The sequence below is a fragment of the Camellia sinensis genome, chromosome 9 (assembly GCF_055761805.1).
Source record: "Camellia sinensis isolate YWXY chromosome 9, ASM5576180v1, whole genome shotgun sequence".
Lineage (NCBI taxonomy): Eukaryota > Viridiplantae > Streptophyta > Magnoliopsida > Ericales > Theaceae > Camellia > Camellia sinensis.
This window is the reverse complement of record NC_138969.1, coordinates 124,233,608-124,305,696: the sequence shown is the minus strand read 5'-3', so window position 1 is coordinate 124,305,696 and position 72,089 is coordinate 124,233,608. Positions and strand designations below refer to the sequence as shown.

General features: G+C 36.6%; 2 protein-coding genes and 3 long non-coding RNA genes across 9 annotated transcripts; 3 read left to right on the top strand and 2 right to left on the bottom strand.

The window, feature by feature from the left end:
* Positions 1-8,153: 8,153 nt before the first annotated feature.
* LOC114315957 (uncharacterized) lies at positions 8,154-8,873 on the top strand. Its single transcript, XM_028262590.1, has 2 exons — positions 8,154-8,249; positions 8,358-8,873. The coding sequence occupies exons 1-2, from the start codon at positions 8,154-8,156 to the stop codon at positions 8,871-8,873; spliced, it is 612 nt and encodes a 203-aa protein (XP_028118391.1).
* A 13,911-nt stretch (positions 8,874-22,784) lies between these two features.
* LOC114315977 (uncharacterized) lies at positions 22,785-28,523 on the top strand. Of its 3 annotated transcripts, none has more exons than XR_014340247.1 (4): positions 22,785-23,273; positions 26,104-26,172; positions 27,809-27,897; positions 27,973-28,523. It is a non-coding gene; the product is annotated as an uncharacterized LOC114315977 (long non-coding RNA). The 3 variants fall into 3 exon arrangements; XR_014340246.1 differs by having other exon boundaries at positions 27,762-27,897; XR_014340248.1 differs by lacking the exon at positions 26,104-26,172 and having other exon boundaries at positions 22,894-23,273; positions 27,762-27,897.
* LOC114315978 (uncharacterized) lies at positions 24,457-28,208 on the bottom strand. Its single transcript, XR_014340249.1, has 5 exons — positions 28,077-28,208; positions 27,739-27,987; positions 27,558-27,624; positions 25,456-25,528; positions 24,457-24,495 (listed from the first exon to the last, which is right to left on the bottom strand). It is a non-coding gene; the product is annotated as an uncharacterized LOC114315978 (long non-coding RNA).
* A 14,136-nt stretch (positions 28,524-42,659) lies between the features above and the next one.
* Positions 42,660-44,216, bottom strand: LOC114315958 (protein FAR1-RELATED SEQUENCE 5-like). Its single transcript, XM_028262591.2, has 2 exons — positions 44,112-44,216; positions 42,660-43,316 (listed from the first exon to the last, which is right to left on the bottom strand). Exons 1-2 carry the CDS (start codon positions 44,214-44,216, stop codon positions 42,660-42,662), a joined length of 762 nt encoding a protein of 253 aa, XP_028118392.2.
* A 1,870-nt stretch (positions 44,217-46,086) lies between these two features.
* On the top strand, positions 46,087-52,782 carry LOC145798746 (uncharacterized). 3 transcript variants are annotated; one of them, XR_014340244.1, is made up of 6 exons: positions 46,087-46,354; positions 47,117-47,216; positions 48,730-48,835; positions 48,949-49,025; positions 50,799-51,068; positions 52,396-52,782. It is a non-coding gene; the product is annotated as an uncharacterized LOC145798746 (long non-coding RNA). The 3 variants fall into 3 exon arrangements; XR_014340245.1 differs by lacking the exon at positions 50,799-51,068 and adding an exon at positions 47,295-48,376; XR_014340243.1 differs by lacking the exon at positions 50,799-51,068.
* The last annotated feature ends 19,307 nt before the right edge of the window (positions 52,783-72,089 follow it).

Sequence of the window (72,089 nt, the reverse complement as noted above, 5' to 3'; positions counted from 1 at the left end):
GAGAGGAGGTACTCCGAGAGTTTCACCATTCGCGCCTTGCGGTGCATCCGGGAGGTACTAAGATGTATCAGGATTTGGGTCGCCAGTTTTGGTGGCGGGGTATGAAGAGAGATGTGGCTGTTTTCGTATCGAAATGCCTTACTTGCCAGCAAGTGAAGGCCGAGCATCAGAGGCCAGCGGGTTTGTTGCAACCCTTGCCTATTGCCGAGTGGAAGTGGGAGCATGTCACTATGGACTTCGTTGTAGGTCTTCCGAGGACTCAGCGGGGTAGTGATGCTATTTGGGTGGTTGTAGACCGGTTGACTAAGTCAGCGCACTTTATTCCTATGCGCGTGAGAGATTCGGTAGATCATCTTGCCGATTTGTATATTCGGGATGTAGTGAGATTGCACGGGGTCCCAGTGACGATCGTCTCAGATAGAGATCCTCGTTTTACTGCTAGGTTGTGGCAGAGTTTGCAAAGTGCCTTGGGCACTAAGTTGACCTTTAGTACGGCTTATCATCCTCAGACTGACGGGCAGTCCGAGCGTACTATTCAGATCCTCGAGGATATGCTTCGGGGTTGTGTCCTGGACTTCAGTGGGACGTGGGAGAGGCACTTGCCATTGGTAGAGTTTGCCTACAACAACAGTTTTCAGTCTAGCATCGGTATGGCACCGTTTGAGGCCTTGTATGGCCGACCGTGTAGGTCTCCAGTTTGTTGGGCCGAGGTGGGTGATGCACCTTTGTTGGGTCCGGAGTTGGTTAGGGAGACGACGGAGAAAGTTGAGCTTATCCGTAGAAGGCTTGTTACAGCCCAGAGTCGACAAAAGAGTTATGCCGACCGTAGGAGGAGGCCTTTGGCGTTTGAGGTAGGTGATCATGTCTTTCTGAAATTATCACCTAGGCGAGGCCTGATGAGGTTTGGGAAGAGTGGGAAGTTATCCCCTCGGTTTATTGGTCCTTTTGAGATCCTTGAGAGGATTGGTGAGGTTGCTTATCGATTAGCCTTACCACCGCAGTTGTCCGGAGTACATGACGTGTTTCATGTGAGTATGCTTCGGAAGTATGAGCCAGATCCATCACATGTGCTGGATTGGACTGATTTAGAGGTAGATGAGGATGCCTCGTATGAGGAGAGACCGGTTCGGGTCTTGGATAGGCGGGATCAGGTCCTGCGTGGCAAGACCATTCCTTTGGTGAAAGTCTTGTGGAAACATCACGGAGTGGAAGAAGCCACTTGGGAACGTGAGTTGGAAGTCCGAGAGAAATATCCGGACTTGTTTGTTGATATGTAATCTTGTATTTAAATTTTACATTTTGTTGAACTTAAGAGCTTTTATATATGTCTTAAGTTGTAAAACATTGAAAATGTTTTGGTTATTGGAAGTATGTTTTGGAACTTGCCTCATATGGAAGTTGAATGTAACATTATATGTGTTAAGTATATTGTTGACATTGGAAAGTTAGTGCATAATGTTAGTGCATGTTAATAATACATATGTTTGTGATATGTCTCTTGTTAAAGGGATGGGATGACCGGTAATGGGTCGAATTGTTGAATGTTCAGGTGTAACATTGTTGTTTAAAATGAAAGAAAACTTGTTTTTGAAAACTTATGCTTAATTTCGGGGGCGAAATTCTTTAAGGGGGGGAGGTTATAGCGATCTCAGGTTTACCCTTGTTGTACAGTGATCCGGACATGTGTCCGTGGATCTTGGTTGTTGTTTATTATCATGTTTGCATCCTTTGTACCTTGTATAGTGAGTTATGGGATGTGTTGGGCAGGTTTGTTACAGGTTGGTTGTGTATGGGAGCCTAGTGTTGCTGCCCAGATTTTTGGTCCTTCGCTCGAGCGAGGAGTTTGTCGCTCGAGCGAGAGTAGTGTTGCCCCGGTTCTGGACCTGAGAGTTGTAGTTTCTGGCTCGAGCGAGAGTTTCGTGGCTCGAGCGGTCTGGGTTTTTCTTCGCTCGATCGAGAACTTCTTGGCTCGAGCGAGAGTTTTCTGTGTCTGGTCGCTCGAGCGACCAATCCTTCGCTCGAGCGAGAGTGTTTTATATCAGCGGACAGCAGCGTCTAAAACATCACTTTTTCACTTCTTTTCTTTGAGCAAACCCTTAATCCGACACTCTCTCTCTCTAAACTTGCACTCTCTCTAAGGTTTGATCTCCCTAGGGTGTGAATCTAGCCTAGGGCCTTTGTTAAAAAGGTAGAGGGTGTTGAGAGCTTCGATTTAATCTGAAAAAGTTTGGATTTGGAGCAAGTTGATCTTGGAGTCTTCATCTCCTTTTGGGCTAAAACTTCAAGGTAGGGATATCCTACTCCTCTCTATGGGTTTTGTCTTTAAATTTTGGTATTTTGAGATGTTGGGCTTGGTTTGGTAATTTTGTGAAAGTTTGGGGCTTTTGTGCAATTATACAAAAGTTGGGGTTTTATTCATAATAAACCTAGATGCATGTTAGGCATGAAAAAATGGAATGATTGTTGAATCATTGATGAAAATGGGACCTAAGGGTTGAAATGGTAATTATGGAAAATGGCCTAATTACATTGCTTAATTAATTGGGATAATTAATTGGTGAGAAATGAGGAAATGAAATGTTGATTGAATATCCATTTGTGCATTTATTTTCTGTTTTAGAAATAACTGCTTTGGGCTATCGGTGGAGGATAGTCGAGATTGTTGTAGACAATGCATGATGACTAGGTAAACGGAAACTAATCAATGGAATGTGTCATGGAACTTGACGGTTGATAGAATACATTAATTGTGTGTATTGTGTGATTGTATATAGAACCAATGTGTTTATATACGTTATGTGTAGAGGAGGAGATAGGGGATGTACTCCGCGGTTTAGGGGAAGATAGGGGATGTACCTCTAAACCGGATAGGTATTGGGAGGAGATAGGGGATGAACTCCGTAGACAGAGCTCATATGCTTGTCTAGAGAAGTGAAGATAGAGCTCATATGCTTATCTTTGTGAAATGAAGTGTGGATACAGCTTGTATGCTTATCTGTGGATATTGTTGATATACATATCTGTTGTAGAGTGTGGATACGGCTTGTATGCTTATCTGTGGATATTGTTGATATACATATCTGTTGAGAATGTGGATATAGCTTTTATGCTTATCTGAATGTGAGATATAGTTTTTATACATATCTGTGGAAATGATGATAGAGCTAGCATGCTTATCTGTTGAAAAAGGGAAAAAGAAAAGTAATTGGGACTTGTAAGTCATTGACATAAATATGTAATTTATGTGATTGTATCAGTGTTGACCAACTATCAATTGCTAATGTTTTAGTCATTGTCCATGGTTGGTTTAGTGTATTTTTACTGGGCTGTGGCTCACCCTATATGGGAATATCATTTTCAGGTACAGGAAGCATGCCACCTCCAAGGACATAGCTGGGAGGCTAGTGGCGGGCATAGTTTTGTCGTTTTACTTTTGATGTATTACATGTAATTTCAAGCCAAGGGCTTAATGTGTAAACGAGTTAGAACTCTTTGTTGTAACCAAGTGTTAACTTGGAAAGCTGTAAGCCCGTAGGGCATTTTGTTATGAGGTTAACATGTAATACTTATGTCTTGGAATTCTAATGAATGAAAGAATGTGGTTAGTTTATATGTAAATGCATGTCTTATCTGATGGGTTTATTGTTATTATTTTGAGGGCGTTACATTGGCCGAGATGTCATCATCTAGGCCAAGATGTGTATCATCTAGGCCCAGATGTTATCATCTAGGCGTCTTAGATCTTTGATCCTTGCACCTAGTGATCTTGTTCCTGGACTGGTATGACCTACATCGAGGTGTGGCACATCTGGTCCAAGGTGTGGCACAACTAGGCCGAGTGTTATCCTTCCTAGCCGAGATCATTGAAACCTTATTGCCCGAAGCCTATGTCTTGATCCGAGGTCATTGCCTTGACAGAGTGCCCTTGTCACCTTACTTGTTGTACACCCTTTGTCATGCTCTTATCTTGTCATTCAGTCACCTTTTGAGGAGACCCAACTAGACGTTGCCATGCGTCCCAGCAGAGGGTTAAGTCTGCTGACAGTAGAGAAAACATATCATTTGTCATATCTTTGCCTTTGAAGAGAGGGAAGTTATAGGAAGAGGAAGAGAAGTTCTTAGAGTGAGAGAGCTAGATTCCAAGCTTGATCCTTAGAGTTTGAACCGTTGGATTTGCATTTTGAGGTTAGATTCTTGATTTACTCTTGTCGTTCTTTATGTTGATTTAATTGCATTGCATGATCTAGCATGATTCATAAGCCATACATTGATTTAAAGTTTGGTTTTAGAAAGAGAAAATGATGTTCTTGTGTTCTTGAAGAAAAATCATGTTTTGATCCAAAAGTTTGTAACAAGTTCCATATTTTTGTATTTGTTTTCATGAAATCTCCAAGTATGGGTACCCAGGTCCATGTTTTTGAACTCATATCATGAAATCAGATTTTGGAATAAAAGTTATGAATCTAGCATTCATGTTCTTCATGTTCATGTTCTTCAAGGGAGGAAACCCAGATTTCCAGACTTCATCTTTCCCTAGGTGTGGTCACCGAGACCACTCTTGCCTAGATCTCACACCTAGGCCAAGTATCGTATCTCACCTTGGCCTACCTTGCATGATCACTTGCACCATTAGTCTATCTTGCATGCACACCTAAGCTAACCACTGCACACCTAGGCCGACCACGGTACACCCTTGCCGGCACCTTGTAACACCTCGGCAGGCAGCTGCACACCGAAGCCTAGGTAACCACACCTCGGCCAAGAGGTGTGGGACCTCTGCCAAGACCTCCTGAGTTCACCCAGCTAGGCCATTTTAGCCTAGACCATCTCTGTGCATCCATTCTAAGACTTGGTTGGTACCCAGCCAGTTTTCCCTAGATGACAAATAGTGTTTTAACTCCTAGTACATGTTTTGATTTGTCTTGACTTGGTTTTGGAAAGAAATGCCAGAATCATTCGCACTCATGTAAAGCTTATTTCGAGAATGCATTTCATATCCACCTTTGAGCATCTCTTCTTGTCTTCTTGAAGTGTATTCAATGGGATTTATTATGTACTTGTAGGCCATGGATCCTTGCTTAATCCCTACACCCGAAGAGCTATGTGAGTGGTATTTTTAATAAAGCTATGTTATAATATTTTGATAAAAGCTTTGCTTTGCTTTGTTTTGTTTTGGAAAAGCATTTAATCAAGTATGAATGATTATCCCCAGTTTTGTATCAAGTATTATGTTTGTTTTGATGACATTCTTGGAACGTCCTTTCGTACTAGGGGACGCTAAGCCTATGTAGCACCTTTGTTGAGATATCTCTTTTGCCACCGACAGTCTTGTACGAATGGGTTTGTCTAATTGATCTCAGGTCGGCCACCGACGGTCGTGAATGGGTGTGCTTTGATTCCGAGACAATTATTCCCTTGTTTTGCCACCGACGGTTTTCCGGGTGGGTTGTCTAACCAATTCTGGGTCGGCCACCGATGGTCATGAACGGGTGTGCTTCGATTTCGAGACGGTTATTCCCTTGTTTTGTTCGGAATGTCATCCTTTGGTATTATGTAGATGTTATCAACATCCAAGAAGCTTTGAAAGATTTTGATTGATGAACTTGATTCATCTCATGTTTTGTACAAGTTATTATATGTATTGTTTTGATAAAGATCTCGGATATCATTCATTCAAACATTTATTAATTATATCATTCACTGAGTATCCAAGCTCACCCTCTCCTTATATATATGTAGGTGGCGAGCAAGAAGGTGGTGATGCCTAAGATGTTATTTGCAAGATGTTTTGATTCATGTTTTGTACCATCTTGAAGATTATGCTTCTTAGTTTGTAATTCATGTCTTTTGTATATTTCGGCTTGAGAAGCCTTTTGATCGAGATGTATCCAAGTTATAAACCATGTTAAAATGTATGTCATTTCATTTGATCTATGCACTGCTCTTATGGACTAATTAGATTTAAATTTAATGCTTCCGCACATGTAAGCCCCATATGTATACTCGGATTGTATGAATCCTTGTAAGTTGGCCTTTGGTAATCTCGGATTACTGGGCACCATTCTACTAGGGGCGGAATGGGGTCGTGACATTTATACTTTTTAAATACATCTAGATTAAATTGATCTAATCTAAATATAATAGTGGAAATAAAAATGAAAAATTATATTCATATATAAAAATTTATATAAAAAATATCATAACAAGATGGCCATTTAGAAAATTGTAGGGCATAACATCAGTAATTCAGGGGCCAATTTGTAATGAGATTACAAATCTCGGGGAGGGAAATGTAATTTTTTAAATGTGGGAGAGAATCTATATTAAATAGAAACCTCAAGGGTGTCAGCGTAATTTACCCATCTTATTTTGAATCGATTAAATATTAGGTTGCTCCCCTTAAGTGATGTGTTGCGCCTACCTCTAGGTGTTTCGAAAGGTGAGTAAGGGGCATTACATCGACGCTTGCAAAGCTTTCCACATTTTTTCTGAACAAGTGCGGATAAAGAAGCTAGTCCAAGACTATAGGTTGAATATGCCACATAGAATGTAGGAACTTTAACTGATAAGATTATAGAATTGATAGATGTCATGATTAAGAGGAAAATTAGTATAATTTTCATACAAGAAACTAAGTGAACGAGTAAGAAAGTTGGAGAAATAGAGGAGACCGAGTTTAAACTATATTATAGTGGCAAGGATAGACAGGAATGGAGGTAAGAATAATAGTTGTCAAGGGTCTTGTAGAAAATGTAGTTGCAGTTAGTAGGAAAAGTGATAGGATTATATTAGTTAAAATAGTTATTGGAGAAAATATATAGAACCTTGTTATAGGTGAAGATTTCAACGACTACGTAGGAATAGATAAACTAGGTCATGAGAGTATGCATTGTGGGTATGGTTTGCATGATAGAAATGAAGCTAAAGAGAGTATTTTAAAATTTGTGCTGCCTTTTGACCCGGTGGTAGCCAATACTATATATAAGAAGAGAGAGGAGTATTTGATAACCTTTAAGAGTGGGTCAATTATGAGCCAAATAGATTATTTTCTAGTGAGAAAAGTAGACCGTCCAAAATGCAGCGATTGTAAGGTGATTCTTAGAGAGAACCTAGCGTCTCAATATAGGATTTTGGTACTAGATTTATACTTCAAAGGAAAATACCAAGTTAGGAAGGATAGTGGGCGTCTTAGAACAAGATGGTGAGACCTAAAAGGGAATAAACTAGAATTATTTAACAATAGAATGGTTGAAGAAGGTATTTGAGACTTGGAAGATGATGCTAACACTATGTGGAACTTGATGGCCAATTGTATGAGAAGAATTTCAAAAGAAGTCCTTGGAGAGTCGAAAAGAACATGACCCAACTCTAAGGAAACTTGATGGTAGAGAAAGGAGGTTCAAGTGGTAGTAAAGACAAAAAAATAGTGCTTTAAAAAGTAACAGAATGATAGAATTGAGGAAAACCTTAAGAGGTACAGATTTGCTAATAAGGAGGTCAAAAAAGTAGTGAAAAAGGCCAAGTTGAAAGCTTGTGATGACCTATATAGACTAGATAGTAAGGAGGGAGAGAAGAATATATACAAAATTGCTAAAATAAGAGAGAGAAAAATGAGATATTTTAATTAGGTTAAGTGCATTAAAAATGAGGACTCTAAGGTGTTGGTGAAAAATGAAGAGATTAAGGAGAGGTGGGAGAACGATTTTGAGAAGTTGTTGAATGAGGGATATGGAGGAAAGTCAAAAGGAGAGAAAATACCTAGTAATAAGCAAAATCAAGACTACAGGTTTTATCGTAAGATTAGAAACTTTAAAGTGGAGATTGCACTTACGAAGATGAAATCGAATAAGGATTTAGGACCCTGATGATATTCCTATTAAAGTTTGGAACTATTTGGATAAGAAGGGGGTTGCTTGGTTGACTAGGTTATTTAGTAAGATTTTTTGACTAGGAAAATGCTAGAGGAGCGGTGGAAGAGTATTTTAATGTCAATCTATAAGAATAAATGAGATGTTCAGAATTGCAACAACTATAGAGGAATCAAGCTGATGAGCCATATAATAAAAGTATTGGAAAAAGTGATGGAACGTCGATTGTAAGATATAACAAAGGTGTCAAATAATCAATTTGAATTTATGCCTAGTATGTTAACAATGGAAGCGATCTATCTTTTGAGAAAAGTAATAGAAAAAGGCTACATTGATATGATTAAGGACATGTATATTGTGGTGACCACTATTAGATTGCAGGTTAGAGATATAAGTGAATTTCCAATTACTATGGGGTTACACCAAGGATCAACCTTAAGTTCTTATTTTTTTACTTTAGTTATGGATAAGTTGATGAGAAATATTTAGACTGATGTGCCATGGTGTATGCTTTTTGCAGATGATACCGTGTTAATGGATAAGACTAGAGAAGGAGTTAACATTAAGTTAGAAACTTGGAGAGAAGCACTTGAATCTAAAGGATTTAGGATAAGTAGAATTAAGACAGAGTACATGAAGTATAATTTTAGTAACAATAACAACGGAAACAGAGGACAAGTGAAGATTGAAAACCAAGAATTACCTAAGAGTGAACATTTTCGTTATCTAGAATCGATTATCACAATAGCTGGGGAAATTGGAGCAGATGTGGTCCATAGAATTAAAGTGCGGTGGCTTAAGTACAGGAGTACATCTGGGGTACTGTGCGATAACCGTGTATCCACTAAACTAAAAGGAAAGTTCTATAGAACAACTATTAGACCAGTGATATTGTATGGGACGAAATGTTGGGCAACAAAGAAACAACATGTATATAAGATGAATGTTGTTGAGATGATGATGTTAAAGTGGATGTGTGGCAAGACTAGAAAAAGACAGTGTTAGTCATGTTGTTTAATGTTGATGATGTCTAAAATATTAATTGAAAATTTGTAAATAATATACATATTTTATTTTATTTGACACAAAATATTATCTATTTAAAATATATATTGTATGATACATTTGTTAAATATTATTTAAATAAAAAATATTTTTGAAAACTTTACTGTTCACTTTTTGAAAAATTAGGCTGATCACTATTCATCTTTTGACAAATTTGATATTGATTGGTTGTATTATTTTGATAAATTTGATATTGATAAGTTGCCTTCTTTTGACAAAAGTGATATATCCACATAGACTGATAGGTTATATTTAATTTAAAATCTCTACAACATATACAGAAATTTAAAAAGGGTATACATGTTCAGATCTATCATAAATATTACTTAAAGAGATTTTTTACTATGTATGCAAATATTTGTTTAGCATATTATATATAATGCATATAATATAAATAAAATACATCACGTGACCAATTAGATTTTTTACACAATTGATTATATCATGTCATATATATATATATAAATTATTATAATAAAAAAGAAGAAAAAGATGGAGCAAATAATTTCATATCTTGCTTGTTTAAATTCAAAGTTTTAAATATTATATATATATATACAGTCAAAGTCTTGAAAGTAATATAATATAATATAATGATTACAGGAGAAGACTTATGTAATTTTTCATTGTAAATCTTTGAACATGTTTTGTCTGCAGAATGAAAAAGGAAAAAAAGTTGCAAAATGCTTTGAATTTGCTTGCAAAAAGAAAAAGAAAAAGTGAACAAAGAAAATTTATAGTTTGATAAAAGAAAAGGTGCCCATGTCTAATATAATGTAATGATTACAGGAGAAGACTTATGTAATTTTTCATTGTAAATCTTTGAACATGTTTTGCCTACAGAATGAAAAAGGAAAAAATTTGCAAAATGCTTTGAATTTTCTTACAAAAAGAAAAAGAAAAAGTGAACAAAGAAAATTTATAGTTTGACAAAAGAAAAGGTGCCCATGTCATCCATTACGTCAGCAAGGAGCGTCTTACCTCCAACGGGTATATTTTTGTATATAAATAGAAGTGTTATATGTGGAGAAAAATCAAGAACTTGAAGAGAAAAATTTATGTGTGCTTCAAAATTCTGAGTATATTGTTTCTGCTCTTTCACTTTCAGATCTAAGTGTAGCCTTTGTTCTTACACTTTCATATCTACTCTTTGTGAGAGAATTATTGTAAAGAGGGTTTAATTACCACTTATTTTTATTCATTATTTTTGTGAGAGATTTTGTAAGGGTAAGACATTTATTGCTGAGTGAGGCTCAATAAATAAGAGTAAGTCATATACCAAATCTACAAGTTTGGTGGTGTATTTATTCAATTGATAGTAAAGAAATTTTCAAGGAGGTTCCTTGGGGAGTGGACGTAGGCCTGGCGTGCCGAACTACTATAAATCTCAGTATTTGATTTTCTCTCCCTATCTCTCTTACTTTTATATTGATAATTATTATTCTGTTTTTTTTATTTGTTAAAATTATGAATATTGTGTTAATTTTAATATTGTAAAATTTTTAATAACCCAATTCACCCCCTCTTGGGTTGCCTACCTGGGATAACAATTGGTATCAGAGCCTAGACTTTAGTTTGTGTGACTTAACCATCTTAGAGTAGATTATGGCAACCTCTAGCTATTCCTTACCTAAGTGATAAGTATCCAATAGGCCACTACTATTTAGCGGCACAAATTTTAGCTATTGGAAAACTAGGATAACCATACATGTTCAATCTTATAATTATGAATGCTGGAAAATTATTTGCAATGGTCCAAAAATTCCTACCAAAACCGTAAATGGACTTAGAGTACCAAAACCTGAAGATGAGTGGAATGAATCAGATACTAAAATGGCCCAAATTAATGTCAAAGCCACAAACATGTTGTACTACGCCTTAGATGCCAACGAGTTCAATAGAATTTCCACATGTAAAACCGCAAAAGAAATTTGCAACAAGCTTATAGTGACTCATGAGGGAACCGAATAAGTTAAAGAATCTAGAGTCAGTTTGTTAGTCCATAATTATTAACTTTTTAAAATGAAGCCTAATGAAACTATTCCTCAAATGTTTACTTGCTTTACTGATATTATTAATGGCTTAACTTCTCTTGAAAAAATATATACTAATGCTGAAATTGTAAGAAAAGTGCTTAGGTCATTGCCAAAAAGTTGGGAGACAAAAGTCATTGCCATTACCGAAGCCAAAGATTTATCAAAGCTAAGTCTAGATGAGTTAATGGGATCTCTCTTAACTCAAGAGCTCATAATGCAAGAAGGAAAGGAAGAGGAAAGGGACAAAAAGAAGAAAGGAATAGCCTTTAAATCCACCTCGAAATATCAAGAGGATGAGGAAGATGATTCAGATGAGGATGAAGAAATGACATTCATTACTAGAAAGTTCCAAAGGTTTGTGAGAAAGAAACAAGGCGTACGAAATTTTTTCAAAACAGACTTCAACAACAGGGATTTTCAAAAAGGAGAAAATCACAAAAAATCTGAAGTTACCTGCTATGAATACAACAAACCTGGACACTACAAATCAAAATGACCGGAACTTAAGAAAAAATTCAAGAAGGACAAGAAGAAAGTTATGATTGCAGTATGGGGAGAAGATAGCGATGAAAGCGACACAAAAATCGAAGTTTGCAAAAATGAGGTTGATGGCACTTGGAAACGAAAATGAGGTAAATGACAAATCCTTTACATTTGATGAATTACAATTAGCTTTTGATGAATTACATGTTGAATTTAAGAAACTTAGTTTGAAAATTAATTGTCAAAAGAAAATGATTTCAAGTTTATCAAAAGAAAATGAATCATTAACTTCCAAGATAAATGTTTTAGAAAATGAATCATTAACTTCCAAGATAAATGTTTTAGAAAATGAAGCCATGAAACTGAAAAAGGAAAATGAGATTTTAACTCAAAAAGAGTCTTCAATTTCTGAAAAACATTTAGTTGTATTGCAAAAAGAAAATGAGTCTTTAAAAAATGAGCAAATTATTTTGAAAGAAAATATTGAAGACTTGAAAAATACTCTTGCAAAATTCACTCAAGGTAGAGAGACTTTAGATAAAATTCTTAAAAATCAAAATTGTACTTTTGGTAGAGCTGGAATTGGATATAAACCTTTTTTCAGAAGTAAAAACTGTCAAAAATAGCTTTGTGTATGCATCTTCTAATCACTCCCATCTCACATGTCATTTTTGTGGTATAAAAGGTCATATTTTACCTTCATGTCCTGTTAAAAGAAATCTTTTTGCTAAAATAAAAAAGATGTGGGTCCCTAAAGACATTTCAAGAGTGTCAAATTCTACCTTTTATGGACCAAAAAAAAAATGGGTACGAATAGAGAAATCAAATGTTGTAGGTATGTTTCAAGATAAAATCCAGTAACGATAGATGGTATCTCGACAGTGCACGTTCGAGGCACATGACTGGAAATAAAGCTATGTTCGCCACACTCCAACCAAAGGATGGCGGATATGTGACTTTTGGCGACAATAGCAAGGATAAAATCATTGGTGTATGAAGTATTGGTAAAAATCCCCCTCCTATTATTGAAAATATTTTATTTGTTGAAGGTTTAAAACATAACTTGCTTAGTATTAGTCAATTATGTGATAAAGGTTATAGAGTTATTTTTGAGAAAACTCATTGCACTATTGAAAACACCCTAGAAAATAAAATTTTATTTGTAGGTTATAGACATGAGAATGTATATGTGTTTGATTTGCATTATTTGTCTTCTCATTTTAATATTAAATGTTTATCTGCTATAAATGATAATGGTTGGCTTTGGCATAAAATATTGGGACATGCTTATTTTGATTTAATTTTCAAGCTTTCAAAAAATGAGTTAGTCATTGGTTTACTAAAAATTGTTTTTGAAAAAGACAAACTTTGTGATGCATGTCAATTTGGAAAACAAACTAGAATTTCTTTTAAATCCAAAAATATCGTTTCAACTACTAAATCGCTTCAACTGTTGCATATTGATTTATTCGGACCATTTAGAACATTAAGTTTAGGAAGAAAATCGTATGCTCTTGTTTGTGTTGATGATTATACTAGATATACACGGGTATTAATTTTAGCACATAAAAATAAAGTTTTTTTTATAATTTCTCAAGACTTTGTAAAAGAATTCAAAATGAAAAAAATCTTAATATTTGTAGTATTAGAAGTGATCATGGTAGAGAATTTAAAAATAAGGATTTTATTATGTTTTGTAATGAGTTTAGAATTGATCATAATTTTTCTGCCCTTAGAACTCCTCAATAAAATGAAGTAGTTGAAAGAAAAAATAGAACTCTTAAAGAAATGGCCCGTACTATGCTTTGTGAAAATAATTTACCTAAATATTTTTGGGCGAAAGCTGTTAACATTGCATGCTATGTTGTAAACCATGCTATGATTAGACCTATTCTTAAGAAAACCCCTTATGAAATTTGGAAAGGTAGGAAACCTAACATTAGTTTCTTGCGTGCATTTTGTTGTAAATGCTTTGTATTGAATAATAATAAAGATAACTTAGGAAAATTTGATACTAAATCAGATGAAGCTATATTTCTTGGTTATTTAATTTCCAATCTGCAGTAAAGCTTATAGAGTATTCAATAAAAGAACTTTACTTGTTGAAGAATCTGTGCATGTGGTTTGTGATGAATCTAACAACATTAATTCCAAGAATCTTGTAAGTAATGATATTGTAGAAAATCAACCAAGCATGGAGAGCATTTACATAAAAGAAAATGAAGAAAATCCATTACGTGAACATGAAGAAGAAATGAAAATGGAGAAACTTCAAGAAATATATGCTCTTCCAAAAAGCGACTCAAATCTACCAAAAGAATAGAAGTATGCTCATGGCCACCCCAAAGATCTCATCATTAGTGATGCTGCGGAAGGTATAAAAACTCGTTCCTTTGTTAGAAATGTTTGTGGTAACTTAGCGTTTGTTTCACAAATTGAACCAAAATCGTTTTTAGAAGCTGAAAATGATGAAAACTGGATTTTAGCAATGCAAGAAGAATTAAATCAATTTGAAAGGAATGAAGTTTGGTTTTTGACCCCTCGACCTAAGGATCATCCTGTTATTGGTACAAAATGGGTTTTTTGAAATAAAATGGATGAATCCGGAGTTGTTACTAGAAATAAAGCTAGGTTGGTAGCCCAAGGTTATAATCAAGAAGAAGGAATTGATTTTGATGAAACTTTTGCACCGATTGCTAGACTTGAAGCTATTAGAATGTTACTTGCTTTTTCATGTTTTAAAGATTTCAAATTGTATCAAATGGATGTTAAAAGTGCTTTCTTAAATAGGTACATTTCAGAGGAAGTTTATGTTGAACAACCCTCCGGTTTTGAAAGTCATAAATACCCGGATCACGTTTTCAAACTCTCAAAAGCTTTATATGGCTTGAAACAAGCTCCTAAAGCCTGGTATGGAAAATTGAGTAATTTTCTACTTGACAAAGGTTTTTTTAGAGAAAAAATTGATACAATACTTTTTATAAAAATCAAAAAGGAAGATATGCTAATTGTTCAAATTTATGTTTATGATATCATTTTTTATGCTACTAATAAAAATTTGTACAAAAAGTTTGCTAAAGACATGCAGGGTGAGTTTGAAATGAGTATGATGGAGGAATTAAATTACTTCCTTTTTTCTACAAATTAAACAAACTGTGGGGACATAATTTTTGAATGACAATACGTGGCCGAGATAACACTGAAGTGTCAACTGAGGTGTCACGTATCTTAGTCATGACATCGAAATGATCTCGGCTTGGCTGAGGTTATCTACGAAGAAACCGGAATCCAGGATAAACGGATAAGGGACAATAGTCCTAGAATGAGAGAGGACTTCAGTTTGGGTAAAAATAAGACTCTTAGAGAGTTTATCCCAATCCTACTGGAAGTCCAAGATTAGCAGTAATCCTAAGTCCATTGAAGCTAGGCTTCTATTGGGATTAGGTAAGTGTTGGCTATAAAAGAGAGGCACCCTCATGGGTCTAAGGTATGCTTTTGATACTCTGAATAGTGAGTTAAGCACTTTTGCTCTCTTTGAGAGATATTGATTACTGATTTGATCGTCAGAGTGTCCCTGGGTGGACAAACCACTGCCGAAATCTCTTCTTTTTGTGACAGGTCGTTCGGGCTTAATCTATTCTGCCAGTGTTCAACAACTGAGTGCTTGATTGGCAATGTGGTCGGAAATTGACACGCACAATTTGGCACCGTTTGTGGGAAATTTACTTGTTGAAATTTAAGAAAAATTTACACGTTGAAGTTAAACTAAGGTCATGTTTAACACTTATTGAAATTTTTAAGAAAAATGTACAAGTTGAAGTTAAACTGAGGTCATGTTTAACACTTGTCGAAATTTAAGAAAAATTTACAAGTTGAAATTAAACTGAGGTCATATTTAACACTTGTTGAAATTTAAGAAAAATTTACAAGTTGAAATTAAACTGAGGTCATGTTTAACACTTGTTGAAATTTTAAAGAAAAATTTACAAGTTGAAGTTAAACCAAGGTCATGTTTAACACTTGTTGAAAATTTAAAAAAAATTTACAAGCTGAAATTAAATCGAGGTCATGATTAAAAGAATGAATGATATAGGTTCCATTACCTCAGGATGCCGAGGTAATAGAACCTAGGGGCAGTTGTGGGGACATAATTTTTGAATGACAATACGTGGCCAAGGTGACACCGAAGTGTCAGCCGAGGTGTCACGTGTCTTGGTCATGACATCGAGATGATCTCGGCTAGGCCGAGGTTATCTGCGAAGAAACCGGAATCCGGGATAAGCAGATAAGGGACAAAAGTCCTAGAATGGGAGAGGACTTCAGTTTGGGTAAAAATAAGACTCTTAGAGAGTTTATCCCAATTTTACTGGAAGTCTAAGATTAGCCGTAATCCTAAGTCCATTGAAACTAGGCTTTTATTGGGATTAGATAAGTATTGGCTATAAAAGGGAGGCACCCCCATGGGTTTAAGGTACGCTTTTTATACTCTGAATAGTGGGTTAAGCACTTTTGCTATCTTTGAGAGATATTGATTACTGACTTGATCGTCGGAGTGGCCTCGGGTGGACGAACCACCGCCGGAGTCTCTTCTTTCTGTTGCAGGTCGTTCGGGCTTAATCTATTTTGCCGATGCTCTCCATCTGGATACATGTTTGGCAGTGTGGTCGGAAATTGACACACACATAAACTAATGATGGAATCCATTTAAATCAAACAAAATATATCAAAAATTTACTCAAAAGGTTTGAAATGGAATCATCAAAGCCTGCAGCAACTCCAATGAGCACATCAATAAAAATCGACAAAGATGAGCAAGGTAAACCTGTAAATAAAAAGAAATATTGAGGTATGATTAGTTCTTTACTCTATCTTACTGCAAGTAGGCCCGACATAATGTTTAGTGTTTATATGTGTGCACGTTTTCAATCTGCACCGAAAGAGTCACACATCATCGCAGTCAAATGTATTTGCAGATATCTTGTCGGCACTCCAAATTTGGGATTATGGTATCCTAAGGGAACTACCTTTGAACTTTTTGGTTACTCAGATGCCGACTTTGCGAGATGTAGACTTGACCGAAAAAACATTAGTGGCACTTGTCATTTTCTTGGACACTCTCTCACTTCTTGGTTTTGCAAAAAACAAAACTCAGTGGCTTTGTCAACTGCTAAAGCAGAATACATTGCCGCCGTTGGGTGTTGTGCACAATTGCTTTGGATGAAACAACAACTTCAAGATTTTAGACTTCATTCTATAAAATGTGATAACACAAGTGCCATTAACCTTTCAAAAAATCCTATTCAACACTCACGCACTAAACACATTGAAATAAGGCATCATTTTTTAAGAGATCATGTACTCAAAGGTGACATTAAACTCGAATTTGTGCCTACAAATCGTCAATTAGCTGATATATTTACCAAGCCTTTAAATAAAGAACAATTTTGTTATATTAGAACAACACTTGGTATGATGAATATTCCAATATAATGTTTATATTAAAAATAATTTTTTTTATAAATAAATAATTAAATAAAATATTTCTAATAATAATTATAAATAAAACTAAAAATAAATTATATACATATATATTCTCTCTCTCTCTCTCTCTCTCTCTCTCTCTCTCTCTCACCCACTCCGTTTCTTTCGCACCCGCTCTCTCCCTCACTCTCTGTTTTCCCTTTCTCTCGCTCTGTCGCTCTCTCTTTCTTCCTTTCATCCTCAGCCGACTCCATCTTCATCCTCACCATCGTCTACAACCAGCCCCATCATCGACAACAACATTTATTATCCACCCAAATCCCTCACCAATTTACCGAGCTCTATCACTTCTCTACCCAAAATCTGCATCACCATCTTTACTAATTCATCAAGTTTCTTCATCGATCCATCAAGTTTCGTGACTGATCCATCAAGATCCATTGTCGATCTACAAAAATTCGTCACCGATTTACACGATCTTCTCTATTTCCTCCGATCATCAAGGTCATCACCGATCAATATGTTAAAATTCTTTTTGCACTATGTTATGTTTTTTTACTTGTTGTATGTGCACCAAACTCTCTTGGATTTAATAATGGTTGCTTTTACCTTGTCTGAAGAAATTGTTTTTATTTTTATTTTCTCCTTTATGCTAGTGCACTTGGTGTAGTTGTTTATGACCGGATCTTAATGGCCCTTGGTATTATAAATTGGTAATTTGTTTCTTCAAATTTATGTAATTTTTAGTGTATTAATTTAGGGGGAGATTCATATATTTTGAGATTCACAATTATTATAAATAATAATAATAATAATAATAATAATAATAATAATAATAATACATAAATAAATAAATAAAAAGAGGGCGTGTGTATATTCTGTGCATAATTTTAGGAGGAGTATATACATATTTTTTTTTTTTGCACTACTTCTTATCTATACAACCAAATTTTTTTTTTTTTTGAAGACAGAATGTATATAAATAAATAAATAAATAAGATAAAAAATAAGGGGATGAGAAATGCTTGCAATTTTATTTCAGAAGAAGAAAATTTTACTCGATTACATGTAAGTTTTCAGAAGACTTCACAGATTTTTTTCGTTTTACTTCTCTTAACAATTTTTCATGAGCCTCTTTTACATGCTTCTCTCTATTTTCGACTTCTGTGAGTCTCGACATTATAACCGTTGCATAATATTGCACTGCATTCTCCAACTGTGCATTTTTCCTTTTTAGCTCTTTCTTCTCCTTACATATATTAACTAATTGTTGTTTTAACAAGCACACTTCATCTCTCCATTGCTGATTTTCTTGTACTCTTGCTTGTAATCGTTGTGCCATATTAGAAACTGCAGTCATTACCTGTGTATTAAGAGTCATAGTATTATTAATAGTATCGATTTCATTTTGATTACCAATAACACTAGGACCCACATTTACAGGCATGGCATGTGACTGCACCACTGGTACCCTCTTATTTGCCTGCATTATAGGCACCTCATGCAGGTCCGAACCGTTGATGGCTAAGGCAAGGAATGACATGATTACACAAGAAGGTAAAACAAAATTTTCTCTCCGACACTTGATATTTTTGTCTCTTTGCCTGTCATCATTGTCACTTTTTATATACTCCATCGAACCAATCCTCGATGCATATCTGCTTAAATCTTTTGTTTGTCAATATTTTGTGCGCTCGAGATGCTCCAAAATCCCCACAATGATCTCAACAAGACCTACGGACCATTATTATATTTTTGGCATCTCAGATTATTTTACCAAATGTGTTTTTTTGATATCTCCATATTTTATTTTGATGATGTCAAAGGGGGAGAAAAAATATGACTTTGAATTGTTACGTATGCATGTGTTTTGCTTTAAATATTTTATGTTGCAAAATTATTAAATAACTTGTTAATTTTTATTTGTGTCAAATCTATACAAATATTGCCATCATCAAAAAGGGGGAGATTGTTAATCATGTTGTTTAATTTTGATGATGTCTAAAATATTAATTGAAAATTTGTAAATAATATACATATTTTATGTTATTTGACACAAAATATTATCTATTTAAAATATATATTGTATGATACATTTGTTAAATATTATTTAAATAAAAATATATTTTTAAAAACTTTACTATTCACTTTTTGAAAAATTAGGCTGATCACTATTCATCTTTTGACAAATTTGATATTGATTGGTTGTATTATTTTGATAAATTTGATATTGATAAGTTGTCTTCTTTTGACAAAAGTGATATATCCACATGGACTGATAGGTTATATTTAATTTAAAATCTCTACAACATATACAGAAATTTAAAAAGGGTATACATGTTCAGATCTATCATAAATATTACTTAAAGAGATTTTTTTACTATGTATGCAAATATTTGTTTAGCATATTATATATAATGCATATAATATAAATAAAATACATCACGTGACTAATTAGATTTTTTACACAATTGATTATATCATGTCATATATATATATATAAATTATTATAACAAAAAAGAAGAAAAAGATGGACTAAATAATTTCATATCTTGCTTGTTTAAATTCAAAGTTTTAAATATTTTATACATAGTGAAAGTATTGAAAGTAATATAATATAATATAATGATTACAGGAGAAGACTTATGTAATTTTTCATTGTAAATCTTTGAACATGTTTTGCCTGCAGAATGAAAAAGGAAAAAAAGTTGCAAAATGCTTTGAATTTGCTTACAAAAAGAAAAAGAAAAAGTGAACAAAGAAAATTTATAGTTTGACAAAAAAAAAAAAGGTGCCCATGTCTAAATATAATGTAATGATTACAGGAGAAGACTTATGTAATTTTTCGTTGTAAATCTTTGAACATGTTTTGCCTGCAGAATGAAAAAGGAAAAAAGAAAAAAGTTGCAAAATGCTTTGAATTTTCTTACAAAAAGAAAAAGAAAAAGTGAACAAAGAAAATTTATAGTTTGACAAAAGAAAAGGTGCCCATGTCATCCATGACGTCAGCAAGGGGCGTCTTACCTCCAACGGGTATATTTTTGTATATAAATAGAAGTGTTGTGTGTGGAGAAAAATCAAGAACTTGAAGATAAAAATTTCTGTGTGCTCCAAAATTCTGAGTATATTGTATTCTGCTCTCTCACTTTCAGATCTAAGTATAGCCTTTGTTCTTACACTTTCATATTTACTCTTTGTGAGAGAATTATTGTAAAAGAGGGTTTAATTACCACTTATTTTTATTCATTATTTTTGTGAGAGATTTTGTAAGGGTGAGACATTTATTGTTGAGTGAGGCTATAAGAGTAAGTCATGTGCCAAATCCACAAGCTTGTTGGTGTATTTATTCAATTGATAGTAAAGAAATTCTCAAGGAGGTTCCTTGGGGAGTGGACGTAGGCCTGGCGTGCCAAACTACTATAAATCTCAGTATTTGATTTTCTCTCCCTATCTCTCTTACTTTTATATTGATAATTATTATTCTGTTTTTTTTATTTGTTGAAATTATGAATATTGTGTTAATTTTAATATTGTAAAATTTTTAATAACCCAATTCACCCCCTTTTGGGTTGTCTACCTAGGGTAATAGACAGAGTTATAAATGAATCTATTCGTGAATGGGTAAAAGTAGCACCAATAGAATATAAGTTGAGAGAGAATAGATTGAGATGGTTTGATCATATACAATAGAGACCAGTAGAGGCAGTAGTGAAGAGATGCGATATAATGACGATAGATGAAAGTGTTAGGGGAAGGGGCAAACCTAAATTGACGTGGGCTAGTATAGTAAATAGATATATGAATCTCCTTATTTTGACTAATCAAATGGCCTATAATAGAGTCGAGTGGAGAAGATGATTTATGTAGTTGACCGTATTTGATGAGACTTAAGACTTGATTTGGTTTGGTTTACACTAATCTTTCTTGAAGTTCAACTTACAAATAATACATTCTACAATTTTAATATAATTATATTAGCTATGTTTGGTTTGTATTTGTGAAATAATTTTGAAAAATAATTTTCTGAAAAGAGTTTACAAAATTTAAAAAGTTGTTTGGTTGTATGTTTTGAAAATAGTTTTAGAGTTTGAGATGATTTAATTTTTTTTTTATCGTTGAATAGATGAGTGTGAAAGAAAAAATGATTGATTGATGTGTAGAATGTGAGAGAATGAGAGAAGAGAAAGAAAAAGTGATTGATTGATATGTAGTAGAGAAAAAAGTGATTTTGAATTTGTTTTCAAAAAATTTCAACCAAATAAATTTTTGAAATTTTTTCTCAAAAATTATTTCTTAACAAACAAACCAAACAAGGCCATTAGACTCTAATTCAGAAGTCAAATGGATATAAAAATGATAATGTTATCTCTTTTTATATTAAAATGTATGTGTTTTTTTTATCCTTGACTTTTTACATTATTTGTATTATTTTTAGTCCATTTAATCTTATTAAAAAAAAGGTTAGTATAATTAACTAAAATTGTGAGACTTGTTGTGTTTTTTTGTAAACCTTAAGGGAGGTTAGTGTAATTTTCCCATTTATTTGTTTGCCATACTATTGTTTATATACCCTTGTTGGCTCCATAAATATTATTATTACTAGTGGCTAGCACACGCGATGAGCGTGCAAATTTCAAAAAAGTACAAATAGAGAATGACTATATAAGTTATTTGTTCTAAACATCATAAACTCATTTAAACATAGAAAAAAAAATTATAAAAATGTGAGGTAAATAGAATAAAAAAATCAACGGCTCCTACATTTTTGTTTAAGTATAAAAATAATTCTTTTACAATTATTCATATTTCAAGCATTACAAACCCAACAAATACTTACAGTCAAAGCAAATGGGTGTCGATAGAGAACCACCTGAGAAATTATTTATTCTGGACATCATAAAGTCATAAATTAACCTTCAAATATATATATATATATACACACTAAGTAAAATAATGTATGATTTAGTTGGAGTATTTTGATTTTTGTTTAAAATTTGATTAAGCATAAAACACAATCTCAAGAATCTTGAACACTTATAGTCAAAGAGGTTTGATATATATAAAGAAAAATAATAGTAAACCTATTAATACAAAAATAAAATAATAATAACCCAAAAAATAAATAAACAAACTACGTTTTTAAACAACAAATTTTAAGAACACTAAATTTAAAATAAATAAAAAAATACACTTACAAAAAATCAAGACTCTTAAAACATTTATAGTCAAAGAGATTTGATATATACAAACAAAAATAATCGTACACCTATTAATATAAAAATAAAATAATAATAATAATAACCCAAAAAACAAACAAAAAAATAAAGCTTTTATATATATATATATTAAAAAAAAAAAAAAACAGCAACAACAACAACAACAAATTTGAAGAACACTGAAAAAAATACACATACGAAAAAAATTAAGAAAAAAAAACAAACAAATCTATAACCTATATAAAATGAATGTAAGAATGATATAACGCGGTCTAACGCTCTTGCTTTCTATAACCTATATAAAAAGAATTTAAGAAAGGTATAACGCGGTCTAACGCTCTTGCTAGGCATTTTACCTATCTAAATATTACTATAAAGTATATATTTTATTTTGCCTATCAACGATTTCATGTTTCTACCCCAACCATGCTCTTTATTTTAGCTATTCATCCAAATACTATTAACTTTATAGAATGCCACGTCAACAACAAAGATGGAGGGAAATAATCTTAATGATTAAATACATTTTGCCTGGCCTTGAAGGCTAGCTACATGTAGCTAGTGAATGTGAGCTGAGTCAAAATGCCTAAGCATATGCCTAGTGCATTGGAGTTGAAAAAAGTGAGTCACATTAGGCATTTTAACTAACAAGCATCATATACCTAGTGGGTTGGAGATGCTCTAACATATTCCAAGAGACCTGCTTGGATATCAAAAGTGCATAAGATTGGTATAACGCTCATGTGAAGCGGTGGAAATTGAAGAAAAGTTGAGCTTATACATACACACATGTGCAGTGCAAAAGGCTGCAACTCTTAACCTGCGAAGCTGTGGAAATTGATTTCTCCTAGAAGATTCATTTGTTCAGTGCACCGCTCGGATAACAATTGCTAGCATTCAAGCAATATAGCCTCTGCAACTTCCAAAACTTCCGCTAATTTGTTCGCTTGCTCAGCTATTGGAAAGATTTCTAATGTGTTGTAAAAGAGAGTAGGTTAGTTGGTGCACAAAGCCATGTCTATATATATATAGATATATGTGTTCTTTGTTCTATTTCGCTTCTTGTCTTGATTCAACTTCTTTGTTTCTCGGTTCACAAATTACTGCCCCAAATCCATAATCTGGTATGTAATTTAGAACTTTTCTACTCATTTTCCTGCTATATATGGATATATTGACATCTGATTTGCATGTCTCTGTTTTCATGGGTACCTGTTAGTGCATAGACAAATTAGGCACACCACCTGCTTGACAAAATGCCTAAACCCTAAATAAACAAGTAAATGAATAAAAACATATCCAGACCTTTAAACCAGTAATTAAAATTGAAATTTAAGACTAAGAAATAAACCTGTATAAGGTTTTCATTACAGGATTTAGATTGCTCAGTTTGTGAATTTGTAGGACTGCCCAACCCATCCCGTTTATTATTAATTGGTCAAGAGTATATTGGTGTCTAGGAAGACTTGAAGTTTGAAGTCTTATTACAGTCTTAGACATACAATGATACAAAAGATGTTGCTAATTATGCTATTCTTTATGAAAAACTTTCTTTTATTCATTGTGATAAACAAATTTCACCTATTGAAATCAATAATATAATGTTAAAAATCTAAAGTTCTTCAAAGCAAATGATATCCCATGAGACATTTAATATTTGTTAAAGAATGAAGTCCAATAAATGTATCCAAATGCCAATTTTTGCAGAACTTGCACCTGTGAATGAAATACCATCAAATTTTGCTGAAAAACAACTCTAATTGTTGATCTAATCCTCTTATAAAAAGTGGGAATTGAGGTCAGACCATGAGAGGGTGAATAAGGAGAGAAAAGATGAGTGGGATTGAAGATCTTCAAAGGATTTTCAGAGATTCTCTTTTTTTGAATCAATGAGACCCAGAGCTGCTGAGGTTGTCTACATTGTCACCATTTTGTGAAACTTTGTATATATATATATAAAGAGAGAGGGAGAGTTTGAGGCAGCGCTTGCAAGGGCGGAAGAGAGATGAAAGGATTGAAGGAAGAGGAGAGAGTGAGTAGGAGATGGTGGATTCGCGTTTTTTTTTTTTTTGAAATTTAGCGTCAAAATGTAATTTTTTGAACTTTTTCCGTTTCAAATGTGACGGTAGGAGCTTAATTGATATGATTTCAAAAAATATAGGGATAAAATTGAAATTATTCAAAGTCTGAGGGTGTAATTGATCATCAAGGTAAAGTATAGGGGTAAAAATGAAATTTTCTCCATATCACACATCAGAGACATTTTCCTTGAAGAAATAAATCAAAATCTTTGTTGATGCATTCAAAGCTCACCTCATGTGGAGCAAATTCATCCAACTGTAATTTCTGAAAGGACAAAAACAAAAGAGATCATTAACAAGGAGAAATTATAAAAAAAAAATTGAACCCTTGATTTACAAATTTCTTAATCAAGCCAGATTTCTCTTAATTGTCCAGGAAAACAGTTGTAAGAAAAAAGAAAGAAGCTGAAATATTAAATAACATTGTCCATGTAACGTTTAGCAAGAATGGGAATATCATGTTTAGCCTTGAGACCTCTAAAAAGGATCCTCAAAATAGTTAAAATTTAGATTTAGTTTACATGTGGTTTTAAGATTGATTTGAATAAGAATAGTTGAATTTTTTAAGATTGATTCAAGTATCTGTAATTTTTAAGATTTGAATTTGAATTTAATTTTAAGATTTCAAGTCAGACACATAAACATTTAAATTAGATTAGATTCCCTCAAGTTCCACAACTTTAGTATTTATTATTAGCAAGCGTCTCTTGTGTTGTCAATAATATTCGAGATTTCGTTTCATGGACCTCCAATATAATTATATCCGTCATTCCTAGTCGAAAAAACATTCAGTGAATAACTGAACAATGTGTTGACAATCATACATAAACATCTAAATTACATTCTCCACAAGTTAAAAGCATTTTGGAATACTACACCGATCATTTGTATTGTCTAAAATATCATACATTATTCCTAATCCAAAACCAGTTCAGCTAATACAAGAGCAACGTGTTTTCCAATCATACATAAACATCTAGAAACCAGTTTAGTAAGACAATTGCTTTTGTTTCCTTGAGTTGGGAAAATTTTGCAAAGCAAATAAAGAGAAACATAAAGAATGTAAAGGCAATCTGAAGTATATCATTTTTTTTTCTTCATTTTTTCAGGCACATTGACAAACATGTGGTATGCATGTAGTGCACATAAAAACAAAAGAAAATAGGAACATGGAAATTAGGATATCATACAAGACACATAAGTGTGGAGGCAGGCATGTACATACCAGAATTTGCAGCCATGAGAGAAGAGCATTACAATATCAAGTTGAATGCAGGGATAAACATCCGACAGTGATGCTGAAAAACAAAGACAAGGATAAATACATGAAACCAATTTGAGAGAAATAAAGAAACAAAAAATCTAAAATTAGAATTAACAAAAACCTTGACTTTTGATTTTGTCATATTATGTGTCTCCCTTATTAATTCAGGAGGAGAAAAATACACATGAGAAGTAAAATCTAATCAATTCCAAAATATAGCAAGAGAGGTTTATATTTGGCATAATATAAAAGCCACCCCACCCCTCTAATCCACAATGGATGCAATCCAAACAAAAGCATAGATTCAATTTTTAGAAGTCAATCAAAGTGACTCATTGTGGGATACAAAATGTTTGCATACATGAATTTAAATATCTCATCAACTTCATATGTAATCTCTTCTCTTTAACAAATCTGGGGTCCAAAGACTAGTGGGTTTGGTTTGTAATAGGTGATTTCAGGGGCACCCACAAATCCAGTTTTACTGTAATCAAATATCTGGGTTAGGATTAGATGTTCTGAATCTGATTTTCAACTTTAGAATTCTAAACTTATTTCCCTGGTTTATTGATTTTTTTTTTCTCCTTTTTTTTTTTTTTCAACATCAAGGTGGATTTTAAATGGAGTTTTGAGCCACTTTAGCTTGATAGACATTTCAGATTCTTGGATGGAGAATATGTAAGTCCAGAAGTTTTTTTCAAGTTCTTTTTTGCCAAATTTGGTTGGTTGTTATTTATTTATTTTTATTTCTCATGGTTATGAGCTTGGCAGTGAAATTAACAACTTTAATGGCCTTTTTGGATCACTAACTATTTTGATAGATTACTTTTTGTTGATAAACTGATCTCATATGTTGCAAAGCTATGAAAAGTTTCAATTTAAAAATGATTATAGAGTCTGTAACAAAATTCTTTCGGATAAAAAATAAATAAAATAAAAAAATTGGAGTCTACAATGATAAACTGTTACGGTTTTCAAGTACCTTAGTTTTATGATGTTACATTATGTGAATTCATTTGCTGCTCGTTCTTCTTATTTTAATTTGAGGTCTTGAAAGAATAGTTGAGCTTTAGGGCTCTATGTAAAAAAAGTTAGTCTGACAACCTTTTTTTGAATGTTGGTTTGAGTTTTGAAACTAATTACGGATGTAAAGTAGGAGAGACATAGATGTTCAGATTGAAGTTTTGTGGGAGATTATGTCGTGAACATAACTGGTACATTTTAAGATGCAAGAGGATTATTCTGAAACTTGCATACAGAAATTGTTGTATATGTCTTCACTCTAGAGGCATCAAATATTACCCTAAAGCCTTTAATTTCATTACTTGAGTTTGTTATCTATCCAGAAGAGTTTGAGACAGCTTCCTCTCTTTTCATAGTCACATCTATCCTTCTTCTAAAGGTTTGATCCTTTTCACCTGCGATCCTTGATATTGTAAGTGGCGATCAGAGGATCATGGTTGTGGTGGAAAATCCCAGTTTGTGCTTGATCCAAGCCTGCGCAATTGACAAGTATTCAGAAAGAGTGTACCGATTTCACTCTTACCATGTCTTGTCCAACTAATTTCCTTACACGAATAAAGCAGACGATTTTGTCTAGAATTTCTAAATACAGTCAAATTTAATAAGGAATCAATAAGGCCATGTTTGTTTGGGCGGACTGGATTAGCATTCCCATGACTAATAGTCCTAGGACTACAAATCCGTTGGATTATGTATCTTATCTTAACTAATAGTCAAGTTTAAAATAATTAGTCCCTACTTCAATTGTTTAACCAAACATCGGATTAATAATTTTATTGGACTATTAGTCCAATCCCAAGCTCATGTCCACCCAAACAAACATGACCTAAGTGTGCTATTTTCTCCAACAAAATAAACAAATTTTGAATTAATTTTGGCTTTGCTAAACTTGGTTAGGCTTAGTCAGCCATATTGTCAAGCAGATGGTATGCATAATTTGTCTATACACTAACAAACATCAATCTAATACAGAAGCATAGAAATCAGGTATTGACATCTCCATAGAAGACAAAGGAATGGAAAACTAAAAAATTACATACCAGATTGTTTGGATTTGCATCTGGTCTGTGAAAGAAAAAACCATACAGAGTTCAGCCTAAATACAAACTGCAAAATAAAGGAAGATACAACACTCAAACGAATATTCATTGTAAAAAATTGAACAATTTCTTTGATAAAACTTGAGAGTAATTTGCAGCAACGAAATTGAACAATTTATACCTCTTAATATCTCATGACTTAAGGAACAAGCTTGGGTGAAAAGCGCACTGCCTAATCTGTAGTGGCATAGGTAGCTTGAATTGATGAAGAGCTTGCTGGAGAAGCACTGCATACAGCTCAGCCGGTGTCATTGTAGCTTCCCCAGCAATCTTCAATGAGGTTGATTTCATAATTTCCTGTTTGTTAGATGCACTGTTGTTAGACTCAAATCTAACACTCCTGCTTGCCTTCTAGCATTTTCCAAGAGACCTGCTTGGATATAAAAAGTGCATAAGCTTGGTATAACGCTACTACGAAGCGGTGGAAATTGAAGAAAAGTTGAGCTTATATATACACACATGTGCAGTTCAAAAGGCTGCAACTCTTAACCTGCGAAGCTGTGGAAATTGATTTCTCCTAGAAGATTCATTTGTTCGGTGCACCGCTCGGATAACAATTGTTAGCATTCAAGCAATATGGCCTCAGCAACTACCAAAACTTCAGCTAATTTGTTGGCTTGCTCAGCTGCTGGAAAGATTTCTAATGTGTTGTAAAAGAGAGTCGGTTAGTTGGTTCACAAAGCCATGTCTATATATATATATAGATAGATAAGTGTGTATACTCTTTGTTCTGTTTTGTTTCTTGTCTTGGTTCAACTTCTTTGTTTCTCAGTTCACAGATTACTGCCCCAAATTTGTTTCTCAGTTCACAGATTACTGCCCCCAAATCTACAATCTGGTATGTAATTTAGAACTTTTCTACCCCCTTTTTTTGCTATATATGGATGTATTGACATCTGATTTGCATGTCTCTGTTTTCATGGGCACCTATCATTTCCACTGGTCAATTTATTATTTCTATCATTTCACTTTTGAAAAACCAGTGTTGATGCTGTGTCATTGCAGTCCACCTCTGTTACAGATGTTTTGATTAGTTAAGATTTCAAAAAAAAAAAAAAAAAAAAAAAAAAAATTCCTGTTATGAAATGTAATGTTTTTTCAGCCTTTAACTATTTATGTAATGATTAGCATATTAGCTTTTTTTGAAAGGTTAGTCAAAAATGTTTTTTTTTTTTTTTTAATTGTTAAATAAGAGTTATAGATGGTCTATAAGTTGATATTTGAGAGCTGCAAGTTTCAATTAGTTCTTGCTTTCAAAAATTTGAACAATTGACAGATGGATTCTCAATAGCTTCATCTTGGGACAAAATGAGACAAATTATGGGAGATGTAATTTTTCTGTACAACTATCAATATTACTTCAAAAAGAGAAATGAGTATTCTGTTCGAGTTGAAGGGACTACAATAAGAATGGAGGGCCAAAATGTCACAAATTGGGTTTGCAAAGAAATGACAGGATGGCTATCGATTTATTGAAAACAATGCATCATTGAAATATCAAATGAGGTTGAAGCTTTTTTAGCTGATTAGGATAATGATGCTGTTCTTTAGACAAGGAAATGCGTAGCTTTAATGTTTTGATATTTAGGAAATATATTTTTTTCTTGATAAGTAAAACTTTTAAGAATATTTTATTTTAAAATTTTTAGAACAAATTTTTGGTTAGATAGACTTAAGAAATATTTTTTGTGATAAAGGAGTTGTGTTTCTTACTATATTTTAATGGCAAAAGTGCATATATTTTGTAATTGGGGTTTTTTTAGAAAAAAAAGATTGTGGTGGGACCAAAATTTTGAATTTCACGAAGCATGATTAGATGAGAAACTCAAACATACAGCATTTTGTAAGTGTATATGTGCTACTGTAAAGTTATTAGAAGTGGTGCCTAAAGAATGTGATTTTGGTAGTTTGGAAGTACTATGAAAGGATGGCAGTTGGAGTAGCAGTTGTGATGTTTGGTTAGAGTTGGAGTAGCGGTTATAGTCTAGGGGTGCTAATAACAGTTGATGTGATGGTGGAAGGGTCGCAATGGTAGGGTTGAAGAGTTGGTTGCCTTGATTGTTAAAAGGAACATTTGGGAGTGTTTTTTGCAATTCTATAGACATTGTGGAAGGCAACAAATGACTTAATCTTTAATACGAATGAAACTAAATGGAGGTGATTATAGTTATGTGATTGTTTTGTGTTGGAGATGTGTAGTATGGTTCTTGTTTTGAACTGATCGTATTTCTCTTCCTAGTTAGTGCTCATCTTATTAATAAATTTTTTGTTGGTAAAATAAAAAAAATTAAAAATAAAGAAAAAGAACTCATCTTGTATATATAGAAATTTCTTAAATAAGCATTATAACTGTGACGCGACCCCATGCGCATAGCGCGTGGGGTCCAACTAGTTTTAAAAAAAACTATAAACTGAACTCTGAACATCATAACCAAAGAGATTTGATAAAGGCAAAGAAAAAATAATAGTAAACCTATTAATATAAAAATAAAATAATAATAACACAAATTACAAATAAAAAAACTATTTTTTTAAACAACAAATTTTAAGAACATTGATTTTTTTTTATAAAAATAATCATACAAAAAAAATTATGAAAAAAATTAAAAAAACTACAAACCCAAGACTCTGAACAATCATAATTAAAGAGTTTTGTTATAGATGAAGAAAAAAACAATAAAAAAATGAAGTATAACGTCAAAAAGTCAAAATCGTATATCACTTAGAAAAAAAAAAAAAAAAAAGATTTAAAGATTTAACAATTAAAAAGGAACTTTTTGTTGGCGGAAACAAACTTCTTTTTGTTGAATCCTCACAGGCCAGAACTACCGTCAATACTTCAATCATGATTTGAAACAACTGGAATGAAAGAGATAAAGGTTTTTGCCATTCGGAATTCTCAATTATTTGCAATTATCATTTGTTACCATTGTAAAAGAAGAGGAGAAACCAGAAAGTAGAGAAAAAGAAACCAAAAAGTGAAAAAAAAAAAAATTATGAACGTAATTGACTAATTATGAAAGTGTAGAGTATGTTGAGATGGAAAATGTATAGGGAAAACATGGGTTTGTTTTGTTTTGTTTTGTGTTTTTTTTTTTTTTTCTTCTAATTGTTATTCTCCAAGATACCAAATTTGAGTGATTGTTGGAGTGTAGAGTAGGTTGGGATGAAAATTTTGAGTGATTGTAAGAGTGTGGAGTTAGTTGGGATGGAAAATGTGGAATTTTTTTTAATCAATTAAATTACACATGGCAGAAGCTTCACTACACCAAATTTAGGCCTCATTTAATATAATAGCATAGATTATTATGAAAGGACACATGACATTCTCCTATTTACTTGGAGGTTGAAGGAAGTTAAGAGTACATATGAAAGATGAAGGAGAAAGTGGAGAACATAAACCATAAAATAGAGAAGACGGAAGACATAGAGGAACACATGTCAACACAAGAATAAAGATGAGAGAATAAGGAAGTTATTAGGCTTCGTTTGTTAACATTTTCAGTTTTTAATTTACAAAAAACAAGAAATAGGTTTTCATTTATTTTTTGTAAAAAAACAAAAACAAAAAACTTGTTTGGTGTACAAAAATATTTTGGAAACAAACAAAAATAAAAATTGAGAAATATATTTGATGAGTTGCCTTGTTTTGTGGCCCGAGATGGAGGATAGATGGATGTGTTGACTGGTAGTGGTGGGTAGCCGAAGGTGTCCGTGCGGAGTTAGTGGTCCGTGCGGAGTTAGTGGTCAAATGTTGTCGGAGGACAAAAGATGGCCAGAAAGAAGCCAAAAGTGGCCTAAGATCATGATGGTCCTGTAGGAGAGTCGCCAGAGGTTGGCTAGACCTCAAGTGTAAGAAATGAAAAACAAATTGATTTTTCTGTTCAAATTAATCAATATAAAATATATTGGCGTGAATAAAAAATTTTGGATTTTCAAGAAAAGATCCACTTTCTTTATGAAAAAACTTTCAAGTTGCTTTTTGACTACCATATTATTTAGTTAATAGAAAAAGACACCATATAGTTAGAGTAATTCATCAACTTGAAATGGAAATTTGCTAATGAAGGGATAAGTTGTTAACTCTCACTACCAAGTCTTTAAAGATTGAAGTTTGTGGAATTTTTCAGAAATTTTTTCAAGTCATTAATGGTTAAAATTGGCAAAGGGTTGACTTCGTCCATGGCTCAGGGGGTCAAAAAATCTATTCTTAAGGAGCCAAATTATGAAAATAACATGATCAAAGAGAATTTGTTGAGCCAAACATGGTTAGGAATAATGTTCCATATATGACTTGGGGGGTTGAAAAAATCCATTCTTAGAGAGCCAAATCATGAAGACAACATAGGGGATTCTCATAAGCTATTAATGGAAAAAATAGAAAAATAACCCCATTTGACAATGAATAGTGAAAATTATTTGGCCAAAGAACATGTTCTTAAAGCAAACATGGTTAAAAATAATGAACAACTCACTGTTCATGAATTCAATTTTTTTGATATTATTTAAAGGGATAACTAGAGCATATTGTTGGGCCTTCGTGGGCTCACCACGGAGCCTCTATCAGTAATCTAAACCGTTTAATGTGTAGGACTGATCGATTACTTCATTTTTTTAAAAAATCATGTTGATCAGATACGAATAGTCACATGATCAAAACACTTTTGTGTCGACAATTTATGTTCAAAATCATATTTACCGTTGACACAAATTTGATCTAATCAAGTGGCTATTAATATCTGATCAACTTGATTTTTTGCAGGCATGAAGTACTCGATGAGCCCTACATATTAAACGATTTGGATGATCGATATAGGCTCCGTATTGGGCCCACGAAGGCCAACAACATGCTCTAGTCCGATTATGGACTGCAAACAAGCCTGTGCCTTATTTAAATGTCAAGACGTGTGAAATTTTAAGGCCACCCTATATTATGGTTTTTGTTGTTCAAAATTCATTTTGGATTTGTGAGTCACATCAAAATTTGATTTTGATGAAGTGGTTAACAAAAGTCAAAATTTAGTAAGTATATTCAGTGAATTATTTTCATGTTTAGCTAATATAAGTTTAAGGTTGGCCAAAAAAGAAAGAAAAAATAAGTTTGTAAAAATTAGACCTTCAAAGCTTATGAGCATGTGTTTGAGTAATTGGTATGGCCATTTACTTGGCTATTACCTATTGAGCCACATGTGTACTTCTTGTAATTAGTTTTGCATGCAAAGTCACATGTTTCAAAATATAAAAGTTGCACAATGTTTGATGTGTGCGAAGGTTTGAATAGCTATTGCAGTTTTAGAGCATTATAAGCCTTCGAAAAATTAAGCTACTACACTTTCGAAGTAAGATTTTAGTCCTCTATCAATATTTTTGCTCTTCGAACAGTGGTTTTGATCCTTTGGAGCTTTGTTGTGACCATTTCGACTGATGACTTCTGTCCTTTTTCTGTGCATTCAAAAGATTTTGTCCTTTATTGACACCTTTAACTTTAGAAGGATGATTTTCATCCTTTGAAATGTTGTTGTGTGCACTTTCAAAGAATGACTTTCGACATTCGAAGTCTTTTAGCATTTGTTTCTGCTGGAGCACATATATATTTAATTATTTGGTGAGTTTTACCACCAGACACTCCCTTGAGAATTGCGTTGTGTGCCTGCTCTGATCTTGACTTAAAGTAGATTTAGGAGTTGGTGCGCTCTTATCAGCTCTAACTTGGCTCTGGTTGGTCTATAAGGCTTATAATTCCAGTATTATTGTTGCAATGTTTAACTACTTTGAAGCACTCCAAACACCTTTTAAGGTTCATTACTCCAAAGACCTTTGAATAAAGTTCATTAAAGTGACTACTATTGTAATGCCCCCAAAATATATAGGTACCCAATAATTCATAAAAGGTAGAGAACAATGGGATTGAATTAACGAGAACAATGGAATTAAGTGTAACACTAGCAAGATTAACAAGATAAATAGTCCGCTCTCCATGTATATTAATTTCACACGAAGCATGATTCCACAAAATATATACATGTAACCTATACTCAAAATTCAACGTGACATGAATAGATGGCATGTGTACAATTCACCAAGACACAAAATAGTAATAATTTGCCCTTAAACTTATGCAAATTAAAGAGGGCATCCCTTCTACCAAATATAGTGCCCCACTAATTACAAATAAATTCATCAAGGGCCCTTGGCCTTTACACAAAACAACAAAAAGGGTACATAAGCCTGTCAAACCACAAGTTCAACCTTGTGGTGCAGTACACTATCCAAACATGAAAAATTGTTATTACTAAAAGAAAACTATTTTTTACAACATCATATTAACGACATACAATATATGCAAGTCGTGGTTTTTTACTTTTACGACTTTCTTTTTTTTCATATCATAAATAATATCTTAATAATGGCATATGCATTTTATATGCCGTGGATGGTAATATTGACAATGCTTTTACAACTTGCTTTGTTGGCCGTAAATAATGATATTTTCTATGACATGGGGTGGGCATGTTGTTAATACATTAAATTTACACAGCAGATGGATGCAATCCCTTTAACATGTTTTTCACTTTACACGACAAGCAGTTGCTGCTGTGAAATATTTGACTAAGAATAAAAAGCGCTAAAACGAAAAAATGAAAAATGCTAAAACGAAAAAATGAAAGACACCAAAACGAAAAAATTAACGCTAAAAAAAAAATTCAAATAAACAACTAGCACGATTAAATTAAAAGATATAAAGTAAACACGGAGACACATGCACACTCGAGTCCAGATCCTCTGTCATACTTTCCTGCGGTGGCCCCTGCGGTGGTTCAAAACGACGTCGTTTTAAACTATTTTTTTTTTCTCTCACTTCTTATATTTTGCTTCAGCCTCTTTTTGTTGTCTGGTGTTGAACCCTAGTGAGACGAATAAAGAATAGAGAGGCGACTACAGCGAGGAGAGGAGAGGCAGCAGTGAGGCGAGGGGAAGCTGCAGGAGACGGACAGAGAGGGATTGGCGACGGCGACGAGGTCCGTTCGTCTTCATTCTCATTTTTTTCCCTTCGTCCCTTCATGCTTTTTTACTTATATATATATATATATATATATGATTTTGTTGCCATAGTTTGATTTGTTGTTCAAAAAAATAGATGCTTTTGATTTATTGAGTTTGATGGGCTTGATTTATTGAGTTTGATGGATTTGTTGTTTATTTGTTGCCATAATTCTAGGGTTTGTTGTGGAAACAGATTTGTTTTTAATCTGTTAAATTTTTTCCCAATTTTTGTTTGTATTAATCTGTTCAATTTGTTGTCATAATTTTTTCCCAGATTTGTTCCCAATTTTTTTCCCCAATTTTTTTTATCTTTTCTAGTTGGAATAATGACATTAATCTGGGCTTGGAATAATGACATTAATTTGGGCCTCAAGAATGATTGGGAACAGGGGGTTCCACAGTATGAAGAAACATTTTGTCCAATTTTCATTGAAGTTGGAGTTGAGGAAACATTTTTCTAATTTTCCTTTTTGTGGTGTAGGAATAGGGGGTAATACTAAAACAAAGCATATTATTGCTGCATAAACTTAGTGAAAGAAAACATGATTTTGAGCAGGTTGGACTCTGTTGATTATTATGTATATAACTTAGTGAAAAAAATGAATTTTTTTTTTCCTTTTATTTGATTGAGTTCTGAAAATGAGAAGATAAAAATAGATCATTGTTAAAATAACCCATTATTTGGTTAATTACTCATAAATATGAACATGTATAAATAATTTCATTTTCTTTCTTTCTTTTCTAATCTTTGTTTAAATATAGCAGTAGAGATGTTCTGTTTGACAATTTTCTTTTCATGTTCATTTGACAATTTTATTTTTTTATATCATATATATATATATATATATATGTATATAAGCTGACAGACCACTTGACCTCTTAGTATATATAGCTAACAATGTGTTTTGAAACACAATTTAGTTCACAAGGCCCATTAGCATCAAGGTTTTTATTAGATTATGGAAGAAACTTTTTATTATAATTGATGAGGCATATGTTAAATGAACATGAACATGAATGAACAAGAATCAATTCCCTGAATCATGAACTAGGAATGAACATGAACATGAATCAATTCCCTGAATCATGAACTAGGAATGAACATTAACATGAATAATTGATGAGGCATATGTTAAATGAACATGAACATGAACATGAACATGAACTAGGAATGAACATGAACTATGTATATGAACTAGCATCAAGGTTTTCCTGAATCAATTCCCCAAAACCGTATATGTCTAGGAATGAACATGAACATGAAAATGACATTAAGAATGAACATGAACAAAAAAATGACAATTGTTATTAGACAAATGGTTATTATATCATTGATTATTGTTTTATTTTACATCTTTGTTTGAATGCTGTCTTAAGTTGTAATGGACTGATTGTGTCATAAAATGCTCTTACTAGGATCATGTCAATGGGTTCAAACATTGATGCTGGATATTTGCAAAATAGAAGATGCAATTGTAGAAAAAAAGCTGCAGTGTTCCTATCAGAATCAGAGAAAAATCCAAGGAGGTTGTATTTCAAGTGTGCAGATAGGATGTGCTAGTACTTTGGGTGGGGAGTGGCTCCGACTGAGAATGCATCAAGTATCTAAAGGAGAAGTAAAGCTAGTCATATGAAGAATGAAGATGAGAGAGGCTATGGTTATGATTTTGACAAACTCAATGAAATTATAAATAAATTGGAACGAGTTGAGGCAAACCAAGAAGCTATGAAACTGATTATGTTCACAACCATAGTGTTGGTTGGTTTTACCATGCTAATAGCACTACTGAAGTGAATGTAACATTTTAGTTATTTTTTTGTTATTATTATTATTTTTTTGGTGGTTGTATTTGGGTTTTGAATTTAATAAACCTTAAACTATGAGTTTTGATATGTAAATCTTAATGAAATGACCTATGCTTGACGAATGTGATGCGCTTCTTTTTTGTTTCTGTCAATGAAATTACCTATGCTTGACGAATGAAATTACCTATGAGTTTTTATTCATTATTTTATATTGTTATTGTTGGTCAGGTCGTACTTGTTCTTATCAAGATTTGTTCTTCACTGTGAAATGAATCTATCTGTACAAAAGAAAATAAATTTACATGCTTGACAGGATAATACATCATACCACAACATAATATCTGTCCACAACATAATCTGTCCAAATCTGTCCAACACAAAATACAGGAGACCAAATCTGTCCAAAACAAATGAAATTTGTCCAAATTATTCCAAATCTGTCTACAACATAATAAACATGTGCAACACAAAATAACACAAACCAAATCTGTCCAACACAAAAGAAATTTGTCCAAATCTGTCCAGATCATTCCAAATCTGTCCACAACATAATAAACTTGTGCAACACAAAATAACACAAACCAAATCTGTCCAACACAAAATACATTAGACCATATCTGTCCAAAACAAAAGAAAATTGTCCAAATCTGTCCAGATTATTATAAATCTGTCTACAACATAATAAACCTGTACAACACAAAATAAACCAAACCAAACCAAATTTGTCCAACACGAAAGAAAACTATCCAAATCTGTCCAAAACAAAAGAAAACTGTCCAAATCTGTCCATAACATAATAAACCTGTGCAACACAAAATAAACCAAACCAAACCAAATCTGTCCAACACAAAAGAAAACTGTCCAAATCTGTCCAAAACAAAAGAAAACTGTCCAAATCTGTCCAGATTATTATAAATCTGTCCACAACATAATAAACCTGTGCAACACAAAATAAACCAAACCAAATCTGTCCAACACAAAATACATCAGACCAAATATGTCCAAAGAAACTATCCAAATCTGTCCAGATCATTATAAATCTGTCCACAACATAATAAATCTATCCAACACAAAATACATTTGACCAAAACAAATGAAGATAAAATAAACTTCTCAGAGATGTCCATTTACATAACTGTCAGCAGGACTATGTGACGCTTGCGAGACTTGGACTGCAAAGTATTGAACACTTGTACCTCGAAGCAACTCCTGAAAACATCTGTGAGTAGGATACACAGAAGGCATTGACTGAGGCGTGTTATTTCCCTGCAATAGACCAAACCATCTATTAAACTTTGATTACAATGTGTACTACATTTTTAATGTAAACCATGTAACCAATGATAACTCACATCATATGTACCATACGTAAGAGGAGGACCACTTGTACCATCTATGAGAACTTGAGGTCGAGGTTGAGATGGAGAAATGTAGATATCATGACGATGATCCTAAATACAAACAATATAAAGTATGTAACCAAAAATTTTGGGAAGTATAAACAGTAGCACCTGACTACATTGCCAACCAAACCAATTAAAGATAAAAAAAAAAAAATTAAATGTCATATGGATAGTTCATTATTTGATAATAGTGAACGAACTTAATGAAATGAATTCATAAAACTAACCATATAAAGACCACATTACTATTAAATATTACCTGAATAGAATTATTACCCATGCCGAAATGAGGCTAAGATTCACATTAGGGAGTATAATCAGCGGCACCCTACATACAATGAAAAACCTTAATGAAAGTGGGTCATTAATAAAAAAAATCAATGTTTTAGTTTATTAATCTACTGTATTTTAATCATATGCAATTTTTCATGTCCAAACCTAAATAGATTGCATCATTTTCTTCTTTGCAATAGATTTTTCCATCCCGCCTTTGATTCTCCTTCTTCCCTTACTAGTTGATTCTCTTTTCTTCAGTCCCTTAGCTTGGATTGGACAATCTTGTGAGGCCCCTGACTTTTTTTGTAAACCTTATTAGGTCCCTAAATTTTGAATTATAATAAAGCCCTTAGTTCGTCAATTAATCGCAAACTAAGCCCTAGGACTGAAAACGCATCACGGGCGAATCCATACAAACCCTAATCGATCCTGGAAGCTTAGAAATCAAAACTAACACTCTAATATTAACTACTTAACTCTCAAATTTTAGATTAATCGCTCTAAACCTTAACTTTCAATTTTTACAGTCATCGTTCGGTTATTTACCTTTAAATTCAAAGCAAGATAATACAAACTGAATTATTTTACACTTGAAATAGATACTTTAAGACCCTAATGATGAATTATTTTCTTAAAGCCCCTCGTTTACTTGAATAAATCTTGACTGTTAGCATTACTATTTTTTTTATCGAAACAGGAATTACCCTAGCCAGAATGAATTCCCTAACCTAATTTAATTCTACCTAAGTTACAAGAATTTAACCCCAAGCCCTCATTCTTTAATTAAATCCAAAACTTATCCCAAAACTAGTACTTGTACCTTGTACCATGAAGTACCATCAATCATGTAATATATATATATATATATGTATACATCTTGAAGAGTGTACCCTAGGACATAAAATAATAAAGAATTTGCCCTCCACACTTCCCTATGGCTGCCCTTCCTTGGAGAATGTGAGAAATCAAATTCCAAGAAACACCATCATGAGATTCTAGGAAAATATACAACCTAGTGACCTACCTAGGATACAAAATCCAAGAATTAGTTTTATTACAACTAGATGTGGCCTAAACCAATGGAACACACCTCCTAAGTCCCTTCCATTCCTTTAGAATCTAAGCAAAATCCTAACTTTCCATCCAATTCCAACTAAAGGGCTTTTATGTCCTTTTACCCCCAATTTGCCTATATATATCACACCCTCCCTAGCTTGCAAACATACACACAACACACTCACTCACACACATTTTGGTTAGAGAGAGAGAGGAGAGCAAGGGAGAGAAATCTAGAGGAGAAGGAGGAGGAAGAAAAGAGAGTTTCTTGTGCAAAGCTTGGAGGGTAAGCCACCAACACAACCCTCTCTTCATTTCCTTTTCTAATGCATGTTTTTAGAGATTCTAGATAAAGTTTCAGATCTGTTATTATCAAGTTCCTATGTTGAAAACACTAAGATTTGAGTATTGTTTCCATCTCTCATGTATTTTACCCATTTTGGCACAAAACCATCTTCTTTTGTACACATCTCTCAACTTTTCAAGGTTACTCTTTCAAACAAATTTTCTGAGTCAAACATGTGATAGTTAGCATATTTTCTTCACAAAATAAATGAAACTTTCCCATGGTGGAACCCCCTTTTTTTTTATAAATTTCCTTGTTTTGGGCATTCCACCTTAAAACCTGTTTTTTCAGTCAACTTTCAAAAATTCCAGAAAAATGTACAAAAATATTCTGAACCTCTATTTTACGTCAAAACCTTCCTTAAGAAGTTAGCTTTCAACTAAAATTGGTTTCATCAAAAAACATTGAGTGGTTTGCAAGAAAAACAAGTTTTCGTAACAGTCGACAGATCTGGGCCGATTCTGGACAGATTCTGGAACAGTGCTGGATTATTTCCTAAATAACTTAAAATCAGGAAAAGCAATCCCATTTCCAAAAAATGTTCTAGGAACTAGATCAAATTCTCTACGAACCATAGGAAAACCGAGTCCGGTTGATGGACCTAAGTAGTCCTTCCCTATTAACCTTCATGTGATGTTAAATCTGGAAATTTGTTATGTTTGGATGTTTTATACCCTTGTATTCATGAAAATGTTTAATGGCTTATTATCATATCTTGGCATAATGTTGTATAGGTATGTTATGTTATTTATCTTCTTATCTTGAGGAGGCATGCTTATGTGAATTTTATTTTATCGTTTAGTTGGACTAACCTTGACTTAAAACACTTAATTCAACGGGAAACCTAATTGGGTGGGTATTGGATTTTCGAACACTTGAGTAATGAAAAGATGAGAAAATGTGATATATGATTTGTTGGGATGCGTTCCCTATTCGAGGTTAAAACTTGCGCAAGTGGTTTTCGGGACCCTTGAACGGAGCGGTTGTATTCGGACCCTAGGTGGTTTGGTGTAAGGAGGGATTCGGGCAAGGCCCTATTTTTACCGTCTCTTTTGAGGCCCTGCGGTTGGCGCTACGCGGTATATAACCGTTGGTAGGCATCCGAGGTTAGTTCTGCAACAAAGCAGCAAAAGGAGGGGCATACCGAATAATCCGCGTCCGATTCTTGTGGTCGGGAGGACGGAATCTCTTTGGGGGATTTCTAGTGACTAACATCTGACTCAACTCTTAATGTATTTATTTGTTTATTGAAGTATCATGCTTTACTACTTGGTGCTATAAATGTGATTGTGTATTGGACTGCGAAAAAGGGGTGGGGTGTGTGTGTGTTTACTGGACATTCAAAGCTTACGGCGTATCATGCCAGGTGACGAAGCGGAACTCATAGTGGAAGACGACGAGCCGGAAACCTTTGAAGACTTTTGGCTATCTTAGGAATACTAGAAATTTCCTTTTTGTTATTTTGTAAGACTCATATGAAGTTTAAAACTTTCTTTTTGGGATGTAATGTAATGGAACCATCTTTTGAAGCAAGTATAATTGTGACTGGTATGTATTTATATCCTATGTATGTACCTTATCGTTGCTTATGAGACCTTGTGCCAATGCCTTGTAAGATCTGTCAAAAAGGTAGTGCGCTGCCTAAGAAAGCTGGACTTAGAAGGGAGGCTATTTTGACTCCTCCAGCGATCTGGGATCTTACTTGGTTATTGACCATAGGACTCACTAGTGACTTCCCTTGACTACAACCTATAGTGTAGAATTGGGGCGTCACAAATCTACTTCATCACTCTGTGGGCATGCGTTGCTTGACGAATTTCTCAAATCAGTTACCTCCACTTGCCTAGAAATGTAGACACTTAATTTGTCTTCAACCATTACACTCAATTCTTCACCTTTTGAAACTAACAACTGATAAGTTTCTTCACATTCAGCGGCTCTACTCGCTATTTCTCTAAACATGGTCATTAATGACCGATATCGGTCACTTTGATGTAGTTTCACATCAGCCTTCACTTCATACCCACGTCTATCTTTCACCCGTTCAGCCCTTGCTTTTTTAGTCCATCGTTTGAGTATATATTGTGGAGGAAGTTCTGTTGCATTGAATATATCTCTAAGCACCTTCACATAATGTCGACATAGTATGCCCTTCACTTCAAACTTCTTGCAACTACAATCAAAGAACCCCCTCTATCCATTGTCACAACCTTATCTTTTTTCCATCTACCACTGTTCTTATTGTGAATATGGTACTCTCACCATCATTAATAATGACTATAATGGATGCTTCAATGGACTGCACGTACTATTTTGGAATTCCTCAAAAATTATTTTCGTGTAAATCTCTGCCACTTGCTTTAACATCAAAGTTGGAATTAAAATCCTCGGTAATTTTTGGGACAAATTATACTCGGCTTCCAATTCCTTATACCTCTTCTCATAAAGCACCCTCTCAAAATGCATGAAGAACTCCATCAAGTTATGGTCACAATTCAGATAATCCTTCAAAAATGCATTAAAGGATTCACTAAGTTGAGTAGTACTCATTCCAGCTGCCCAAGAATTCATTATATATGGCCATACCCATTCCTCCTTCATGCGAAAAGTCTGCTCCAACCAATGATTGTCGAATGCATCATACTTATCAAGCATTTGGTCCTACTGTATTCGGAATTCTTCTTCATCATCAATGTCATGCATAAATTTTGAAAACACAGCCTTGACCCCTACATCATTGAAAATAGAACTTACATGCTTGACAACATTTTGCATCAAATGCCACGTACAAAGACGATGGTCTGTATCGGGCATGACAATTGGAATGGCCTTAGCCATCCAGCATCTTGATCTGTGAAAATAGTTTTCGAAGCTTTGTTTGACATTGCCTCTAAAAAAAATTTGAAACAACCATGTCAAAGATTCAGCAGTCTCATCATACATTAACGTTGCACCGAATATAACTGTTTCTCGATGATGATTAAATCCAACAAATGATCCAAAAGGTCTATGCTCGTTATTTAGTTTGTAAGTAGTGTCAAATGTCACTACATCACCAAACTGAGCATAGTCCATGATCATTTGAGCATCGGCCCAAAATATATTACTTAACTACTCTTCACAATCTAATTGGACTGCATAAAAAAAAGATGGATTTTCCATAGTTTTCTTACGAAAGTAATGCAACACACTACCCGCTTCTCCATATTCCAAATCTTTTTGTCTTTTTGATCTTAGGTAATTTTTTTGGTCCAATTTGGTGAAACCAAGTGATGCTCTTCCACCAGATTCCCTACCAAATAGTTCATAAGTAGACCTAAGAGGAATTCCAGATTCTGAAGGTAATTCTACTTCAATTGCTTGGGTGGTAGATATTTTTCTTTGGGATGGCAACATATGAATGCAATCTTGAGGCACAAGATCATGATTATGATGTTCAACAAAATCACAAGCAATATATTTTTCTGAAATTCTATCTAACTTGATACTAAATCGGGCACCACAACCACATCTTACCTCTTGTCTCGGATTTTTGACAAGTGGATCTCGTTTGTCAATACCCCGACTTCCCTCTTTGTAACATACAAACGTCCGTGATGTTATCTCCTTCCTATGTTTGTTCTTGTTTGCATAGGCCTTCCTAATACTAAAGCCCACATTTCCCCCATACGTATCGTAAAAGTCATATGCGGCTTGTTCAGAGTCAAATGGCATTCCCACTTTCGGCTTCCAAGCACAATCATCAACAATATTATTTTCTTCTATTACCTACAATTCATATATATAAACCACATTTATACTTAATTGCAAGTTCTGGGAGTCAACCACATTTATACTTAATTGCAGGTTCATATATATAAACCACATTTACCTACAATTCATATATATAAATCATATAATGGAAACAAATTATATGAATCCACAAATAAATGTATGAATCAGAAAATCATATTTACAAGTAAGTGTGATTAACTATCTAACAACAAATCTGAATCTACTAGAATAGATCAATGTGATTAACTATATATATATATAGAACATAAAATTTCATATGAAAAAATCTAACTTATATATATAGAACATAATATTTACCTACTTCAGTGAGTGAACCCATTTCAGTTAGTGAACCCATTTCATATGAAAAAATCTGAATTAATTGATTTCAAAAAAATTTGAATCATGGGTTAAAATCTGAATTAATTGATTTCATATAGATTAAGTGAAATGGGTTAAATAAATCAACATATATGGGTTAAGTGACTGAACCAAACCATCTATGAATCAATAACAGATTAATTGATTTCAAAAAAATCTGAATCATGGGTTAAAATCTGAATCAAATATATTAAAATCTGAATTAATTGACTGAAATGGGTTAAATAAACTTCGCCAACATATTAAAATATGAAATGGGTCAAATAAACCATCTATGAATCAATAACAACCTATCTATGAATCCCCAACAGATTAAGTGATTGAACCAAACCAAAACAATAACAAATCTATACATATCTATATACATACATACATATATATATATAACAGCATGATGATGAAATAGACCTCGCCGTCGCCGCAATGTCGCATTCCCGCCATCGTATCGCCGTCGAACTCACCGTTGCCCACGATCCTTTGCTCACCATCGCACTGCTCCTCCATTTCTGCCATCCCTTTCGTCTCTCAGTGCTTGTCTCAGTTCACGTTCTTCTCTTTCAGTTCCTCACTCCGACTTTCAATTGCCTCTCACGATGCCTCTTTCTCTCTGCTAGGGTTCACTGACTCAGATAGATGGTGCAAAGGTGAAGAAGACGATACAGAGAAGAGAAAATGGGGGAAATAAGGGAAATGAAATTTTTGAATTAAAAAAAAAAGCACTAAATAAAACGACGTCGTTTTACACAAAACGACGTATTTTTGGTAGACCACTGCAGAAAAGTATGGCAGATGATCTGGACTCCATGCACTCTTGAAAAACACATATCTCAAAAACACACTCAATTACATATCTCAGAAACACACTCAATTACTTTTATTTGAAGAGAAATTCTAATAGACACCCATTTAAAAATGGTGTATCACATGCACTCCTAATTATGCCTCATATTGTGTTTAGTTATGACATTTTTTTAATTATAACTCCAAAAATTAAAATTATATTATTATTTTTAAAATTTTTTTTAATTATGACTCTAAAAATTAAAATTATATTATTATTATTTTTAATTATAAAATGCATATGATGCATACTCTTCAGAGTCCGGATCCTCTGTCATACTTTCCTGCCATGCTTTCCTGCCATGCCCCAAAACGACGTCGTTTTGGGGCAAAATTTCAAAATAAAAATAAAATAAAAATAAAACAAAACAGAACCAGAGAAGGGAAAGAAGAAAGAAGACAAGAACGACGAAGAGGCGTCTGCTGGGTTTAACAAACATCAAAATTTTGCAGATCCAGATGACGATGATGAACAAAATTTTGCACTTTTTTTTTTTCTTTTCTTCTTCGTTCTTTCTTTCTTTCTCTGCTTGTATTGGAGAAGCTCACTCTCCTTCTCTGATTTTGATGCACATAATAGGAGAGAGAGAAAGAGTGTGTGAGAGAGAGAGAGAGAGAGATTGGGACTTGGGAGGAGTAGTGTACAAGTTTTACACACAGCATTCATTCATTCAAACCCCCAAAAAGAAACACAAGGGACTTGGGATCTTTTCTGCATTTGGGCATTTTTCTCTCTAAAATTGACCAAAGGAGAGAAAAACCAGGTGGGCATTCCTTTCAATCCTTGTTCCACTGAACCCTATGATGTATATGCATTTCTCAAAATTTTCTTGGGTTTCTTGTAATTGATGAGTAGGATTTAGCAACAAAGCTTGGTTTTCTTTTTACTTTTCATCTTCATTTGCAAAAACTCTCATTTCTCAGAACTTTAATATGTGTATCATCCATGGAGTTTCCCCATCTGGGTTATGATGCATCTGTGTAAATTTTTGTTTATGTGTTAATACATATTTAGATAAAGATGATCAAGGGGTTTTCCCATTTGGGATTTTGGGTATTACAGAGGATCTTCACATTTTTATTATATTTTTTAGCCTATGATTTGTAATATATATATATATATATATATGTATTGTAGATTTGTATAGATATAAAGATATATATACATATATATATAGGGATGGTTTCATATATATAGTATAATTTTTTATTTTTAACAGTTGAACAGCTTCAACAATGGCGGATCTGGTTCTGTTGATTTGTAATATATATATATATATATTGTAGATTTGTATGGATATAAAGATATATATACATATATATATAGGGATGGTTTCATATATATAGTATAATTTTTGATTTTTAACAGTTGAACAGCTTCAACAATGGCGGATTTGGTTCTGTTTTGTTTTATTTTATTATTTTTTTTTAAAATTTTGCCCCAAAACGACGTCGTTTTGGGGCATGGCAGGAAAGTATGGCAGGAAAGTATGGCAGAGGATCTGGACTCTACTCTTCAACCCTTTTGAAGGTTGTGTGTACCACAGTGTTTTCCTAATTTAAAACATAATTCTCTTACTCTCTCTCATATCACGTTACGGGTCACACTTCCTCCTTTCTCTGAGTCGTTGCACACCGCAATCCTTCTTGCCATCTCTTATTGTCAATGGCCTCGCCATCAATCATCGCTTCTCGCCGTTGGTACTCTTTCTCTCTCTCCCTCTTCATCCTTTCCCATTCAGTAGATCCCTCGCAAACTCGATCACTCTTCCATTACTCCAAAATGCAAAACCCTCGAATTCTTTTCCCAGGTACTTCGATTTTTCTTTCGATTTTCACATCTGCCTCTGAAAGTTTATGCTTTTCTTTTGCTTTTGTTCTTCCTGTGGTTGTTGATTTGTTGTGGGTTTTCATTGTCCAAGTTCTGAATCGGGGTTTTGATATCGAGAAAGTAATCGAAGTAGATCTGTTAAATTTTGGATATTGTATAGATTTTTATGGGATTTTGTATAGATTGTAAACCTCCCTACTATTATTTGATTCAATCATTTTATGGGTACTTTTCTACTCTTTTTTCAATTTTTTTAATGTTATATTCTTATTCTATTTTATTTCTAGTTAATGTAGTTTTGCTAGTTTCTAATTCTTCATATACTTTTTTCTTATTTACTCTTTTGTTCATTCTGAATTTCTATGTCTTTTAGGGCTGTTTGTTTCGCTAGTTTAGTATTTGTTGCTTTATTGGATTGTTATTATATAATTTGTTTAGATTGTTAGATTTTTAATTTGCTGGTTTGTCGATGTTGAATGTTAGATGAATGGACAACTATTTTAATTTTGATTAATTTAGCTAATTATAATCAGTTTTTTTTTTATTATTTTATTTTTTAAATATTTGATTCAGGCTTTGTAATTTGAATTAGGTTTCTTTTAATCCATCAATCAGATTTTGTAATTTCAATTAACTAATTTATAATTTGTTTGGATTGTTAGGTTTTTTTGATTCAAAATGTTGATAGGATTGAAGTAGGCATTGATAGTTTTGATACATAAACTCTTTGGAAACTTGATAGGTTTGTGACTAACTACAAAAAGAGTTTGAGCAAATACCAGAAGAAAGTAGAACTTGTCATTCAAGTAAGAGCAAAAGCAGAGTCGAACACTCAAGTAAAGGTCAGTCATTAAATCACTTACCTTCTTTAGTACCTTTTTGTTGGAAGCATTGGTTGGTTAATCCATTTGTCTTTTTAGGTGTCGTTTGGGAAGGGCTCATTTGGGCTCTTTTGGCTCTTTGAGCCACAAAAGACAGAATAGGCTATTTGAGCCACAACAGACAAAACATCACATCTAACTTATAATCATTACACTCTTCTCTCACAAAAAAAGTCAAAAAAGCCAAAAAGCTAAAAAGTCATTCCCAAACCAAGCTTTTGAGCCCAGGCTCAAATAGTCAAAAAAGTCAAAAAGTCAAAAAGCCAATCCCACTTCCCGAACGGAGGCTTAATGTTTCCACAGAATCTTCCCTCAGGTGCGAGAGAGGCACAAAAAGAAATTAGAATAGGTAAAAGAATGATTTGTGGTATTCTATGAAGCACGGACACGGACACGACACGGACATGCAAATACACAAATTTTCAAAAAATGGCGGACACGACACGGACCCGCAAATATGCAAATTTTCAAAAAATAGCGGACACGACACGCTGGGGACATGTTTAATATATATAATTAATTTTATTTATTATATGTCATAAAATTATTTTAAAAAATTATATTTTTTATTTAATGTTATTTTAATAAAAAATAATTAATTTTATTTATTATATGTCATAATTAATTTTATTTATTTTATTATATGTTCAATACATATTATTCAAATGAACAAAACTAATCAATTTTTTTTTTAATATAAAATGGAATTAGAAAAAAGAAAAAAAGAAGAGAGATGTTACACTGACCATTTATAAAAGAATATAAAAGAAAAAAATACAAGAAAAGAAAAAATAAAATAAAATCAGAGTATAAAAGAAAAAAGAAAAGAAAAGAAAAAATAAAATCAAAGTATAAAAGAAAAAAGAAAATAAAATCAAACAGAGGCTGAGAGAGAGAGAGAGAGACAGCGACTGTGGGAAAGAGATTAGATCAGACAGAGAGGCTGAGAGAGAGAGAGAGAGAGAGAGAGCGATTGAGGGAAAGAAGAAGAAGAATGAAGATCGAAGAAAAAGAGCAGCGACGACTAACGAGACACGAGTGACGACCGACAAGGAGCGACGACCGACGAGAATCGAAGACGAACGACAAATGACTAACGACGAATGAAACAAATCGACCAGGTCCTCTTTCTCACCCTTTCTCTTCTGTTTCTGTTCTAATCGAATTAGATTAGGGCAGATGTTGATCAGTTTTTACTTATTTACAAATCGACTCCAAAAAAATTATGTAAATTGTGAAATTACCCCGAACGTGTCCCGAAAGTGTCTATAACGTGGCCGGATGTAAAAAAATTAAAAAAAAAGGGGACACTCTCTGCTGCGTGTCGGACATGTGTCAACCGCGTGTCCGTGTCCAACACGTGTCCGATACTGGTACGGAGCCCTCGGAGAGGTGTCCGTGCTTCATAGGTGGTATTTGATATGGTGGCAAATATTAATGATAAATGCAAATTAATTTACTTGTTTCTAAGCAGATAAAAAGAATGGCTCCTTTTCATCTCCTATTCAAGTGGAAAACACATGGGGATAATGCAAGCAGATCAAGTAGCTCCAGTAGTAATACTAGATCCACTTCACGTGGTATTGCGACAGATTTTATAACTTTGTCAATCCAGTAATATGGTGTTGGTTTAGCAAGAAAGGAGTTCAATTTCCAATTCTTTGTCAATCTCAGTACCTTGTATTTATTGCAGATTCTGATAGCGAAAATTCCTCAGGGTATGGATCTAATGGAGGCCATTCGCCTAAGATTTGAGTATATTCAGTCCAGGTAAGATAATATTTTTGTAGAACATCTTCTCCAAGGTTCTGTTAGTTTTTAGTCATTTTTGCAACTTCGAACTGTTTTCATCGTCTTTTCTTCTTATTACATAACCATCTGTGTGATAAATGTCACAGTATAGTGTATTGTTGTAGATACTTCATTTTGACCGGTCCTAAGACTTGGGTGCTTTCTTTTGATTACTCGATGATGACAAGTAGAATGTGTTTCTCACAGAATCTTCAGTGATGGAATTTGAACTTTAATCCCAGCCTTCACCATTATGGCCAAATTGTTTTAAAATACTAAATATTTCATTAGTTTAGTATTTTTGTAATTTTGTATAATTTTATGTGTTTTTTCATATTTTTTGTGTTTTTACATAAATTGATATAAATTATATATTTTATATATATAAAATAAAATAATAAAAAGTTATATTATTATATTATATGTTTAGTATTTTGGTATAAATTATATATTTTAGATATTTTATATATTATATATATATACATATATATATATATATATGTATTATAAAATAAAAATAATAAAAAATTGTTTTGATGTTGGTTAGTCTTCGGCTGCCGACATCCAAATCTCAGCATAACATATATATAGTATATTAAATATAATCTTTATATAATATTTGTATTATTATATTATATGCCTATAGTTTTTTATATTATTATATTTATATTATTATATTATACTTTGTTGCCTATATAAAGCCAAAGAGGAAGAGACTTAGGGGGGGGGGGGGAAAAACATAAGAATGCTTCAAGAAAGTTAGAGAGAAAAGAGAGTAAAAGATTGTCTACATTTTCAATTTTGAGCGAACACTTCCAAGCTTCCATAGCTACTGAAATTCCTCATTTCCATACACCAAAAACACTCTAAAAATTCTGATATAGCCAAAGATCAATTGCCTTGATCATAAGGAAGAGTGTTTAGTGATTGAAAGTGAGAGAATCTAGAGAGTTAGCCATTTTTCATACCATAAACTCTATAATTTCAAATTGAGGATTTAAGAACACACTTTCTACACTTGAAGGTGATCAAGAGGGAGTTTGTGAACTAAGGAGTTTATCATTTCCTTGGAAGGTGAATTTCACAAGCCTTTCATTTTTTTACATTTCTTACTTATTTTGCTCTTTTGCTTTGATTTATTGTTATATTGTATATTGTTGTAATCTAATTGAAAGTGGTGAATTGATGTCCCATATATGTTATTTTTAGCATGAGAAAGAGACCTTCCATGCTAAATGGTTTAATCTTTTCGGAGGTTCATTACCAGAGCATTATATCTCTCTCATGCCAAGAACAACTCCTTGTTTGACGCTTATTTTCATTTAGAGGACTTAAACTCACCATTGGACTTAGAGAATTAAAGAACGGATGGTAATTTAAAATTGAGTAACTAAAATTGAGGCTAAAATGGTGCAAGATAATAATTTGGTTGTGTTCAATTAGACGTTAATTGAACACATGGAAACTTGAGGTAGTTTATACTCATTAGTGATGAAATGATTCAAGTCTTTAAGGTCACTATTTCCCTTGATTAATTCATGAAAAGGAAGAGGTTAGAGTCATATTTTGTTTCATTTATTAAACTTGCACACTTTGATTCATAAGTCATCATGCAATGAAATTGCTTGAGTTAGTGGTTTGTGGCTTCAGTTTACCTCTCCTTTGATTCGTTCATGAAAAGGAGAAGTGAGTTGTGCAGACAACCCTAGAGAATATCCTGAGCATGCTCTGTTTGTCCTCTGTTGCAACAAGGTGAACTGGGCAGCAGTGGTCGGCAAGTCACTTTCCATGGCCAGCAGTGGCCGGCAGACCACCTTTGATGGCCGGCATCCCTCACCAGTGGCCGGCCGGCCATTAATGCAAAATTCAACAATGTGTTCCTTTGGCGGAGTAGAGCCATTCTGCAAGTGGGCAACAACGTATGTGTTCTATTGTGCAACAGAGGCTCTCTAGAAGCAAAATAGTGGCTTTTCAGGTGGAAATTGAGCATGCACATGAACATTCCTCGCTTCCCGAGGCAGAGTAATTAGTTGTTTAGCTTACTTACTTCTTTTAATTATACTTGTGTTGTAATTATTTAATTAGCTAAAATAGTTAATTAGTTGTGGGTTAATTTATTTCATTTGGTTTGTAATAGTTAATTAATTAGCTTAGCTTAACTAGTTAGCTAGTTAGTTTATTTATTCGGACTCTCCTTCGTGAGAGCATAATGTTGTAATAATGTGTATGTCTTCCAACTCTACGTCTTTCTCCTTTTTATTTAACTGCTTATGATGGTTAGTATAGGGACATCACGTTTAAATTAGAATTCTTCATGTTTGCATCCACGTGTATTGCATGCACCGAGGCTCAGTTCATCATTCCAACTGCGTTGTTAGTTTAATACTTATTTGAATATGTGCTTAAACCACATGCTATCAATTGATTCATATGCCATATTAAGTAACCGAGCCTATTTTAGATTGCATATCACATGTGTTGCATTAGTTATATTGCATAGTTAGGAATCATGTATTTTTTCTAACTCTCTTATGTCTTTTTGGCTTGGAGTAGGAGGTGAGTCTTTACTTGCTTTAGCATATTTCCTGAGTGTGATTGTTGCCATGTCTAGCATGCTTACCATGAGGCTAAGTGCTTAATTGATATATCTGCTTGTATGCCTGTGGATGAAGGCTAATTGCTTGAATTGGAATAATTTGAGCCATGCTCATTTAAGCCCACTTTTCAAGTGGCAAATTCAAACTCTTTTCAGAAAATAAACATGACTCAAGTATTTCAATTTTTGCAAGTTAGTCTATACTTGTATGTGCGCATCACATAGTGATGCTAGATTAATAACCGGAACAAGAACATATAATGCAAAGTAAGATTCATATCATGATTAGTAGAGGCCGATCTTTAACCGGGCGTGTGGGGGTGTTCAATTCATGACCTTCCCCTCTCGTATCTAAGTTTCCGAACCGAGACAATCTTGGTAATGACGGACACGTGGCTTTTGGCACAAGTCATGGGTTTCTTTTCCCAAAATAAAACATTTAGATGGCGACTCTGTATCTGGCAAAGCAGTCTATTTTTGGCAATTTGATTCAAAATCGATTTTCCAAAAGATTCGCCGAATTTGGACTATTTGGTGTTTATCTATTTTACATTGTACTTGTGGAATTAGATTCAGAACCACAGGAGTCTGATACCGTAGGGTTTATTTCGACTTCTGAAAGGGGGCGCGAAAAAGTCGAGCTCCAATTGCGTATGATATGAGCAGCTATTACATATAATAAAAGATTTATTGACTAGTTGATTATGTGTTTTTTCCTTGCATACTATGAGACTAATTGTTGATGGTCAATAGGTGCATGGAGTACGATGGAACATTCCAATCCAGAATAGCCTGCTTTGTGGTAGCTTTCGAAGACGAATTTTAAGCTACTAGCAATTTCCTAATACAAAGATATGGAGGGCATAAGCTGAGTGTTGATGCAATGAAATCAATCCATAATGGTGCACTTGCAAGAAGATATTTGGGTAAATTTTGTATGGTTTAGAACTTAAAGATAATTTTTTTTTTTTGGATGATTTAAAAGTTTTGGACGGTTTTGAACTTAAGGATAGTTTTTGATGTCTATTAATATAGCTTTTGGATGGTTTAGAATGTATAGATAGTTTTTGAATATTCAAAACTTATGAATTTTTTTTTTTGAATCTTTGAAACAATATTTTAGTGGTTGATTGATACTTATATGTATCTGTTTATGAAGGTTGTTTGTAATGTTTTCTTAGATTGTACAGAACATGTGAAATAACCACTGTTGAATTAAAAAATATATATACATATTCTACGACATTTAAAAAATATTGTGAAACGTGGGTTATTTACGGTAGGCAAAATAGGCTATTGTATTAAATATTTAACAACGTATCAAAGTAGTTGTAGAAAAATCAAACACGACGTACAAGATTTGCTGTTAAAAAGGTTTCTAACGACACACAATGGTATGCCGTTGAAGTGAATGACTTTTTATGACATGTCATAGCATGGGTTTACATCCTGTGTCATAGAATTATATCCATGATGTGTATTTTATGTTGTTAAAAGTGAGTTTTGTTATAGTATATCCACGAGGGGTGAACCAAAGTCCATTAAAAATTTTCTATACTATAGAAATATGTGCAATAATGGGACATGATCATGATGCAAGTGATATGATATAGTTCCTTTTGAGATTTCATAATTTTAAGATAATCATAAGATTATACATAATCCAATTTATTTATACAATTCCATATTTTAAAATAAGTGCAACAGTAATGAATCCCCAAACTAGTATTTGTCAGTGGCCTGAAAATACACGGGCCACCAAATAACACCTCCATTTTACCAAGTATTAGTCGGAAGAAAAGTAGTATCCACTGTGACACCTTAAATATTTAATTAATTTTAACACCACGTTAATATCAATCAATCATGATGATGATGATGATGATGATGATAATAATAATAATAATAATAATAATAATAATAATAATAATAATAATAATAATAATAATGTATTCAATTTCATAGTTATATGTGTTAAAATGTAATCTAATTTGAATTAAGAGGCATTGGTTTACCAAAAATGTGATTAATATATTGTTTGGAGCCAAATCAAAACAACCATGAAATTATTGCAAATCGTTGGGCCAAGAGGGGATTATGAAGAAATGTAGGCAAGATGGCTGGAGGACTTTGAGGAGGCCACTTGTGAAGGTTAATATGTAGATGAGTGAATCATCACTGAGATAGAGTATTGTGTCACCTTCAAGCCCAAGTATAAAACGGGGATAAGTAGGAAGCACAGGTAAATCAAAGGAAACAGTAATAAAAGAAGATGAGCCTCGGGAGATCAGGGAAAATTGGAGATAAAAAGTAGAAATTGATGTTAAGATGAGTTATATTATACATTGAGTAATCATAAAATTATTTTATTATTTTATAAATTATTTTGTGTAAATAATGCTTTTTAAATTATATTAGCATCACAATTATGTTATTTATTTTGTGAATCCTATTTGCTTAAAAATGGAAACCCATGGATATAACTGTTTATTAAATGTGTTTTTGAATAATTATTTTGTAAGTGCCACCATGGAGATCTCATGCCTTGAGGGACTTAAATAACCTTTGGCCCCTCTGATTAGTCATTTTAATGACCCTCTGACGGTCTCATGACTTGGAGACTTAAATAACCATTGACTCTCTGTTCTGTTCTGTACCATGATTATGATTAGTTTGCTTATATGATTTTTCTATTATTGTCTGTTATTTCAAATAATTGATTCATTCAAACCAAACTATTCATTGTTTAGCCTAAATAATTATCCATGGTGATTTGTGTACCCTTATGCTCTTTGTATATTATTCCTCACTATGTCATGTGCTTATAGCTATTAAACCCCTTTCAGGTGAAGAAACCTAAGGAGGAATTGTTTTATCCCTTTAATCGGGACCTAGACTTGAGATGAATATCATGTTTTTCTTTTCTTTTCTTTTCTTTTGGTATTTACTTGTAATTATTAACTAACTCATGGCACATCAATAAAAGTTCCCATATACGCCTTAGACATTTATATGCACTTTTGTTTTATTTATTTTAATTTTATTCCACTACATTATTTAATTTGTTTAATCTAAAATTAAACCTTGGTAACTTTAGAATTTAGCAAGTTATGAATCTAGCCTAAGTATCAGGGTTGGGTCGTGACAAAAATGGTATCAGAGCCATGGTAATATATATATGTATATATATATATAGGACATGCGTACTATTAGAAAATAAGATAAGGAAAATTTTAGTTGTTTGATACATTAGCCATTGTAGGTATAGGCTCTTATTAGTTCCATAGTTGAGTATGGACATCCTGTGGTGTAGGAAATGTCGGAACTCAATTTTGATGATTCTTTTTGGTACGGGCCCTGTTAGGTTTTTATTCTTGGCAATCCTGTTTGACAAAACTCCTTTCAGTTGTAATTGTATTCGATCTTTTATTTCAGTGAGGCTGTGAGTTTTAGATGCGAATTCAACCCGAATTGCGCCTTGCAGAGATGTTTCAGAAGTTTATTCTTTCATGTTTGCCACTTCACAGGGTTCTAGGGGGGAGTGCCCCTTGGTGGGTCTGGGACAATGCCCAGGCAGGGTCGAGGGGCATCACCCCCGGAGCAAAATGCAAAAATGCATTCGAAGTTGTTTGTCTGCTCGAGCGGCCGTTTGTACGCTCGAGCGAAGAACATTTGGTTCCAGAAGTTTGACCTGTCTGCAAAAGTACTAGAAGTTGGGATTTTACGCTCAATTGAACTTTTCTGCGCTCAAGCGAGGTTCGCTCGAGCGGTCATTCCTGTGCTCGAGCGGAGCTCGCGAATCAGTTTTCTATAAATATGCAGTTCAGTCAGAGTTTAGGGTTACGGCTTCCAGATCTTCTTCTTGGATATTAGGGTTTATATCTGGGGCTATTTTGCTTGGTTTCTTTGATGTTTAATTGAGTATTCAACTCATGGTTTAAAAGGTATACATCAAAGGATTGTTTGTTTATTCTATATAAAAAAGAGAGTTATTCTTCAGTAGATTCTGTGGAATTCGAGCCTGAAACTTTGGTAGGTTCCGAAGTGGCTCACTTGTGTAATTCTTTTATGTCTTCTTAGTGGATTGTTTTGTGGCTTTTGCCCGTAGTTTTTTTTATCACAATTGGAGGCGCTCCAATTGTGATTTTTTCACGTAAAATCATTGTGTCGATTTGTCTTGATTGTTTGATTGGGATTGTTATTTGTTGCTTAAAATTGATACGTAATCACAAATCAATATCTAAGTGTAGACACCCCATTTTTGACCGACCTTAAGACTTAGGCGTCACCGATTGAGCGCTTGGTGATGTTCCATAATGTGTTCGTTCAGAAGTTTCAGAGTCGCGGCCGTAAGCCCTGCCTCCGGACTTCCGAACCCTTTTCTGTGCCTTGTCTCGGTTTGCGAACCAGACTCGGTTTTCTCTGTTTCTTTTCCTGAAGGGAGGGAGAGGTCCCGTAGACCATCTCTCAATGTCCGTAGGCTACATTTGGTGGCCGTAGGCCATTCTGCCCATTTCGAAGTCCGGTTCCCGGTTTTCGGAGCCGTCAGGCCGTGTGCCTCGGTTTGGGACCGCTTAACCATCTCCTATTGCTCTGATTTTTGGCATACATCTTATTTCATCCATTTTGAGGGACACTGGGGGCTGAGAAGCCCACTTCGAGGTCGAATACAATTTTCGATGCTTAACAGCCCATTTCCGGGACCCCGAACTGCGTGTTTTGGCTCCGGAATATTCGTTTTGCAACGGTTTTCGCTCATTTTTGGCAGGTACCTCTGTTTTATCCCGAGGAAGGTCACTGAAGGGTGGGAGGCCAGCAATTGTTGCAGCAACCAGCTATCTCTCCTCCCGAGCCTCCCGGCGCCCGTTTTTCGCACTTCCGGGCTAATGTTGAATACCTTAGAGCTAGCGTTGCCAACTTTCAACCACATATCTGTGATCTACACATCTGGGAGGCCCCTAAAAGTTCATGGCCGGCCATTAAGGTCACCTGACCCTTTTGACCCTTTTCTTCCGGGCTAATGTTGAACCCCTTGGACCTTTTTTCTTGAACTTTCAACCACATATCTGTGATCTACACATCTGGGAGGCCCCTAAAAGTTCATGGCCGGCCAGTAAGTCAACTTGACCCTTTTGACCCCCTCTTTCCGAGCCATTGTTGAACCCCTTGGGCCCACTTTCTTGAAATTTCAATTACATGGTTGTGTTGTACACACATAGGGCTACCTCCCCAATACCTGGCCGGCCAGAAAATCTGGTTGACCCTTTTGACCCCTAGCCGGCCGGCTAGGGGGTGTGGCCGGCCGGCCACCTCCGGCCAAAGTGAGCGGCCGGCCGTGCTCTCCTCACTGTGCCCTTTCCAGCTGTGGGGCAATATCCCCCAGATATTTTCTGTATCCGGGGGATATTTTGGGAGAGAGTTTTCCTCTCCATTTGACCCCCCTTTTACACCCCTTTCTTGACCATATAAACCAGCTGAGGGTCTTCTTCATAGAGGTTAGAAAAATTCTTCTCCAAGCATAAACCCTAAACTCCATTGTCTTCTTCTTCAATTCTTCAAAAAACCCTAACTTTTTAACCTTCATTCCTTCTACACCACCAAGCTCCACCACCACCATCTCATTTCCAGCAGCTAGGAGGGATTCTTGAAGGCTAAAGAAGCTGCAAATCAACCCAAGAAGCAACAAAAGTTTGGATCTTCAAGGGTAAGTTACACTTTGATCCTTTTGACCCTTTCCTTTGATTTATTTCTAAGCCTCATCTCTTTTTGGTTTCAAGCTTCGGCCCTAACTGAAAAGGGCCATATTTTGGGCTCATCTTCACTTCTCATTAAGGGCTCAACCCTGTTTGAGCCCTCCATAATACACTTGCTTCTTTGACCATCTTGTATGTCATAATTTTGCATGCTATTTTTGACCCATGAGCAATTTATTTTCGAGCATGTGGTAAACTGATTTAGGGCTTATTTTGAGCCCCTCTTCAACATTGGAGAAGGGCTCAACATTGTTTGGTGTTTCCATATGTCACTTGTAGTTATATCCCCTATTTGGCCCCATTTTTGCATAAATTAGTAGCCCTCTTTGTTTCTGTTTTTGGACCTTGGTCCGAACTGAAAGTGGTCTTATTTTGGCCTATACTTCATGTTTCATTCACATTTTTTTCCTGTTTGGTGATTATTTTATACACTTCATGTTTTAGCACCTTTTGAGCCTTATTTTGCGTCATATTTTTAGCATGTTTGTATACTGATTTTGAGGCTGCCATATACTGTAAATGTTCATATTTTTGGTCTATCTTTAGTGTTGTAGAAGGAAATTTTTCAGTTTGGGTTTAGCTTATACCACTTGCTTCATTACCCCTATCTTGGTCCCTATTCTTGTATGCTATTTTCGCCATGCTTATACTTGCTGTTTAGCCATGTTTATAACTGGAAAAGTGCTTATTTTGGGACTGTCTAGCTTCTGTCTTTGCATTGCATGTCCATGTTGTGCATGTTTAGTATGGCTATAGGCCATTTCGGATGCCTAATGTTGCATTTCGGGTCATTTCCTTGCATTTCATGTACTTTCGCTTCATTTCGGGACTGTTTTCCCTCATATTTTGTTGCTGAAATTCCATTAGTATGCTTGCATATCATTTCCATGTCATTTCATATCATTTTATCATTGCCTCGGTTTGCGTGCCCGTGTGCACGCATTTCGAGGCACTTCATTTTCATCCGTCGGCATCCGATGTGAGTGTGGCTGAGGCTCACTCATGTTGGTATAAGCCCATTTGTCATTTCCATGTTATTTCATCACATTTTATCATTGCCTCGGTTTGCGTGCCCGTGTGCACGCATTTCGAGGCACTTCATTTTCATCCGCCGACATCTTATGTGAGTGTGGCTGAGGCTCACTCATGTTAGTATAAGTTCATATTGCATTCTGTATGTCATATGCATTGCGTATGCATTGCCTCAATTTGCGTGCCCGTGTGCACGTATTTCGAGGCACTTTATTTTCTGCCATCGGCATCCGATGTGAGTGTGGCTGAGGCTCACTCATGTTGGTATAAGCCCATTTGTCATTTCCATGTCACTTTAGCACCGCCTCGGTTTGCGTGCCCGCGTGTACGTACTTCGAGGCATCTCATCTTCATTGCATCTGTCACCGCCTCGGTTTGCGTGCCCGCGTGCACGTATTTCGAGGCATCTCATCTTCATTGCATCTGTCACCGTCTCGGTTTGCGTGCCCGCGTGCACGTACTTCGAGGCATCTCATCTTCATTGCATCTGTCACCGCCTCGGTTTGCGTGCCCGTGTGCACGTACTTCGAGGCACCTCATTTGCATTGCATCTGTTATCGCCTCGGTTTGCGTGCCCGTGTGCACGCATTTCGAGGCATCTTATTTTCACTGCATTTACCATTACCTTGGTTTGCGCGCCCGTGTGCACGCATTTCGAGGCATCTCATTTTCAACATCCCGTCACTTTCTCAGTTTGCGTGCCCACGTGCACGCATTTCGAGGCATCTCATTTCCATAGCATTCTGTATGTTAGGATTGTATCTTAGTTGCACTTCATGCATATCATGCATATTGCATCGTGTCCGGAATAGGAGTTAGCCCGGGCACGGGAAACGAGGTACATTTCGTACTCCGAGTGACGGAATGTGTCTCAATTTCCCAGTCACCGACACTCCGGATTATCCATGATGGAGTTAGGTTTTAGCTGTAGTTTCATGTGCATTCATCCTATATTGAGTTGTGCATTTCGACTCCTCGGCCATTATGCCTCGGTATGCGTGATTGGTGGCACGAGGATCGAGGTATGCATACATTTGTGAAAATACATTGCTATGCCCCTTTCCTGCTCTCTGTTGCAGCAAAACGAAGAATCAGCAACTTTTTTGGGGCTTGGCACGCATTTCAAGAACAGGTGTAAACAGAGGCTAATTGGGGCATTCCGGTGGATTTACGCGCAAGACAGTCCGGACATGCATCATCCACCAGAAGCAAGACAGTCCCTGGCTTGCACGCCAGTTTATTTGCTTTATAGTTAATTCTTTAATTAATTAGAATTCTGTAAATATTTTGGACTGTAATATTCTTTTATTTTGGGGACTGTAATATTTGGACTGTATTATTTATTCGGACCCTCCGAGTGAGGGCACAACTGTAATAAGTGTGCGTGAGTGTGATGTATGTCTTCCAACCCCACGTCTTTCTCCCTTTTATTTATCCGCTTATGATGGTTAGATTAGGGCATATTTAAATTAGCATGCAGTATGACAACATGTTTGCATCATCCATCTGTATTGCATGCACCGGGCTCGACGCATCATACTAACTGCATTGTATTTTCAATTCCAAGTTGAATACATGATAATTGTAGCATTCCATACGCCATGTTTAGAATAGCCGAGCCTGCTATAGTTGCATTTTGCATGTGTTGCATTAGGCATTTCTGTATACTTAGGATTCATGCATGATTTCTAATAAGTATCTATTTTGGCTTGGAGTACCCGGTGAGTTTTATGCTTTAGCATCCTTGCATGTGTGTGAGTCAATGCCATGATAGCATGCTTACCATGAGGCTATGTGCTTATCTGATATACCTGCCTGAATGCCTGTGGGTGAAGGTTGAGTTATCTGAATTGGAATGAATCATCAAAATGTTTCAAGCCTACCTACGGGTAGCAAACCATTTTCAAAAGCAAACATGAAATGTTTTGTTCCAATTCGGGCGACCCAGTCTATATTTGTATGCTGTGAGCATCACATAGTAACCTAGGGTAATAACCAGAATAAGAACTCACAATGTTTTCAAAAATTGATATCATGGTTAGTAGAGGCCGGTCTATGACCGGGCGAGCGGGGGTGCTCACGAAGTGACCTTCCCCAATCGTACCCAAGTTCCCGAGCCGAGGCAACTTTGGTGATGACGGACACGTGGCCTTTTGGCACCGAGTCAGGGTTTCCTAAATTTCCCAAAATAAAATATTTAGGTGGCGACTCTGTATCTGGCAAAGCAGTCCATGTTTGGCACTTCTTTCAAAAATCAGTTTTTCCTAAAACGATTTGCCGGATTTGGACTCTTTGGTTCAGATTTAGAACCGTGACTACAAAAGTCGAGTCCGAGCTGTAGCGAGGTCCCCCCGCGGGCTTGTTACAGTTTCTGGCGACTCTGCTGGGGAGTTAGAGAACTTGACTCGAACTCATGATATCTGTTTTTGACTACACTTGTGTGATTCTTTGCATTGCATTTGCATTGGTGCGCCTAGGACACCGTGTTTGCCATCTGCTATTCCTGAACGGTTTGCCGGAGGCTTGTCTTGTCAAGGCATGACCATAAGGCTGACCGGTTGTGGGCTCTGCCAGTATGGGAACACAAACCCCGGTTTTACCGGGGCACCCTCTTTGACCTTTCGACCTAGTGCATATTCGGATCCATAGTGACCATTCCAAATTAGGACAGGTTGCTTACCCGTTTATAGGTTGTTTGAAATCGCTGCGTGCATAGTGAAACCCTAGCTCCTGACAAAATAGGACAGGGAAACCCTACCCCAACATAGGGGTGTTTTGGCTCTCACTTATCTGTTATGTGCTTTAGGAGTGCGTCTCTACAGGAATGCATGTATCAGTATATGAGTTTGGGCAACAGGCCTGCGGGCATCAATTCAGTATTGTCAGTATCAGGCCTGCGGGCATCAGTTCAGCATTGTGGGTATCAGACCTGCGAGCATCAGCCAGTATTTGAGAATCAGTTATCTGCGGGTATCAGATTCAATGTTAGGGGACAGTGATACAGGGATAATGACCAGTGTTTGAGGACAGTATGTTGTTCAGCTTTTTGACTGTGTGCCCGACTACGTGTCATGCATTTTATTTTAAGCTGTTGTGCTGTCCGTTTATCTGTTTATTTATTTCCTTTTCGCTTTATTTATCTTTTGCTAGGTCAGTTTTAGCACGATTGCTTCCAACCCAACAGGCATTCCCCAAGCACCTTGGACACGAGGTCGTCGACTCCACCGATCCGAGGATCTAATCGACGGACAGCCAGTGTTCCATTCTCTACCCCCTGTTACAAGAAGGAAGCAGAGAAAGCGCAGTATATCTGAGCAGAGAGCACCAGAACAGTGGTATCCCCCATTAGTGGACAGTTGGATTGAGATCCCCATTGAGTCAGATCTGCCAGTAGTTCAGACAAATCGAAACAGTATGACGGCACCGACAGGAGTTGAGGAAATGATGCGCCAGATGCAGGAAACCATGCGGGCCATGCAGCAGGATGCTGTCCGCCGAGATGAGCTTGCTAAGCAACAAGCTGAGATTATGACCCAACAGGCTGAGCTTATCACCCGACTGCAACAACAGAGCACAGCATCTGCTTCACACCAGATCCCTTCTCCAGCAGGAGCCCCATTACCTGAGAAGGCTCCTGTTATTCAGGACGTCCCTCCTAACACCCAGAATACCGTACCGGCTGTCCAAATTCTACAAGAGGACACGAGTCTTCCAACGGGGCCTGTCCCACCCCCGATTCCACCACAACTGTCCAAAGTCCACACATCCAATCACCCGGACTCTCCATCCGAGGTCGAGGTTGATCAAACAGCTCTGAAATTGAGCAAATTGGAAAAGCTTTTCAAAAAATCCCAAGGGGCTAAGGCTATGCCGGATATCGGAGACGGATATACCGAGGAGGCCGTGACGCTCCCCGATAGATTCAAAATGCCACAAATAGACCGTTTTGACGGGACTGGTGACCCCATGGTCCATATCCGACTGTTTGCGGATATCTTGCGGCCAATGGGCCTTACACGACAACAGAAGCTCTCATTATTCGGCCGAACCCTGTCGGGTGTGGCCTCCCATTGGTATGCAAGATTATCGGATGAGGTGAAGAAGAATTGGGACGAGATGGCTGAGGCCTTTGTCACACAATATTCGTATAACACTCAGATCGAGATCACAACCCGTGATCTTGAAACAACAAGACAAGAGCCTAAGGAATCTTTCTCGGACTTTGTGATCCGATGGAGGGCAAAGGCGTCGACGATGACTTTAAGGCCCACTGACAGAGATCAAATCCGGATGATTGTGCGCAATCTCCATCCCAAGTTAATGCAAAGAATGATTGTGGTCCCCTTCCCTACTTTCGCAGATCTACATGATATGGGGGTGCAAATAGAAGATGCTATGAGGCAAGGCCTGTTTGACCAGGACAGAGAACAGCCGAGGAGGACCTTTAACCGTAACAGCAATGCAGGCCCGAGTGGCGCTGCTAATACAAGAGCCTCGGAAGTTGGCATGGTCACCACCACTCCCCCTCCCCCTCCAAGGCCCATGACTGCCACACCATTCTCCGGCGCGTCCGGAAGTAACTCACAAAACAACCGATTCCAACCCCGGGGCCAAAGAACCTTCACCCAACTATACATGCCCCTGTCCAAGGTTCTGGGAATACTGATCAGGAAAAATCATTTAAAACCCCTGGAACCAAAACCATTACCAAATCCACTCCCCCCCTCATATGACCCGTCAAAATACTGTGCATACCACCAACAACACGGTCATGATACCGACCGTTGTTACAGATTACGTCATGAGATCCAAGATCTTATTGACAAACAGGTAATTGCGCCTCCTGATAAACCTAATGTCACAACTAACCCTCTTCCACCACATAACCAACCTCCCCCTCCCAACAGAATTAATTTCATCCAGACTGGGGTCGTGTCTTACGATCCTAGCATCTATATTACGCCCACCCACCTACCCAAGCCGGAGGTGCTCCTCCCCGCTTGCACTGACCTTTTGTGCATGGTGGACGTCTCCAAAACCCAATCGGAGCCGGTGGTGGTGACCATCGAAGACAAGGCAGGGCAGATTTTAGGAGAGAACGAGTCTGTTAAATCTGGGACTGGGCAGAATTTTGCTGAGGGAGCTTATGATCCGAGCAGGCACATCCTATCAACGAGCCGAAGTGGGCTAATTGTAGAATTTCCCGAGACAGGAGAATTGTGCATGATCCGAGAGGATGGATCTAGGCTATGGGCAGATGAGCCGACAACCATAGAGGAGGACTTGGCCAACTTGCAATTTCGCGATGATCAGGAGTTGGAGGACGCGTCCATTAACTGGAATGATTATGAGGGATCAGAGGAGGCCACTGGATGGCTTGAAGATCAACCGGATGCAGTGGGGGAAGCCCAATCAGAACAGAGCCCGGCAGAGGCAGAAATATCAGTTGTGGCCGGAACGGCCGAAAACCAAGTTGTACCGCCGGAGAGCGCCGGTGTTAAGAATTCCGCTCAGGACATGGGCATTACGGATGTGGGAACTGTTGAACAAACAACTGTACTGACGCAGTTGGAACAAGGAAAGTTTGAGGAAGCTGAGAGAGCCAGAAAGGCGAAGGGCCCTGAGGGGACCGAAAGTGCTGTGTGCACAAAGACAGACAATGCTGCGAGCATTTGGACAGAGAGCACTGAAAGTGCGAGTGGACTGGAGCCGGACAGATGTCTGTTGGCCGCCAGCGGAATGTGGTGGGAAGATGACGATTTGTGTCTTGCCCACACCGATGAAGACTGGGGAAATGGCCAACCAGATAATACTTGGTATCTTGATGAAGTGGACCACATGACAAGAAGTGGGCGGTACTTCAAGCCCCCACACCTAGACCAACCCGAAGCATCTGGGAAAGGCAGAGAAGCAGAGAGACAGAAGGAGAAGCAGATTGAGGATGAAGCTGTGCTGAAACAGTTAAAGAAAATACAGGCAGACATCTCCATCTGGGAATGGCATCACGAGTGCACAGAGAAGCTGTCCTATCTGCCATGGACAAGTCGAAACTTTCCATAGACACCACGCCTGAACAGCTGGTTGGGCTGGTTTTTCCGGGAGGAGGTTCCCCGGCATTAACTTTTTCAGACAAAGAGCTACCGCCTGAGGGCGCAAACCATAACAAGCCTCTCTACATCTCTGTGGAATGTAGAGATAAGTGGATACCGGTGGTACTTGTTGATACCGGGTCTGCGATTAATGTCTGCCCAACCAGAACGGCATATGCAATCGGGTTAAAACCCGCTGACTTCATCCCAACCACCCAAGTGATCAGGGCATATGACAATACCAGCAGAGAAGTGATGGGGACTGTTAAAATTCAAACTAAGGTTGGTCCAGGACAACACAGCATCGAATTTCATATCCTGGACGTTCCCGCAACCTTTAACTTACTATTGGGGCGACCGTGGTTGCACCAGGTCAAAGCAGTCTCTTCCACCCTACATCAAATGCTGAAATACCCTCACGGGAAAGGGGTGGCGATCGTTTTTGGGAATTCATCAATCCATCCGCCGCCGGAAGTGTCTACACCTGTCTTGGAGATCGAGCACGGCACGGAGGATGTGTTTTTGTCGGGGTTCACTTTGGCCGAGGCTCAAGTGGTGCAGAATGTCATGGCTGCAAATGAGGGCATGTATGTCAGTGCACAATCTATCTACCTCATGAACAAGCTAAAACATACCCCTGGGATGGGATTAGGGAGAAGTGGCCGGAAAGGCGTCTCAGTGTTGGCCGAAGTGCCACACAATCCTCACGCCTTTGGACTGGGTTATCTGCCCACCAAGGAGGATTGGGTGAGGAAAGGAAAAGAAATGGCCGGAAGGGCCAGGGCAAAGAAGGCCGGGAAGCCATTTGATTTAATGCACAGGCCCATCTGGGGTACCCTAAACGGACGTTTCGTCCGGGAGGGGGAAGATTTTCCATTCTGCGGCTTCCCGGAGCCATGGCTAAACGCGAAGGGGGAGCGCGTGCCTGGTTTTGAAATCTTCTTCGACATACAATTATCTGGGGATGACGTTGCCGAAACGCAGACAGACCCACCAACTGAGGTTGAGCAATGCGAAACAGTGGATCCTGAGAGCACAGAGCTTGAAATGGGGGTAGCACTGGCGAGTCTACTATCAGATCCTCCGATCGACCAAGAGTGCTTGGGGGATAACTCTTCGGTTTCTGTGATTGGAGATGAAATAGCTGCGGGCTTTCCAGCGCCGATCTTGGATGCATCTATCGCACCTTCTCTCATCTGGCAGTATGAAGAAGGCTTTTTATCTAGCAGTTCCGGGTCAGGTAGTGAGCCGGAATCTGATTTTACCGAATCTTCTGCGTCGGAATCAGATTCCAGCTCGACTGAGTCTGAGTCCGGTATTCCTGGGGGTGATAACCCGGATGCCACAGTCCTGTCTAGGTCGTCTTTTTCATTTTCTTTTGAGTCTGTTGTAACAGAGGAATCTGACGGCTTGGAAGTATTTAATGAGAATGATGTGGATGTGGTTTCCGAGTATTTTTCTGTGCCTTTGATTTATTGCTTAAATCAGGATTTTCAAAATTTTGATGAAAACAGCGAGGAAGAAATTCCCCCAGTTTTGCAACGATTAGTCGATCAAGAGCAGGAAAGATTTGTTAAACCATTAATGGATGAAATCACTACTGTAAATGTTGGTACTGAGAAGGACCCGCGGCTGGTCCAGATCGGGTCCACGTTGTCTTCAGAGGAGCGCGAGCGCTTAGTCGCTTTATTAAAAGATTTTAAAGATGTTTTTGCGTGGTCCTATGAAGACATGCCTGGAATCGATCCTGAGATTGTACAGCACCGGATCCCTCTTGATCCAGAGGCCCGCCCTGTCAAACAGAAGCTCAGAAGGATTCGCCCGGACTGGGCCCTCAAGATTAAGGAAGAGGTCACCAAACAAATTGACGCAGGGTTCCTGCTGGTATCTGAATATCCAACTTGGTTGGCCAACATAGTTCCGGTGCCAAAGAAGGATGGCAGAATTCGGGTCTGTGTAGACTTCAGAGATTTGAACAAGGCCAGTCCGAAGGACGATTTTCCCTTGCCGCACATCGACGAATTGGTAGATTTCACGGCAGGACACGCCTTGCTTTCGTTTATGGATGGTTTCTCAGGCTATAACCAGATAGTGATGGCACCCGAAGACCGGGAGAAGACTGCGTTTACTACCCCGTGGGGGACATATTGTTATAGAGTGATGCCATTCGGGCTGAAGAATGCTGGAGCTACGTATCAACGGGCAGCGACTACAATATTGCATGATATGATCCATAAGGAGGTCGAGGTGTACGTGGACGACATGATTGTCAAGTCCAAAGATAGAGAGGGCCACTACACCGCCTTACAAAAATTCTTTCAACGGATCAAAGAGTTTCGGCTCCGACTGAATCCCCAGAAATGTACGTTTGGTGTTACAGCAGGGAAGATGTTAGGGTTTCTGATCACACAAAGGGGCATCGAGGTCGACCCTTCCAAAATCAAGGCCATCTTAGAAATGCCACCACCAAAGACTGAAAAGGAGGTGCGAGGCTTTCTGGGTAAAGTGCAATTCATAAGACGGTTTATTTCTAAATTAACCTTGACTTGTGAACCACTTTTTGGTCTCCTGAAGAAAGGAAAGAAATTCCAATGGGACGGCCGATGCCAAGCAGCTTTTGAGCAGATCAAAGAGTATCTACAGAACCCGCCCGTGTTGTCGCCGCCAGAGCCGGGGAGACCGTTGATACTGTACCTTTCGGTAACTGAGACTACCATGGGCTGCATGCTTGCGCAGGAATCAGAAGACAAAGCGGAAAGAGCCATCTATTATCTGAGCAAAAAGATGCTAGATTACGAGACCCGCTATACGCCGCTGGAGAAGGCTTGTTTGGCCTTGGTATGGGCAACCAGGAAGCTGCGGCACTACCTGTTAGCCCACTCAGTAATGTTGGTTTCGCGTTTGGATCCTATCAAATATCTCTTCGAGAAACCAGCACTTACGGGTAGGCTGGCTCGCTGGCTGCTGTTGCTCTCTGAATTTGATTTAAAGTATGTGACGCGCAAGTCAGTAAAAGGCAGAGTGGTAGCGGAGTTCCTTGCCGACCACCCGGTTGAGGGGGATGAAGCGGTTGAGTATCTATTCCCAGATGAAGCCATTCTGCACGTCGAAGATGAAACTTGGACAATGTACTTTGACGGAGCGTCAAACCAGTATGGGTATGGGATAGGGGTGTTGCTGATAGCGCCTGATGATTCCCGTATCCCTTTAGCATTCAAGCTCCGGTTCAAAGTTTCCAACAATGAAGCAGAGTATGAGGCATGTATTGCTGGCCTAGAAGCAGCCCTGGAACTAGGGGCAAGACGAGTGGACGTCATTGGGGACTCGAACCTTGTTGTGTCTCAAGCAAAAGGAGATTGGAAAGTCAAAGAGGAAAGGATGATAATCTACCACCAAACCTTGGATCTGCTAATTCCTCGGTTTGAGAAGCTAAATTTCACCCACCTCGTAAGAGAGAACAACAGGTTTGCAGATTCACTAGCAACTCTATCTTCTATGATAGACATCCCGTCTGGAGTCCGGATGCGTCCAGTCATTATTGATCAGAAGTTCGCGCCGGCATACGAGTCGATTTCCGCCATAGATGAGGTTCAAGACGGCAACCCCTGGTATTACGACATCTGGAACTTCTTGGAAAAGGAGACATATCCACTAGGGGCAAATGCCAAAGATAAGAGGGCTGTCAGAAGAATGGCTGCTCAATTCGTTATCTGCGGGGGAAATTTGTACAAAAGGGGGTCATCTGGGAATGCATAAGCTCTGTGTAGAAGCTGAAGAGTCAAAACGCCTGATGGAAGCCATCCATGGGGGGGAGTGCGGTGCACACATGAATGGAGTAATGCTGGCCAGAAAGATCCTCAGGCAGGGCTACTACTGGTCAACCATGGAGGAGGATTGTATTAGCTTTGTTCGGCGATGCCACAAATGTCAAATTCATGCAAATCGCATGAACATCCCGCCGTCAAAACTTTACAACATGACTTCGCCGTGGCCTTTTTCAGTCTGGGGAATTGATGTGATCGGAGCTGTTACCCCGAAGGGGTCCAACGGGCATGAGTTTATCCTAGTAGCGATAGATTATTTCACAAAGTGGGTCGAGGCCCAATCATACGCGGTGTTGAAGGCGTCGCATGTCGCAAAGTTCATCAGGAACAACATCATCTGTCGCTACGGGGTGCCAAACGAGATAATTTCAGATAATGGTTCCCACTTCAAGAAAGAAGTGATAGACTTGTTGGAGAAATACAATGTGGCTTTTCATAAGTCATCTACATACCGGCCGCAGACCAATGGAGCGGTTGAGGCCGCCAACAAGAATATCAAGCATATACTACAGAAGATGGTGGAAACCTATCGAGATTGGCCAGACAAGCTGCCATTTGCCCTGTGGGGCTACAGGACTTCAATCAGAACTTCTACTGGAGCAACTCCGTATTCATTGGTCTATGGAATGGAGGCTGTTCTACCCATTGAGATTGAGGTCCCATCATTACGAGTATTGGCTGAATGCCAGATAGCCGAAGCAGATTGGCAGCAAAGCAGATTCGAAGAACTCATGCTCTTTGATGAAAGAAGACTGAAAGCACTGTACCACATCCAAGGCTATCAACGCAGAATCGCCCGGGCTTTCAACAAGAAAGTTAAGTCCAGGAATCTGAAAGAAGGAGATTTGGTGCTCAAAGACAACCGAGCTCCCATCCACGACCCAAGGGGCAAGTTCAAACCCAATTGGATTGGTCCTTACATCATCAAAGCTATCTGGTCAGGTGGGGCTGTGGTTCTGATGGATCTAGATGGCTTGGAGTTCTCACAACCGATCAATATGGACAAGTTGAAGAAATATTATCCTTGAGAGGCTCGCTAGGCCGAAAACCCGAAAGGGCGACTTAGACAAGATTCAGAGCACAAAAATTAGAAAATATAAAAACTGAGCTCGCAAGGTTGAAAACCCGCAAAGGGCGGCCTTGGCAAAAGTTAGAGCGCAAAAGGAGAGTGAAAATACTCGAGCGAACCTAAGCCTGAACTACGTAAGACTTGATTCCCATCTTTGGGATACGTAGGCAGCTTCGTCTTGAAGTTCAGTCATAAACTTTTCCCCGATCAACTTTGTCCATTTCGATCATCTCAGTCATCTTTATCTATCAGCATTTACCGTGATCTCCGGTACAGTGCTGTTCAAACTAGGGGCAACTTTCCGTTGCTTTGGAGTGCCACATTGTTCTTCAAACTAGGGGCAACTTTCCAGTTGCAGGGATCTGAGGTTGTGCATCTCAGTGACAGATTTTCGGCATGTCCAGTTCTGATCCACATCGAAAATAGTTTTGAAAAGTTTTAATAAAAGTTGACTTTGTTCAAATCAATCTTTTTACGACTTAGACCATTTTTGGACCAAAAGTGGAAAATTTTCAGTACCATAACTTTCAATTTCATTGATTTCAAAATAGAGTTCTCTTGCTCTTGCATTACAATCGAGGTTGCTTATTTTAGTACAGTCTTAAAGAAAACTTGAAAATACTAAATAAGCAATAAATTTGGGGCATAGTTGAATCAAGTATCTCTGTGTCCCCTTCCAGAGCTGGACGGAGCATCTGATGCCAAGCTGGGCCCAACCTGCGCCTCTTTGGGCCAATCCACGCATTCATCTGACAAAGTGCAACTGAAGGTTGAAGCAGGGGCCAGAAGCTCTCTAGTCCTCCATGCCGTGGCATATCTTTGGCTGGCCAGCCATTCACTTTTTGCAAAAATGGCCGACCAGCTCCCCGGGATGGCTAGCAATGCTGTAGTGTGTCTCCTCGGCCCTGTTTTACTCTTCGAAGGAGAACTCCAAGCATTTCCGTGCAACGGGAGAGTCGAAGGCTTTCATTCCGGATGCGTTCCGATGCCCAGATCGTCAGAAGTACACTTTGTTGTTGTTGAGTTTTGCTTATCGAGTTGTTGCATTATGCTTATCGAGTTGTTTGTCGAGCGGACGTGTTTTGTGTTTTGAGTCATTGCTCTCTGTTTAAGCAATTTTTGTTAAAGTCTTGTTTATTTGCGTTGTTGCATTTTGCTTATCGAGTTGTAAACTTGCTAAAGATTCTGTTATATCTTAGTAAGTTGAGTTGTTTAGTTTGTTGCGTCGGTTCACTACCTGATTCGGTGATTACACAATGTACATTTCCTTTCAAATTCATTTTTGTGCGAAATAAATGATGCGATACGATGCTAAAAGTTCAAAATACAAACACCTTTTCAAAAGCTATTTCATTTCATCATGCTTTACAACGAACAAAAGGTACAGGTTTTACAAAAACAAAACTGCCTAACAATGTGCAAAAGTGCTACAAACTACTAGTAAAAGAAAAATAAAGCAGGAAATAGCAACATCAAAATCCTCGGGAACGGGAACGAGAAGCACGCCTGGTCCTCTTTTGTGGAACAACCTCCACACCATCATCAGAGTCGGAGCTGTCGTCCTCAGGATCCTCCTCAGCCTCGCCTCTGTTCCCCGAGCCAAAACCGGAGCCTTCCTCCTCGACAGATGTCTCGAACTGACGGTCGGTGGCCTCCTCCTCCTCCTCATCAGACTCCACCTCCACAACATGAGCCCTGCGTCTGCGGACAGGCCCCCCTCGAGCTCCTCGAAAAGGCCTAGATGGCCCGGCTCCTCGGGAAGGCCGAGATGACCCCTCCCCCTGATAAGGCCCGGATGGCCCAGCTCCCTGATAAGGCCCGGATGGCCCAGCTCCCCAATGAGGCCCAGGTGGTCTGGTCTGTGGCTGACCGGTCCATGAAGGCATCTGAAAACAAAGAGTTCAATTCAAATACATCAGTCCAAACATATACATCAGATGCAGATACAAGCAAAAGCTATGTAAAGTGGGTGCATGTAAATACAGTGTACAAGTGAGGTGTGTGTCAGATGTGCTCCACACAAGTAGTCTATCGATGCAGTAGAAATCAGCATGTCATCAGAAGTATGATAAATGCCAAAAAACTGAAGGGTACCTGAATGCCCGCGACAGACAACTGTGCCTCCCTGCGTAGGACCATGCCCTCGAGTGTGGCCACCAGCCCAACCATCTCCTCCATGTACCCTCGCGATGGCTGCAAAAATGAGTTCATAATCATCAGTGAACAAATGAGTGTCTAAACATCTGAAATGATGAATGACGGAAGCGGAGCATACCGGCGGTGAGTCCGGATCAATGGCGTATCGATCACTGGGCATCGGAGGCTCTAGTGGAATCGGAATCGGAGGGCTAGTCCCATACTGCCACGCCATCAACTCAGTAGGCATATCTGGCCATCCCAGATGAGGATGAATCGACGGGTTCGGAGGAAACGGTCTACTCCCACCTCTAGATGCGCCAGCCCTGCTAGAAGAAGGGATGTCTGTAGCTCGAGCCTGAGCCTGATCCGAGGATGACATACCGGCAGGTCTCATCATCGGAATACGAGCTTCTGTCAATGGAGGCATCAAATATATGTGACGATAGGTGGCGTAGTCCCCCTCCGCAACATATAACAAAGCATCACTGCCCAGCATGGCGCCGACTACCTCTGAGTAAGAGAGCCTGTCAGCGGTCCGCAT

Coding starts and splice junctions, on each gene's coding strand:
- LOC114315957 (XM_028262590.1), top strand. CDS start 8,154: ATGGAAGCGATCTATCTTTTGAGAAAAGTAATAGAAAAAGGCTACATT. Junction 8,250..8,357: donor TGACCACTATTAGATTGCAG/GTTAGAGATATA, acceptor AGAAATATTTAG/ACTGATGTGCCATGGTGTAT.
- LOC114315958 (XM_028262591.2), bottom strand. CDS start 44,216: ATGGCAGAAATGGAGGAGCAGTGCGATGGTGAGCAAAGGATCGTGGGC. Junction 43,317..44,111: donor GACATTGCGGCGACGGCGAG/GTCTATTTCATC, acceptor TATGAATTGTAG/GTAATAGAAGAAAATAATAT.